The sequence below is a fragment of the Capricornis sumatraensis genome, chromosome 9, assembly GCF_032405125.1.
Source record: "Capricornis sumatraensis isolate serow.1 chromosome 9, serow.2, whole genome shotgun sequence".
Taxonomy (NCBI): Eukaryota; Metazoa; Chordata; class Mammalia; order Artiodactyla; family Bovidae; genus Capricornis; species Capricornis sumatraensis.
In genome coordinates, this window is record NC_091077.1 from 71,050,627 (window position 1) to 71,106,780 (window position 56,154).

The window sequence follows — 56,154 nt, forward strand, 5'->3', positions numbered from 1 at the left end:
AGAAACATTAGAGGGAAAACTATTTCTGAACAAGATTCATGCTTTAGGACTCTTCTGTACACAGCACAGCTGGCATCTGAGAGGTCAGAGCTGAGAAGTAAAAGGAACACTATAGAAACAGTCTCTCTCTTTTCCTTTTTTTCTCCAGAGCCCGCGGAGTCTCGCCGTAACCCAAGATGGCAACCATCGCACATTTTCAGTCCGTACAGTGACGTGATAGAGCGACAGTACCGCACCCTCTCCCTGAGGTTTTACTACATTTCCCAGGATGCTTTGCCAACGACGACGCTATTGGCCGGCGCCGACGGAAGAGCACCTGACTGAGCGGAAGTAGAGATCTCAGAGGCGAGGAAGGTGAGGACGAGAGGAACAGTGAAGCCGTGAGTAGCCACATGGGTCTCTAGTCTTGGCGCTGAGGGACACAGCTAGGGGAGGAACGTTTGGGAAGTGTGAGGGTGGCCCTCCTTAACTCAGGAGCCTCAGACTCCTGTGTTCTTATACTAGGCCTGGGACCGGGGAAAAACAAAACGTTGCTGTGGAGGCAAAGTCTCCGTATTAAAATCGTGCTGTTTTAAGTTTTCTTGGTACGAGATAGGGGCGAATTCGGGTTCTGTCGCAACCCAAGGGTCGGCGTGATTTTACTGCGACCGGAAGAGTGAAGCTGCTGACGGTCTGACTCAGCTTCTACAGTACTAGTTCTCAATTGGCTGCACCTGAAAGTCACCTGGGATGCCGTTTTAAAACTACAGATGCCCTGGCTTCACGCCAGACCAGTAAATCAGAATCTGCGGAGTATACAATCTGGTCAGCAAGACTTGCTAAAGCGTTTTGAGTGTTAATGTGCATCCAGGGTTAACAACCACGCTTTTCATGGCTAATTCTGACCCCTTAGGGAATCCTGATTAGGGCTACCAGAGCCAAGGCCTCCCTTCCACTGTAACCTGCGTGGGCTGTATCACATGCAAGTGGGTGAAGTTGATGATTGCTCTGTTGACACGGATTATATTTTGAACTCTACCAGAAACTTATTTTTGAGCTTCCTGCGGTGGTGCTGGAAGTTATTTACGACCTAGTTATTCAATCTGAAGAAAAATTAGAAACGCATCTTTTTTCTTGCCATTGTTTTCGCTTCTGCCAATTTTTTGCAACCCTGAAAAACTAGGAGCAGTAGAAGATGAAAGAATCACGTTAAAAGCGGTGTCTCCTATTGGCTTGTAAGAAATTCTGAAAAGGGTAGCAGTTAGAATTACATTTGGCATTATTTGTGGGCTTATGAAAGCCTTTATATATGAATATATAATTGAATCAATGAAAAGAAGTTCGGATTTGATTTGAATTTTGATGCAGAAGTTTGTTGAAATGTGATAGTTAGGATTGGATAGGCAGGTAGATAGCATTACCTAACCTATTTTCTCTTTCGCAGTTTCAGCTTCACCTCCCTCACTGATTCAGCATGGGGGAAAAGTCGGAGGACTGTAGGGTTCCAGAGGATCTGTTCACTGGTTTGAAAGTTACAGATCCCCAGGATGCAGAGTGTGTTAACCCTCCAGTATCCAGTGGCAAAGAGCATCATTCCCAGAGCGAACTGCTCAAGGATGTCGACGCCCAGCCCCAGGAAGACCAGGGGGAGGAGGAGTGCTTTCATGACGCCAGTGCCTCATTTGAGACGGAGGAGCCGGGAGCGGAGAAGATTGAGAACAAACCTGAGGATGATATGAATTCCTCTGAACTAGATGAAGAATATCTAATGGAACTGGAGAAGAACATGCCAGATGAAGAGAAAAAGGTAAATATTCTATTTGGTGTGCATGATTTGCCACGTAAACTTTTTTAAAGTGCTAAATTTGATTGATACTACTATCATAGATTGCATCATTTGTGGTAAAGAGTGACTGGCCCATCTGTGTCCTTATTGCTTTAGTAATGATGGATCTGAGATAAATCAGTGACGTGGTGGGGCTGCATTGAGTGTGCCTGCTTAGCAAAGAAGTTTCCACTTTTTTCTGTGAACTTTGGGTTCTTATGTTCATCTTGTGTAATTATTTCTTATATATATACCTTTTAGCTTTTTTAAATGACCTTATTGATGGTTGGCTGCTGAAATTGCTGTCGTGCATATTTTTTGGTCAGACTTTAGAATTTGGTATGCTGCCTGTTTGTTAATCCTTCGTTAGCAGAAAATGACTGCCTGAATATCTTGGTGTTGATTCGCTTACAGAGGGCAGTGACTGGGACCTGTGTCATTTACATTTTATTTTGTTCTTGAGGAACAGAGTTGTGTGTGATAGTAGCTCATTTGTTACGCACCAGTAATATGCCAGCCACTAAGCTTAAAGTGTTGCTTGTGTTTTCATTTAATCTTTACAACATGCCTACAACTACCTCCAGCAGAAACTGTTAGTATCTCCATAAGACAGCAGCTTAGGATAGTACAGTAACTTGCCTGAAATCACATATCTATTAAGCAGTAGAACTGTTTCTCAAACCCAGATCTTTTTGATTCCGAAGGTAAAATATAATGCAGAATTTAATAACAAAAACAACTGTCTTCCTACAAAGCAGATGCACAAATAAAATGTATACTGTCCTGCTACTCTGCCCCTGGGCTAGTGACTGAGCAAGCATTTATTTTGGGAGACAGAGGCTTGGTGTCTTCTATATATTCTTTCTTCTGATCTCATAAGCAAGGTGGCTTAAAGAGGTACTGTAACATCTGAGTTTGTCTGCAGAGAATATAAGTGAGATTTGTAGCTTATGCCTCTGAAGCACTCACTGAACAGGTGATGATGCATTGGTGATGGGCTGAGATGGTAAACATGCAGTGTAATAATGGGAGGGGGGATGTAGCAGGAACTGAGGAGAAGCATCTTAGGCACTTTTCATTATCAGATCTTTTGGTTTTAACATGCATGTTTTAGCTTTTGTGCTAATGTGTGCCACTAGAGGAGAACAACAAAGGGCAAAAATGAGCCAAGTTCATAAACTACCTTCAGCAGAAACGGCTCAGAAAATTATATCAAGTACTATTCAATAACATTAGAGAAATGATTTTCCAGAAAGTGTTTGGCTCAATTTTCGTAACACTGGTGTAGATATGAAATGACTATGTTAAAATATTAGCAAATGCTTTTCTGATACCTTAACGTAGTTTGCCCTGCTATAGTGAGTTTTCTCCAGTGCCATTGGTTTGGCAATTGCGTGATTTGTTACATACTATACTTCCCATTCTCATTATAGCAAAACATTTTTTGTCTCCTGGCCAGAAAATTTTAAGTTCTATAAATATTAGAAATAATTCTTTTTATTGCTTATAAATCAAAAATTCTAAATAGCAGAATACTTTTTAAACTTTTTTCCTTTTAAAAATTAAGATATAATTTACATGTTGTAAAACTTTAAGTTATAATGTGTACTACTCACACTGAGTTTTGACAACTGTGTATACCTGTGTAACTCACATTAGTTGTAGTATTAGCTTTCTTTTATGATGCTTTGATAAATATCTTTGTGAAATTAGTATTAGGAAATCAGCTAAACAGATGAAGAAATGTCTCTTTGTAGCACATAAGGTTTAGTTTTATAGGTCATTGGGAAAAGGATATGTTTAAGCTTGATTCTTTTAAAGTAGACGCAGTTCAGATAATTCAACAACAAAAATAAACACAAAGGGGCACATGGGAAGACTTTCAGTCTCAGTAATAATTTTTAAATGCAGATTAAAACATACGTCATTTCTCAGATCCAAGCATTGTTTGGATGTTGACAAGAAAAGGAAGTAGGAACTGATGTACTAACAGTGAGAGTTTGAATTGCTACATCATTTCTGTGGTGTACAGATAGCAAATTTTTATATGAGCGTTTCTTTAGATCAGGGCTACCATGGAACCTTCTGCAGTGATGGGAATGTTCTATATCTCCATTGTCCAATATGGTAGCCACTGGCTACTACATTTTAACAGTCATCTGGCCATAAAGCAGTTAAAATGTGGCTAGTGCAGCTGACAAAATGAATTTGAAAACTATTTTTAAAATTTTAGTTAATTTAAATGGTCGCACATGGCTGGTGAGTCCCATAAAGACATGTTGCAGGATCATTCATAATTTCAGAAAACTAGAACTAATGTTGAACAGAGGGTATTACTTTAAACAGTTTTGGCATATTTATGTGTGGTGTACAACATAGTCATTAAAAAGAGATAAATCTTGTATTGACATGGATTAATGCCTGAATGTTAAATGAATTAAGCAGGTGTTATAATATGATTTATAATAAATATGTATTTGGTGTTTATCCAGTTCCTGACACAGAGTTCCTAAGACCTTTGACATTTCCTAAGTGAAAAGAGATGAAGGTTTGTTATTCATAGCAAGGCTCTTTCAACCACATCTGAGTTAATGAGGTGACTTTGGGAAAACCCCTAAGGATGAGGTCTGGTTGTCAGTTTGGGGCTCTCAGCTCCACCCCACCTCTGGGGAGGGAAGAGATGCTGAAGGTTGAATTAATCACTAATGATCAGTGATTAATCAATCATGCTTACTTAATGAAAGCTCCATAAAACCCCTACAGGTTGAGGTTCAGAGAGCTTCAGAGTTGGTGAGCACCTATAGATGCTGAGAGGATTCACATCCATAGAGCCTGGAAGCTCAGTGCCTCTTCACACAAACCTTGCCTTACGCATCTCTTCCATCTGACTGTTCCTGGGTTATATCCTGTAAAATAAAGTGATAATCTAATAAGTGAACTCTTTCTGAGTTCTCTGAGCCCCTCTAGCAAATTAGTTGAACCTGAGGAGGTTGTCGAAGCTGTCCATTTATAGCCGGTGGGTCAAAAGCAGAGCTGGCAGCAACAGCGTGGATGGACCTGAGTGAAAGAAGCAGAGAAAGACAAATACTGTATGATACCACTTGTGTGCGGAGTCTAAAAGATAAAGTAACTGGTGACTATAGCAAAAAAGAAACAGACTTGCAGATAAAGGAAACAAACCAGTGGTTACCAGTAGGGAGAGGGAAGAACGGAGGGGCAGTATAGGGGTAGAGAAGTAAGAGGCACAAACTCCTGTGTATAAAATAAGCTATGGGGATATGGCTACTATTTTATAATAATTAGAAGTGGAATATAACCTTTATGATCATGGATCACTGTGGTGTACACCTTTATGTATAACATATAATATTGTGCATCAACTATAGTTTAAAATATATATATACACAAACAAACAGACCCCCCCCCAAAAAAAAAAAAAAATCAGTGACAACCTGGACTTGCAATTGGCATCTGAAATGTGGATGGAGCCAGTCTTGTGGAACTCAGCCTGTAAGCTTTGGGGTCTGGCACTGTCTCCAAGTAGATAGTGACATAATTGAGTTAAAGTGTAGGACACTGGCTGGTGTCCACTGTAGAGCTGGAGTTGCTTGGTGTGGGAGAAACTTCTACACATGTTCTACATGAGCATTGAGAGTAGAAGAGACATGCAGGTGTTTTCTTTATCAGAGGTTAGAGAACAGTCCGGAGAAGGCAATGGCACCCCACTCCAGTACTCTTGCCTGGAAAATCCCATGGACGGAGGAGCCTGGTGGACTGCAGTCCATGGGGTCTCGACTGAGCGACTTCACTTTCACCTTTCACTTTCACGCATTGGAGAAGGAAATGGCAACCCACTCCAGTGTTCTCGCCTGGAGAATCCCAGGGATGGCGGAACCTGGTGGGCTGCCGTCTATGGGGTCACACAGAGTCGGACACGACTGAAGCGACTTAGCAGCAGCAGCATAGAACAGTCAGTGATTCCATTTAAGTTAAAAACCTGTGTGAAATTAGTTTATACATAAAAATATGTTTATACAGGAATGCTTGGAAGGGTATACACCAAGTTATAAAAAGTGAGGAGCTCTGAAGGATGTCATTATTGGAAATTTTTCATTTATCTTTAATACAATTTTATAATGTTTGCAGGATTTTTTTTATGGTAAGCATATGTTACATTTATGACCAACATCAAAAAAAAAGTAAGTCCAATTTGAATATATAAATAAATAAAATTTCCATTCTTTATAACCAGGGCAGACTTTTTACTAAAATAAGTACATAAAGCTGACCTTTGGGGATTTGGGAAAGATTTACTATCATAGGATCTATGTATTGCCAAACGTATCAGGTATCAATAGCTGAAGTCTGTTATTCAAGCTGACTTGACTTGCCCTATGACTGAGGAGAAGATCCAGGCTCAAGTGAGTGCCAGTTCCCAGCAGAACTCGTAGATTAATTAGGAGTAATGGAGAAGGGAGGCAGTTAAGGTTTGGTTAAAACCGGCAGAATCTCTTGAAGAAAGCTCTGTGTGTGTGTCTGTGTGTGTGTGTCTGTGTGTTTCAGCAGCTATCTTGAGTATTTGTGAAAACTTAAATGTAGACATGACTACCCAGAGGGATGGGATTTTTAACTCACATTTGAGATGTACTAGATTTGCAAAGCAAATAAATGATTTTTAAAGGCTTGACTGAGGTGGACTTACCTGGTAGCAGATGAGAATTATTACTATAATAATATTATGATACAAAGATGCTTATAGTTTGGGAAACTATAGAATATATTTCTTTGTGGTAGTATTGATATAAGAGAATCATTTTTGTGGGCTGCTTATCAAAGTGGAGTTCTCTGGGTGTTCTTATACACACACTAAAATTCAAAGACCACTGTCTTGGAACCTTGCACACTGTCTTCCTTCATTAAGTAGCTGAGTAAGTAAGGTTTTCTCTCTCCCGTGAGGCCCAGTAATTGGTCTTACAGATATCAGAGATTTTATCATTCATTTATTCAAGAAATATTTGCATTTCTTCCACATGCCACGCATTGTTTGAGACATTCAGGAATAACAGTGGTGAATAAAACACTCATCTCTCATATTCTAGTTGGGAGGTATGGGTGGAGGTGAGGGGAGTGATGAAAAATGCATGGGGCCTGGAGGGGTGGGCGGGACTACTTTATTTTTTTAAATTGGAATATAATTGCTTTACAATATCATATTCATTTCTGCAATACAACAACGTGAATCAGCCATATGTATATATGCATCCTCTTTCTCTAGACCCTCCCTCCCACCCCCGCCCCACCTCTCTAGTCGTCACAGAGCACCAAACTGAGCTCCCTGTGCCATGCAGCAGCTTCCCACTAGCCGACTGTCTGACACATGGTGATGCACGCGTGTCCGTGCTGCTCTCCCCGTTCGGCCCGCCCTCTCCTTTCCCCTCTGTGTCCATAAGTCCATTCTGTATGTCTGCATCTCTGTTCCTGCCCTGCAGGTAGGTTCATCTGCACCATTTTTATAGATTGCATATATGTGTGTTAACATATGGTGTTTCTGTCTCTCTAACGTACTTCACTCTCTGTTACAGATGCTAGGTCCATCCACATCACTACAGCTGACTCAATTTCACTCCTTTTTATAGCTGAGTAATATTCCATTTTGTACCTGTACCACATCTTTTTTATACATTCATCTGTCGGTGAACATCTATCTAGGTTGCTTCATGTAGGCAGGACTACTTTAAATTGGTTGGTCAGGGAAGACCTCTCTGGGGACGTGCCATTTTAGGAAAGACTGCGGGGAAAAAGGAGTCAAGTGTGTGAGGATCTGATGGGAAAATATTCCATATAAAGGGAGCACTTAGTGTGAAGGTTGTTCGGTAGCTGTAAACTTGATATATTTTTGGCATGGGCTTCCCTGGTGGCTCAGATGATAAGGAATCTGCCTGCAATGCAGGAGACCTGGGTTCTATCCCTGGGTCAGGAAAATCCCCTGGAGAAAGGAATGGCCACCCCCTCTAGTATTCTTGCTTGGGGAATCTCATGAACAGAGGAGCCTGGCGGGCTACAGTTTATGAGCGTGCAAGGAGTGCAAGGCCCGGGAGCTGGAGCAAAGTGATTAAGCAAGAGAATGGGGTGATGAAGTAAGAGAGAGTCTGATGATGGAACACCTTGAGAGCCGTGAGTAAGGAATTTGAATTTTTTTCCGAGTACACAGATGGAAAACAGATGGGAAATTTTAAGCCAGAGGAAAGATGAAAGTTATTAACCTTTTATTGAGAGTATTCTGTTGGTCATGGGGACAGGGATGAGGCAGAACACTTAGACCAGTTAGGGCCTAATCTGTAGCCTGTGAAAGATGATGGTAGCTTGAACTGTGAACTGAGTGCAGATGAGTGAGTACTTCAGGATACATTTTGGAGGAGGAGTTGATGAGACATACTGGCTTCCTTTGGGAGGGCTGGACAGAGGAATAAGCATGATTCCTTGGCTTTGGCTACCTGGTAGCTGGTGATGCCCATTAGAAATAGGCAGATGGTGGAGGGCTTTTTGAGTTTGTCAGGTCTCTGGTGACTTCATTTTTGTGTGCAAATGAAAAAGGTTTTTTATTTTAAGCCGGAGTGCAGATTGCATCCTTTTAATGGATTTGCTCCCTGTTGCCAGTTGTTTGCGCATCGAATTCATTTACAAAAAGTCTGTTGCTTGGTGAGCATGGACTCAGAGCATGTTGTTTCTGCGATTTTAAAACATTTTCCTTAGGTTCTGAAACTGTAAAGGATTGTATTTTCCTTTAGGGCTGTTTAATCTTTAACCAGGAATAGTTACTGGTTTAGTGCTGAAGTTCTTTATTAGTCTTTCCCCCGTCACTCCCATATTTCTTAAATCACACATTACTTTATCCTTTTGATTTCCATGTATCTGCTGCCTCATTGCATTATTTTTTTAAAAAATATGATTTGTTTTATTTGTTTGTCTGTGAGTGGTCTTAGTTTCTGCATGTCGGATCTAGTTCTCTGACTTGGGATTGAACTCAGGCCCCCTGTATCGGGAGCACCGAGTCTTATCCATTGGACCACCAGGGAACTCCCGGTTGCATTGTTTTCATAATCTTATAAGTGTTGTTGTAATCCTGGGCATGGTTACCAGGAACAGTTCTCTTGGTTGCTTCCAGAAAGCTTTCAGTAACTTAGTGCCCTGCATATTCTGTTAACCTCATGAGAAAACCCCTTCTGATTTGTTCTTTCCCTTTTATCTCATTTCTAATGTGCATTCTTTTGAACTAAGGTTGCAATATTTATTAATTTCATAGCGTTTACCAGTATTAAGTTTAATGAATGCTACTGACAAGTGATTAAATCCTAGAATTTAAGAACTGGAAGGGACCTTAGATTTCTGATCCTGATTTTAAAACAGGGGAAGTAAGGGTCATTTACTCTAAAACTTTTGGAAGTTATTTGCTGATGAAAGAGTTAAAATGGAGTTCAGTGTTTCTTTTGTTTACTAAGGAAGATCTCATTGTGTAGATCATTGGTTCTCAAACTGAATTGCGTCTGAGAATCACAGGAAACTTACTTACAATGCAAAGCCCTGAGAAGTGTCTGCTACCACAAAATTGTGAGGTAGCAGCCAGGAATCTCCTTTGTTAACAATTGAAGTAAGCTGATTAACAGCATTGTGTTCATTTCAGGTGTGCAGCATAGTGATTCAGTTGTTCAGTTCAGTCGCTCAGTCGTGTCCAGACTCTTTGCGACCCCATGAACCGCAGCGCCAGACCTCCCTGTCCATCACCAACTCCCAGAGTCCACCCAAACCCATGTCCATTGAGTCTGCTGCCATCCAACCATCTCATCCTCTGTTGTCCCCTTCTCCTCCTGCCCCCAATCTTTCCCAGCATCAGGTCTTTTTTCAAATGAGTCAGCTCTTCGCATCAGATGGCCAAAGCATTGGAGTTTCAGCTTCAGCATCAGTCCTTCCAATGAATATTCAGGACTGATTTCCTTTAGGATGGACTAGTTGGATCTCCTTGCAGTCCAAGGGACTATCAAGAGTCTTCTCCAACACCACAGTTCAAAAGCATCAGTTCGATTCAGTTGTACTTTTTCTCAATTATATTTCTTTATAGGTTATTACAAGATATTGAATGTAGTTCCCTGTGCTATACAATAAATCCTTGTGGCTTATTTTCCATGTCATTTTGGTTCAGGTAGAACTGTGGCTGCACTTTGGGAGACAGAGAGCTCGATGGATGGAGATGACTAAGCTTCCAAAACAAGAAGTATTGACTAATCAGTATACTGACTCCATCTAACATCAGAAGAGCTTGCTAATAGGATATATATATATATATATTTTTTTTTTTTTTTTTTTTACCCTGATCTTGTGCTCAGGGTTCTAAAAGATTAAAAGAGTTGGACAGAATTTAAGCAGTACCAAAATAAGAAAATTTATTTCTGTTGAATTGAGTTTTGGGAGATGGGATTTTCTGAGTTAAGAAACAGGAAACTGTTTCCAAGATCAGTTGTCTTTCCTCAGAAGGACAAGGCTTAGTGAGAGGTTCTAACTACAGCTTCAATCTAGAGATTCTCCCTCCAAGCTCCTAGTAGACTAATAAAAGTGACTTGTGGAAAGAGCAAATGTGTGAAGCAAATGATGTCTTATTTCAAAGAAAACAAAACTGAAGCTTCTGTTTCCTTCATAATGATAAGCCATTCCCTTCGGGATAATTTGTAGGTCAGTGGATTAGCACTTTCAGTGTAGGGTTTCCTCTTCCCATCTAAATAGGGCTGAGGCAGAAAGTTTTGTTGTCTGTGCTTCCACTTTCCAGCCCTTCAGCAAGTGTGTAACTTTTTTTATCCCTCTTTTTCAGCCAGATAAGATTGATCTTTGCTTACTGTGCTTTAAAAGTTAGTACTTTCTTATTTTGTAGCAATTACTTTACAAAGCTGCAGGGGGAAGCAGAGAGCTGCTGATAGATTTACAATGTGGAAATTAATCTGCGGATAGTGAACCTCTTGTTTTTCTCCCTGTTGTCTAGAAACACATATTCACTGCAGAATTATTTAATTAAGAGAAGTTTTTTTAAATGTACTTAATGCAAGTTTTTATCATTTAATAATGATAGATGGGATATACACTTGTAAGTTCCAAGTCAAGCTTATTGTATTTATGTTTTGTTCACTGATCTGAAGTATGGGAAATATCCCTAGCCAGCCACTGCATCGACCGAGTCTCTGGTAGAGAAGTGGTTGTTTTGTGATTAAGGGAACGGTTGAACACCTTCTGATATTTTTTCAAGGTTACACTAATATCTAAAGTTGTGTCAGTTGAAATTCTGTAGGATTCTGAGTTACAGAAAGCCATTCCCTATACTGAGCTTAAAGAGGAAGTCACCTGTTTTTTCCCAGTAGTTACAGATTTTTACATTTAGATCTGCAGTCCAGTTGGAGTTTATTCTTGTGTCTGGTGTGACATAGAAATCCAAATTTTTCACTTTCCAAATAACTACCAGCTTGTCCCAGGACTGTTTCAAAATGTCCATCTTTGCCTCGAAGGTCTCATTATATTTTAGTGTCAGCTGAGTTTGTTTCCTTTCCCAAATGCTTACCTTCTTCCTGTTTGTCAGATTATCACATAAATTTAGGTTATAGTGGCATTAGAACCTCATTTAGACTCAGATTGGATTACCAGAGATTTGAGTAGTAATAAAATAAGATAACTGGAGAATTATTTTAAAAGTATAAAAGCGTGCTGTGGAGATGGCTTTCTGCAGTATAATATTTCAGTTCTTTCATAAAGGACTGTGCCCCATGTCATGTGAAATTATTTTACCCTATGACCCAAGAAAATAATTTTCTAGAAAACAGAATAAAAGATCCCATGTATCTGTATGTTTGTAAGGGCAAAGAATAAGGGAGACCTGAGTTCAGTCCCTGGGTTGGGAAGATTCCCTGGAGACGGGAAACGCAACCCACTCCAGTATTCTGGCCTGGAGAATTCCATGGACTGTGTAGTCCGTGGGGTCGCAAAGAGTTGGACATGACTGAGTGACTTTCACTTTCAAAGAACATGTACTTGCAGATTGAATTCATCCATCTTCAAGGAATCCATCTTGCCAACTTACTGGAAAATGAACTTGGATTAACTGTAGAAGAAAAACCCAAGACCAGTGGTACAAGTCCCTGATTCACAGTGAGGTAGAGGTTTGTTTTTAACACAGGTCTCAGAATCTTTATAGATCAGGTCTCTGTGACTTGATGACATGTTCTGAAGTAGTGTCATCTTCCTTTCAGGTGCCCTAATTCTTGGTAGCAAGGGAATTTAAAGTCATTTTTTCTTTAGGACAGTGAAATGCGTATGCTCTGTGCTTATTACCTTTCTGCAGCAGCTTCTGTGTCTGGCTCAGTTATTTCTTCCTGCAAACAATTTGTTATTTTCATACAGTGAAAGACAATATACTCTTGTAGTTAAAAGCATGAAGAGTTAGACAGATCTGTTCTAGTTCCATCATTTAACTTGATATGCTGCTACTGCTAAGTCACTTCAGTCGTGTCCGACTCTGTGCGACCCCATAGACGGCAGCCCACCAGGCTCCCCCTTCCCTGGGATTCTCCAGGCAAGAACACTGGAGTGGGTTGCCATTTCCTTCTCTGATGCATGAAAGTGAAAAGTCAAAGTAAGTCACTCAGTCGTGTCCGACCCTCAGCGACCCCATGGACTACAGCCTACCAGTCTCCTCCATCCATGGGATTTTCTAGGCAGGAGAACTGGAGTGGGGTGCCATTGCCTTCTCCAATAGTACTACCTTCCTCACAAAGTTGTTGTAAGGATTAAATGACTAGCACATGAAAACAATCAGGAAGTGTTAGTTGTTAGCTAAGTTGTAGTTAAATTCAATGTGAGTGTAGACTGCAAAAAGTGGGGTCTAGAGCAACCTCTAAGATCTCGAGTCCTTTTTGGACACGTTTCTCACAAGGTGGCAAGCATAAGTGAATATTTCAAATTTTTAGAATTATGTTAACCTCAGTTAATAATACATAAATTATTCTTCAAGTTAATTTATGAAGAACAGATTGAGTGTTTGCTGGGGGATGTGGGCCTGGGGTGAGAAAGAAGGTATTACAGATTTGGAAGGGACACCTGGGAAGCTTCTGAGGTTCTGGCCGTTTGTCCTCTTTATGTATTTTATAACTCTACTTTTAGGTGCATATCCATTTTCATAGCTATTATATTTTCCTGACGACTCTCTTATCATCATGAAATGTTCCTTCTTTGTCTCTAGCAATATTTCCTGTTTTTAAAACTATTTAGTCTGATACTTCTGTAGGCACTACTATAGACAATATTTTCATCCTCCCAAAATTTATATCTTAGAAGCTTACTCCCAATGTGATGGAATTAAGAGATGGAGCCTGGGGGAAATGATTAGGTCGTGAGAGTAGGGTACTCATGAATGAGATTTGTGCCCTAATAAGAGATCTAAGGGCCCTTGACCATTCTGCCACATGAGGCTGTAGTGAGAAGACCCTTAGGATCCAGAGAGCAGGCACTCACCAGATATTGAATCTGCCAGCCCCTTAATCTTAGACTTCCAGCCTCCAGAAAGCTTGTTGGTTATAAGCCACCCAGTCTTTGATACTTATGTGATAGCAGCCCAAACTAAGACATCCACTCTATTTTATGGTTACTGATTCATATATTTTTGATATCCTTAAACTTTCACCCTGTTTTCATGTTTGAATCTGAAGTGTGTCTTAGAGACAGCATGTGATTGGATCTTCTTAATTTCAGTGTGACAGTCTCTGCCATTTCATTAGTGTTTAGTCCATTCACATTATGCTTATTGACATGGTTAAATTTATATAAGACATTTTGTCTTCTATACATCTCATGTCTTTTTTATTCCTTTTTCTTTTACTATAGTCTTTTGTGTTAATTTGTTTACTGTACTATTTTAATATTTCTGATTTTTTAGCCATCTGTTTCTTAGCTAAATTTTCTTGAAAGTGAAAGTCGCTCAGTCGTGTCCAACTCTTTGCAACCCCATGGACTGTAGTCCATGGAAATGTGCAGGCCAGAATACTGGAGTGGGTAGCCTTTCCCTCCTCCGGGGGATCCTCCCAACCCAGGGATCGAACCCAGGTCTCCCACATCGCAGGCAGTTCTTTACCAGCTGAGCCACAAGGGAAGCCCTAAAAGAGAAAATAACGTGTTTATAGAGCATTTGGTGTATTTCCCATTTATAATGCCCTTCATTTCTTCAGGAACTTTTACTGTCCGGTGTCATCTTTCTGTCCAAAGGAGTTCCTTTAATATGTCTTGTAAGGCAGGTATGATAGCAGCAAATTCTCTGTCTTTATCTGTGAATGTCTTTATTTAGCCTTTGTTTTGAGGTATGGTCTTCTTAAATATTTAATTCTTGATTGACAGTCTTTTTTCTTTTACCATTTTGAATGTGTCATTGTACTGCCTCTGCCCTTCATTGTTGCTGGTGAGAAATCAGATATTGACAGTTTTGCTGTTCCCCTATAATTAATAAGTTGTTTTTATCTTGTTGCTTTCAGATTTTGTCTTTGAGCAGATTTGACTCTGGTGTCTCTAAGAGATGGATCTATGTACTTGGGGTTCACTGAGCTTCTCGGATCTTTAGATTAACTCTTTTCATCACAGTTTTGAGATTTTTAGTCACTTTTTCAAATATCTGTTCTCTCCTCATTTCTGGAACTCTAATCACATGTACCGTGACGGGTCCAATTTTTTTTTTCCATCTTTTTTTTCCCAGCCTTATTTCTTCAGATTGGATGTCTATTGTTCTAACTTCAGGTTTACTTAATCCTTATGCCAATGCAGGTCTGCTGAGCCTATCTGTGAATATTTTATTTCAGTTATTGACTCTTCCATCTTTGTTTTCATTTTGTTTCTCTTTGTAAATAACGTCTGTCCTTTTTCATGGTTCTCTTTTTTTAAATCATCGTCATCATGCTCATTTAAGTTTTTAAACATACTCCTTTTAGTTTTTTACAACAAATTATATATAAATGTTTTTTATTTTTTATCATCTTAAAATTTTAAAAATTTATATTGGAGTGCAGTTGATTTATAATTTGGTTAGTGCATATATACAGCAAAGTGAATCAGTTATGTGTGTGTGTTATCTATTTTGTATTTAGTAGTGTGTGTATGTTATTCCTAATCTCCCAGTTTATCACTTGCCTGTGTTTTTCCTTTGGTAACCATAGTTTGATTTTGAGATTGGTGGGTCTGTTCTATTTTGTAAGTAGGTTCATTTGTATCATTTTTTTATTAGATTTCACATATCAGTGATTTCATATGATATTTGTCTGACTTAACTTCACTTAATATAATCTTTTGATGATGGCCATTCTGACCACTGTGAAGTGATATCTCTTTGTAGTTTTGATTTGCATTTCTCTAGTAATTAGTGATGTTGAGCATCTTTTCATGTGCTCTTTGGCTATCTGTATATCTTCTTTAGAAAAATGTCTGTTTATATATTTCACCCGTTTCTGATTGGGTTGTTTGGGGTTTGTTGTTTTTTTTTTTTTTTCCGAACTGCATGAATTGTTTGTATGTTTTGGAGATTAACCCCTTGTCAATTGCATTGATTAAAAATATTCTCATTCTGTGAGTTGTCTTTTCATTTTGTTTATGATTTCCTTTGCTGTGGAAAACTTAAAGTTTAATTAGGTCTCATTTGTCTATTTTTGTTTTTATTTTCGTTACTGTAGGAAGTGGATCAAAAAAGATACTGCTGTGACTTATGTTGAGCCTATGTTTTCCTCTAAGAGTTTTATAGTTTCCAGCCTTAGTTTTAGTCTTTAATCCTTTTCATTTTTGTCTATGGTGTTAGGGAGGGTTCTTATTTCCACTTTTTTGCATATAGCTGTCCAGTTTTCCTAGCACACTTATTGAAGAGACCATGTTTCCTGCATTGTATAGTCTTGCCTCCTTTATCACAGATTAGTTGAAAATAGGTGCGTGGGTTTATCTCCAGATTTTCTGTCCTGTTGCACTGATCTTTATTTCTGTTTTTGTGCCCGTACTAATTGTTTTGATGACTGTAGTTTTGTAGTGTAGTCTGCAGTCGGGGAGCCTGATTCCTCTAACTCCCATTTTTCTTTCTCATGATTGCTTTGACTGTTCAGGGTCATTTGTGTTTCCATACAAATTCCTAAAATTTTTGTTCTAATTCTGTGAAAAATGTCATCAGTAATTGGATAGGGATTGCATTGAATCTGTAGATTGCTTTGGATAGTATAGTCATTTTGACAGTATTGACTCTTCCAATCCAACAACACTATATATTTTTCCATCTATGGCATCTTTGATTTCTTTCATCAGCATCTTGTAGTTTTCTGAGTACAGGTCTTTTTGCCTCCTCAGGTAGGTTTATTACTAGGTATTTTATTCTTGATGTGATGGTAAATGGGATTGTTTCCTTAATTCTCTTTCTGATCTTTTGTTGTTTATAGAAATGCAAGAGATTTCTGTGTATTAATTTTGTATCCTGTGACTTTACTAGATTCCTTGAGAAGCTCTAATAGTTTTCTGATGGCATCTTTAGAATTTGCTGTGGATAGTATCATGTCATGTACAAACAATGACAATTTTACTTCTTATCCAATTTGAATTTCTTTTATTTCTTTTTCTTCTCTGATTGCCATGGCTAGGACATCCAAAACTCTGTTGCGTAGAAGTGGAAAGAGTAGACGTGCTTGTCCCTGATCTTAGAAAGCATGGTGTGTGTGTGCTATCCTGTCTAACTCTTTGCCCTCCCATGGGCTGTCCCTGTCATGCTCCTCTCTCCGTGGGATTTTCCAGGCAAGAAATAAGAGTGGTTTGCCATTTCCTTCTCCAGGGGCTCTTCATGACCCAGAGATCAAACCTGCATCTCCTGCATTGACAGGCAGATTCTTTACCACTTGTGCCATCTGAATGATTTAAATTTTTCACCATTGAGAGTGATGTTAGCTGTGGGTTTGTCATATATGGCCTTCATTTTGCTGAGATGGGTTCTCTCTGTACCTGCTTTCTGGAGATTTTTTTTTTTTTTTAATGATAAATGAGTTTTTGAAATTTTGTCAAATTCTCTTTCTGCATCTATTGAGATGACCGTGTGGTTTTTCTTCTTCAGTTTGTTAATGTGGTATATCACACTGATTGACTAGCATATGTTGAAGAACCCTTGCATCCCTGGGGTAAATCCCGTTTGATCATGGTGTATGATCCTTCTAATGTATTGTTGGATTTGATTTGCTAATGTTTTGTTAAGGATTTTTGCATCTGTGTTCATCAGTGATATTGGCCAGTAATTTTCTCCTTTTTGTGGTGTCTTTGTCTGGATTTGGTATTAGAATAATGGTGGACTCCTAGAATGAGCTTAGGGGTGTTCCTTCCTCTGCAGTTTTTTGGAAACATTTCAGAAGGATAGGTGTTAACTCTTCTCTCAATGTTTGATAGAATTTGCCTGTCAACATTTGTTGCAAGTGTTTTGATCACAGTTTCAATATCAATACTTATGATTGATATGATCATATTTTCTGTTTGTTGTTCAGTCTTGGAAGATTGTACCTTTCTAAGAATTTATGATCTTTTGTATTTCTTTGATGTCTATTGTAACTTCTTTGTCATCTCTAACTTTATTGTTTTGAGCCTTCTGCCTTTTTGTATTGGTAAGTCTAGCTGAAGATTTATCAATTACAACTTTTCAAAGAACCAGCTTTTATTTTTATTGATAATTTTCCTTTGTTTTCTTCATCTCTGTTTCATTTGCCTGCTCTGATCTTTATATCTTTCCTTGTACTAACTTTGGATTTTGTTTGTTCTTTCTTTAGGCGTAAAGCTATGTTTAATATTTTTTGTGTTTCCTAAGGTAAGATTGCATTGCCATTAACTTCCCTCTTAGAACTGCTTTTGCTGCATATCATAGGTTTTGGATCGTCATGCTTTCATTATAATTTGTGTGTAGGTATTTTTTTATTTCCTCTCTGATTTCTTCATTGATCTCCTGGTAGTTCAGTGTCAGATTGTTTAGTGGCCACATGTTTGATTTTTTTTCTTTACAGTTTTTTTTTCTATAATTTATTTTTAATCTCATAGTGTTGTGGTCAGAAAAGATGCTTGATATGACTTCAATTTTCTTAAATTTACTGAAGCTTAATTTCTGGCCCAAGACATGACATATCCTGGAGAATGTCCCATGTGCACTTGAGAAGAAAGTATATTCTGCTTTTGGATGAATTTTTCTATGAATATCAATTGTCTATCTCGCTTAATGTGTCATTTAAGGCCTGTGTTTCCTTACTGATTTTCTGTCTGGATGATCTGTCCATTAGTGTTGGTGGGATGTTAAAGTCCCCCACTATTACTGTCAGTTTCCCCTTTTATGACTGTTAGCATTTGCCTTACATATTGAGGTGCATCTAGGTTCGGTGTATATATATTTATAGTTGTTACATCATCTTGGATCGTCCCCTTGATCATTACATAGTATCCTTCCTTGTCTCTTGTAACAGTCTTTTTTTAAAAAGCCTGTTTTATCTGATGTGAGTATTGCTATTTCAGCTTTCTTTTGGTTCTATTTGCACAGAATACATTTTTCCATCCCCTCACTTTCAGTCTGTATGTGTCCCTGGATCTGAAGTGGGTCTCTTATAGGCAGCCTGTACACAAGTCTCATTTTTGTATATACTCAGCTATTGTAAATCTTTTCGTTGGAGCATTTAATCTATTTACATTTACGGTAATTATCTATCTGAATTCTTAACTACCATTTTGTGAATCATTTTCAACTTGATTTTATTAGGTCTTTTTTTCCCCCTTCCCCTTTTATTCTTTTGTGACTTGAGGATTATCTTTAGTGTTGCGTTTCCTTTTTTGTGTGTGTTGTAGTTTTTTGGTTTGTAGTTCCCCTGAGGTTATGATATAGCAGTCTATATCAGATCAGTTCAGTTCAGTTGCTCAGTCATATCTGACTCTTTGCAACCCGATGGACTGCAGCACCCAGACCTCCCTGTCCATCACCAGCTCCCGGAGTTTACTTAGACTCACGTCCATTGAGTCGGTGATGCCATCCAACCATCTCATCCTGTCGTACCCTTCTCCTCCCGCCTTCAGTCTTCCCCAGCATCAGTCTTTTCAGATGAGTCAGTTTTTCGTATCAGGTGGCCAAAGTATTGGAGTTTCAACTTCAGCATCAGTCCTTCCAGTGAATATTCAGGACTGATTTCCTTTAGGATGGTCTGGTTGGGTTTCCTTGCAGTCCAAGGGACTTTCAAGTGTCTTCTCCAACACCACAGTTCAAATGCATCAATTCTTCAGCACTTAGCTTTCTTTATAGTCCAGCTCTCATATCCATACATGACTACTGGAAAAACCATAGCTTTGACTAAATGGATCTTTGTTGGCAAAGTAATGTCTCTGCTTTTTAATATACTATCTAGGTTGGTCATAACTTTCCTTCCAAGGAGTAAGTGTCTTTTAATTTCATGGCTGCAGTCACCATCTGCAGTGATTTTGGAGCCCCCCAAAATAAAGTCTATCACTGTTTCCACTGTTTCCCAGTCTATTTGCCATGAAGTGATGGGACCAGATGCCATGATCTTAGTTTTCTAAATGTTGAGTTTTAAACCAACTATACAAGGTTGTTTTTAAGTTACTGGACTTTTATTTTCAAATGCATTTCCCACTTCCTGCAATAGTAGTCTCATTTCACAGTTACTGGTTTTAATATCTTATTGGTATGGATGAGTTTTTACATTTACTGTTGATTTGCCTTTATTGGTGAGCTTTCCCACTTGTGATTGTCTTGTTTGTAGTTATGGTCTTTTTCTTTTTCCTTCCTTTCTCCCCTCACCTCCCCCCAACCCCTGCCTAGAAAAGTTCCTTTTTATCATTTGTTGTAAAGCCAGTTTGGCAATGCTAAATTCTCTTAGCCTCTGCTTGTCTGTAAAGCTTTTGATTTCTCTGTCAAATATGAATAAGACCCTTGCTGAGTAGCATATTCTTGGTTGTAGATTTTTCCCTTTCATCACTTTTAATACGTCATGCCATTCTTGTCAGCAGAGTTTCTGCTGAAAAATCAGCTGATAACTATGGGGATTCCCTTGTATGTTAAAGTTATTTGTTACTGTTAATGTTTTTCTTTGTGTCTAATTTTTGTTAGTTTGATTAATATGTGTCTTGATGTGTTCTTGGGTTCATCCTGTATAGTAATACCTGTGCTTCCTTGACTTGAGTGTTTCCTTTCTCGTATTAGGGAAGTTTTCAGCTGTAATCTCTTCAAATATTTTTCTCAGGCCTTTCTCTTCTCCTTCTGGGACCCCTAAAATGTGAATGTTGGCACATTCAGTGTTCTCCCAGAGATCTCTGAGATTGTCCCCATTTCTTTTCATTCTTTTTTCTTTGTTCTGTTCTGTGGTGATGATTTCGACCACTCTTCCAGCTCACTTACTCGTTCTGCCTCCGTTTTTCTGCCATTGATTCCTTCTAATTTAGTTTTCATTTCAGTTACTATACTGTTCCTCTCCATTTGTATTTTAAATCTTACAGCTCTTTGTTAACAATTTCTCGTATCTTCTTGGCCTGTTCCTCCATTCTTTTTCCGAGATTTCATATCATCTTTACTATCGTTACTCTGAATTCCTTTTCAGGCGGACTGCCTGTCTCTTCTTCATTTAGTTGTTCTTGTGGGATTTTATCTTGCTCCTCTGTCTGAAACATACTTCTCTTGCCATGTCATCTTCTGTAGCTTTCTGTGTTAGTGGTCTCCTTTCCACAGGGAGCAGGAGAGTAGTTCCTCCCGCTCCTAGTGACTACCCCTTGGTGGGTCTTGTCCGTCTGGTAGGTAGGGGTGTATCAAGGGGTATGTTTTGAGGTGGCTGTGAACTCAGTACAGGTTTAGGCAGACTGATGTGGTGACCAGGGCTTGCACTGGATATTGAGTGGGACCTCCCCTTTGCTCTGTGCTTGTCACTGCCCTGTCAGGGGCGGGATCTGCTCCCCTGCTATTGGAGTAGGAGCCCCCAGAGGTGTTTCTGAGGTGCGATTCTGAGCTGTGGTGCAGGATAGGTGGGACTGGAGCACTCCCATGGGAGCGCTCCCTGAGGGCCTCCTTGGAGCTGCTCACCTGTGTGTGTGCCCTATCGTGTCACCTTTCACCGATGTGCGGGCTCACGGGTTACACCATTGTCGGCACTGCTCTCAGCCCTGTCGTAACCCTGGGTAGGCGTGTGGTTGGCCCTGGTGTCTCTCGGGTTATTTTCACCAGGCCACCAGCACAGATTCACTGAAAGTGGGTCTCAGCACTGCAGTAGCCATGCCCCTGGACCTGCTGTGGTAGCTATGGAAGCAGCTCAGCCTCTGGCCTGGCCCAGCCCCCTTGTGTATCTGCCCACAAAGCCCGCAGCTCTAAAGCTGGACCCATGTCAGCTTTGAGAGCACTCATTGTTTATTGGGCTGTTCTGTAGGTGCTGAATTTACAGAATCAGCAGCACGGATGTAAATCCACAGTTCGCACAGCCGTGAGCAGAGATATCATCTCTTCTCTCTCAGTTGCATGGCTCCTGGGACTCAGCTGGGGGGGTCAGCCCCTTTCTGCATGTGGGCTCCCTAGCTGGTTTCTTCTCCTGAGGCTGCCCCAGGGCACATGAGCCTGCCCAGGCAGAATGGGGCCAACACATGAAAACCCAGGTTTGTGAGTCTGCCCACATGTGATGGGAAAGCCACCCCTCCTAGTGCCCGTGGTGACAGGGGCCAGTGTGAGGGGGAGAGGCTACAGTGGCGGCCGTGCCCATCATGCGCCGCTCAACCACAGAGCTTCATTTCTGTGGAGGCCCAGGCTTCTTCCACAAGCATTCCCGGTGCCTGGTTGTGGACTTCCTCGCTCCCATCCCTACAGGCTGTTTCTTCATAGCCAACAGCAGTCCTCTACCCGGGTCTGTTCTCCAAACCCCACGTTCCAGCCCCCAGCCCCCATCCACACTAGCAGACCCACACTTTAGGCTGGGGTGCGCGGAGCTGTGGCACGCACCATCCAGGTAGGTCTCACTTTGTCCTGCCTGCCACTGACCAGTTGCTCCACTCTGCTCCAAGCCCCCAGAGCTCCTTTTCTGACCCTGCTGATCTCCCTGCTGGTGAAGGGGCTTCCCCAGGTGCAGGACTTTTCCTTTTCCTTCAGCTCCTCACCCCTCCCCAGGAGTACAGGTCCTGTCCTGCTTGCTCTCTTCTTTCTCTCTTTCTTCTGTCCTGCCCCTCCTGTGGGGATCTTGTTTGTCCTTTCAGGTGTCCAAGGTCCTCTGCTGGCTTTCTGCAGGTACTCTGTGAGAATTGTTCCATTTGTAGTAGTATTCTTGATGCATTTGTGGGGAGAGATGAACGCCGTGTTCTGCTGCTCTGCCATCTTGATTCCTCCCTTCTATAGCCGCTTTTTGTGGGTTAGATCTAGTATCCCTGTATAATCAGATATTTCTGTCAACTGCTGCTTTTTCCTGATTGTGGTCAAACTTTCTCTTTGCCTGTCTTACATTTTTTGTTGTTGTTGATGAATCTGGGTATTTTAAGTAATACTGATGCAACTGTAAAGTCTGACCCTCCCCTGTGCCCCAATTATTTTTGTTGCTATTTTGCCTGTCTGCTTATATGTGTAGTAATTTATCTGGACTTACCTGGACTTAGCTGTGTGATTCATTTCCTCTGGGATGTGTGGCCACTGATGGCTCTGTTTAGTTGGTTTTTGTTTTTGTTCTTGTTTTCTTTGTTGTTGTTGTTTTAATTTTAATTCTGGCTTTCTTGAGGTCGTGTCTGTGTCCACACAGTGTAGCGGCCATCCAGTACTGGTTAGAGATTATACTCAAACATATCAAACCAGTATGGCTTCCACTTACTATCAGTGGATCTATATGTGAATTTAGAAGTATATTCCAAGTTGAGATAGTTTTCAGGTCTACACCTCTTGTGTTTCCTTAGTACGTGTGCACAGGCTTCTGATAAAACAAGGATGCGTGAATAGTTTCATCCTTCTCAAGCGTGCACACCAACTCCAGTCAGCCAGGATATGTGAAACGCTTGTCAAGTGCATCTGTGTCTCTCTCTCTTTTTATCTTCCCAATACATTTGTCTGTCTCTTTTACGTTTGTCTTTGCCCAACCAGGACTGCAACCACAGATCAGTAGAACCCCTGGCTTTCCCCATTTGCTTGGCTCTCAGATTACAGCACCACGAGGCATGGATTATTTAACCTTCTTTAAATCAAGTCAGTCCTCCAGCAGTAAAACTGCTGGTTATTCATAGCCTACCTTGTGGTGTGAAACTTACCACACCGAATGATGGGAGGAAGAAAGGGAGCAGTCCCTAGGAAGTATGCCAGGGATTTATTTTCATGGTGATTTCCTGAAGTTCAATAGTTTTTCATAAATAAGCATTTTTCACATTGTCGTAAGCCTGTAATCCATTTCCAGGACACTGAAATGGTTGTGTTTGATCTTTTTGTCCAGTTTTGTAGTTGCTCTTAGAGGGTTTGGAAACCTCATTTGGCCACATCAGAAGTCTCACTTGGTATTGTTTTGAACTGTGTAAGTATTTTACACTTTCAAATGTTAAAACTAAATCAGAAAGGATAAGGAAAGTTAACCCTTAAAATGGATTATAAACAGAAACAAATTGCTGTAGCTATATCAAATTGGTTACATGTTAGCATAACTATTTCAAGTTCATTACATAGAGAAGGTAATTCCAATAAATTTGGCTGTATATCCTTAGTAGAATATGTTCTGAAGTTGGAAAAAAAATGAGATCTTGAACTTTATGTAGTAGATTATAAGTAGTGATAGTCACATAGTATTTGAAACTTTTGTTTATTGTTGGATAGAGCAAAATGAGTTAAGTATTTTGCTGTTACTGGGATTTCTGTTTTATTTCTTTATTTACTCCTGGGATTTCTGTTTTATTTAAGATGTATTTTCATGAGTCGCTTCACTGAGAGGACCTAAAAGCAATGACTCCCTCATAACAACACCTAGATCTTGGTTTTGAAAAAATGACTGATTCCAGGTACAGGGAAGGCAGAGTACAATCTGCTGCACTTGGACTATAATGTATGCCTGCAGCAAAGCTTACCCTTAGGGGGATAGATCCAGGCAAAGATTCATGCAGATCCTGAGAGTGGGCTAAGAAGTCTTGGATAAAAAGTCTGGAGTATGGCCTAAAGAGGCCCCACAGGAGGAAGAGTGCAGTCAGAGGAGGAGCTTGACTGGCCTATTTTGCCCAGGCCTAAGGGATGTGCAGTGTTCTTCAACTCATGAAACCATCTAAGCATTTTGTAACCATCTAGACTTTCTGCAGTGCTTTTTAAAAGAATTCTCTTATAATTTTTTAAAAATAACCTGAGGTAGAATTGAATTGCCCAGTTAGAGGTGTTTTGTACAGTTTACATTCAGAGGAAGATCATGTGGGGAAGGAAGTGAAGGTAGTCCTGGGGAAGAGGTCTGGTTTGTGTTAGACTTGGAAAACAGCAAAATTTGGTTTGGGCAGTTGAAAGGAAAATCTGGAAGAAAAACAATGGCATTTCCAAAGTGGGTGCATAAGAAAAGAATGGAATGAAGAATAAGAGATCCAACTATGTAGAAGAGAGGACTTGTGTAGTAATGGGAGATAAGACTGAGTAGGTTGGAATAGAAGTTTGTTGCAAAAAATAAAAGATTTCTGAATCTTAAATTTTTTTTTTAACCTGTAAAATAGGTAGATACCTCCATGTGCATCTCTCAGAATTGTCTTGGGAAGCAGATGAGTAGAGCTCTAATGTGTATGACAGCAGATGTAAGCAGTGAAATCTATACTGGTATAGATATAAACTATAAACTATACTGGTCGAATTTATAGTGAACTGAGTAACAGGCTGAAAAGTTGGCAGTTGTAGTGATAACAGTTGAAATAAACTCCCTTCATCAAGGGCATTGTATTTTTGAGGTTTTCCGTGGCAGCTCCTGTGATGATTCACAATGCAAAATAACCTGTTTCCCCCTGAGCTTTCAGTAATGGGGAGGTCTACTGAGTTTAGAGTCCTGTAAAATTCCTTTGGTGCCTATTCTTAAGGAAATAAAATTCTAGAACAGATGTTACCCTATGAGGCCTCCCCAGAATCTGGAGGCATGTGAGAGGGCCGCTAACCACATCAGACCAGAACCTGGAAGATTTGCACCCAGTAATGCTGCAGGATACCAGCCCTACCAGTTCCCTTACGTGTGATGCTCTTTGCACTTAGCAGGCTGAGTAAGACTTATGTGCTATGGAGTCTGTCCTTGGATTCCATAGCATTCATTACACAGCGTGCGTGCCATCCTTTGGTTAAAGAATGTGTTCCGGCGGCAGAATAAATCCTAGTCTTTGTACTAGGATCAAGTTAGTCTCCTGGCACAGCCGGGAGACAGTGCAGCTTTCTTTTCAAAGTGCTATTTTTAGCTGTTGCCAAGGAGATATTCAGCATGATATTGATAATTGCATTAATCCTCAATTTAACACAATCTGTGAAAGCAACAGCTCTTTTCCAGTGTTTATTACTTAATGGGTCACTGAGTTGTGATTTATCAGACCAAAAAAATAAAATGCCTTCCTTAGAATAATTGGCCTCTGTAGTATGTTCCAGAGCCTCTTGGCCAGTTCAACTTTAGGCCTAGTTGTAACAACACTGTGAACTTCTCTCAGGCTGCCTGCTCAGGCTGGCCCCTGTCAATAATTCCTTCTGGGTATACTTTGGATCTAGGCGTTTCTCATTGGAATATTAATGTTCTAAATTTACCAAATAATGATTAGACTCTTAAAGCACACTTCACAAGAGCCTGATCTGGCAGTCTGAATGACCTATCTGTGTTCATAGAACATTCCTGGTAAGCTGGCATTGGAGAACAGATTATAGATCAGAAAGTAGCTTAAAATTAGAGAGAGTGAAATTATTAATGGATGGGCATTGAATTCTTAATAACTTGATGAGCCACCCTTCCCTGAAGAATTTTTATTTTTGATAGTACTGTTTTAAAAATATATATATTACAGACCTGTGATGCATTTATTCATGTGATCCTGTAATTTTCTCTTAACTCATTAACATGCTATCCTGCATTAATATATTTTCTAATGTGAAACCAATTTTTCATTTTACTGTTAGAACTTTATTAGCCAGTGATATATGGTGGTTTGTGTTTGTGTGAATTTAAGATTGATTGAATAAAGTCACTACTCTTTATAGGGTTTTCATTTTACCCTAATTGAAATTATTTTAGAATTTTTGTGTTTTTTTTTTTTTTTTTTTTAACCCATTTCTCCACATACCCTCCTGCCCCAACCTTTGAGCTTGGTGTTTTTTGTTTCATAATTTGTTTAGATTCTGCTTATAAGAGGGACCGTATGGTGCTTGTCTTTCTCTGATTTATTTCACTTAGCATAATGCCCTGGAGGTCTATCCATGTTGTGGCAGATAGCAAGACGTCATTCCTTTTTTTTTTTTGTCTTTTTTTCCTAAGATGTCATTCTTTTTATGGCTAAATAGTATTCCTTTGTGTGTGTATAACCACAGTTTCTTTATCCATTCGTCCTTTTTCTTTTTTTGAGATATGACTCTTCTGTTTTTGGCTGGGTTGGGTCTTTGCCGTGTGCAGGCTTTCTCTCATTGTGGTGAGCAGGGGCTGCTCTTTGTTGTGGTGGGCGGGCTTCTCGTTGCAGTGGCGTCCCTTGATGCAGAGCACAGGATCTAGGCATGTAGGCCCGCCCGCTGTAGTTGCAGCAGGTGGGCTTAGTTGCTCTGTGGTGTATGGGATCTTCCTGGACCAGGGATTGAACCTGTGTTCCCTGGATTGGCTGGCGGATTCTTAACCACTGGAAAGCCAGGGAATTCCCTATCCATTTGTTCACTGATGGCCATTTCGGTTGTTCCCATATCTTGGCTATTGTATGTAATGTTGCAGTTGAACATGGGGATGCACTATCTTTTTGAGTTAGCGCTTTCATGTTCTTCAGATAAACACCCAAAAGTGGACTTGCTGAATCATATGGTAGTTCTGTTTTAAAGTTTTTAAGAAATGTCCATACTGTTTTCCATAGTGGCTTCACAGTCCTACCAGCAGTGCACAAGGGTTTTCTTTTCTCCACATTCTTGCCAACACTGGTTATTTCTTGTCTTTTGATAATAGTTATTCTAACAGGTGTGGAATGATATCTCATTGTAGTTTTGATTTGGATTTCCCTGCTGATTAATGATGTTGAACATCTTTTCCTGTTCACCATGTATGTCGTCTTTGGAAAAATGTCCATTCAGATCTTGACCCACTTTTTAATAAGGTTGGGGAGTTTTTGCTTTTAAGTTATGTGAGTTCTTTATGTATTTTAGATATTACCCCCTTATCAAGTATATGATTTATAACTATTTTCTTCCATTCATTTTGTTGATGGTTTCCTTTACTGTGCAGAAGCTCTTCAGTCTGATGTGGTCCCACTTGGTTATTTTTGCTTTTGGTGTCAGATTCAGAAAATGATCACCAAGACTTACTTCAAGGAGCTTACCACCTCTGTTTTCTTCTAGGAGTATTATGGTTTCAGGTCTTACATTCAAGTCTCTAATCCATTTTGAGTTAACTTTTGTGTGTGGTATAACACAGTGGTTTGTTTTCATTCTTTTGCATGTGGCTGTTCAGTTTTCCCAGCACCACTTACTGAAGAGACTGTCCTTTTCCCATTATATATTAGTGGCTCCTTTATCATAAATTAATTGACCATATGTGTGTGGGTTTATTCCTGGGCTCTCTATTCTGTTTCCCTGATCAATGTGTCTGTTTTTATGCCAGTACCATACCATTTTTATTACTATAGCTTTGTAAGTGTAGGTTGAAATCAGGGAGCATGATGCCTCCAACTTTGTTTCTCCAGGTCACTTTGTCTATTTGGGGTTGAAATAACTTTTAACTGGATTCATTATGGGGTTTTCTTTGCTTCCAGCATAGAATTCCCTTTCTTATGTGGAGGAAATTCCCCTTGTTGAGTGCTGGTCAGTCCCCCTGTTCACTCTGTTCTCTTGACAGCCAAGGCATGTGACTATGCTTGGCTCATTGAATGCTTCTTACCAAAACTTTAAATCTAAATCAGGACAAAAAAAGGGGGATGGTTAGGGTCTGTTGGCTGTTATTACAGCCCTATCTTGGCGAGACTTTTCTCCTAGAAGACACATCAATATTTTTTAGCTTTTTGACTTCAGAATTGCCTTGAGTCCTGTCTGTTTTATAAGCCCATATTTTAGGCCTCCCCGTGATTGTGTGAGCCCCATGGTAGCTTTCCAGTAAACTTAAGCCCTTAAAAAAATTTTTTTTTCTTTTTTGCCCGAGGTAGACAGTCCTTTTGCTTGCCTCCAGAAATCCTAACCGGGCTTCCCAAATGGCTCAGTGGTAAAAAAAAAAATCTGCCTGCCAGTACAGGGAGACCTGAGTTTGATCCCTGGGTCGGGAAGATTTCCAGGAGGAGAAAGTGGCAACCCACCCCAGTATCCTTGCCTGGGCAATACCATGGACAGAGGAGCCTGGTGGGCTACTGTCCGTGGGTTCGCAAAAGAGTCAGACGTGACTTAGTGTCTAAACAACAAAAAATCCTCACCAGTTCAACGGAGGATATTACAGTTCAGGCACCTTCCTCTGGATGGTAGTAGGTAAATGTGGCCACATTTTTGTATTTTGATTGTCATCACCACTACCCATCTTATTTTTTCCTGTATTCCCTTGGAATAGGCCTTCTTCAGATATGTTATATCCTAAAATGAATTATTATTGTCTGCTGAACATCTGGCCTATAATAGATGTCGTAAAAATTAGATTCTGTTTATACCTATTTCTTAGTTTCTTTATTGAGATTCATCAAGTGTTCTGTTTCTTTCAGAGTATAGTAATAAGGTATTTGCAAAGCACCCAGATCTCAGCAGCTCATTTACAGATCTTCTCCAGAAGCATTATATTTTTTAAATTTGGTTCAGGATGTCGCTTGTACTGTCGATGAAAAAGTCTGCTAATTTTGTGTTCTCCCATTGGCGTTTTTATTGAGTCAGAAACTTCAAGAATGAAGGAAGAGATTTTTGGAGATTCTCTTTTTTTTAAATGCTGTCAAAGGTGGCATGCTAGCTCTGCTTATGCCGGCTAACTTGCCGAGATGTTCAGGGCTGAGAGAACATAGGGGCTCGGCACGTGTCTTTTTTGCCCCACAGACTAACATTCACTCTACCTTTGAGTCCCATGAGTGCCCTACCATCTGCATGAATTTCTGTTGATAGAAGAGGCTAGGAAAAGAGATTTCTCTGGGTTTCTTCAAATTTCCCTGTGTTAGCCTGCTAACAGCATACCTAACCTGACCCTGCAAACAAGACTCATCCCCCATAGTACACTCTGCCAGCCTCTGTATGCCTGCTTATGACACAGAGTGCAGTTGTAGCTAAATAAGTATGACATTATTTTACAGAAAAATAATAGCTAATTTTTGAACCCTTATTCACCAGTGTTTTGGAAGCTTTGCATACATATCACGTTAACCCATAAATCTATTAGCTTTATTGTTTATATGAAGAAATTAACGCCCAGAAAGATCTGAAACTTGTCCAGGGTCATCTGCAATTAATAAGTAGCAGATCTAGAATTTTAATTTATAAAGGTAAGCATACCAGTGGGTCTATTAGTTTCATTTTTAGTAAGTGGAAATTACTGTTCCATGCAAAAGCCAGAAACAAAGAAAACCTGGGTTTTGTCTTTTTAGTGTCAAGAATTCACTTGATGTTTAGCCAGATGGTCATGTGTTTGTTTTCTGTGTGTTTGAGATTTAGATAAAACTGACCCAGTTCTCAAAAGTCAAGCTGCTGGCTGTTGAATAGCCTAATGTGTAATGAAAGCTGGCCTTTCTGTTCAGTTATCATAATACTGTATTTATGTCATTCTCTGATCTTTTTCAGAGAAGGAGAGAAGAGAGCTCTAGACTAAAGGAGGAGGGAAACGAGCAGTTTAAGAAGGGAGGTAAGATGTGTTTTTCAGCGCTGATGCTGGCTGTCTTGACTCCTCATTCTTTTGTAGAGACTGTGAAGAAACACTGAAGAATGTTTGGAAACAGCTAGCAGATCTGAACTGCTAACAGTACTGAAGAGCAAAGCTCTCTGAGTTTTTGTTTTGGGAAACTAATCCAGAATGTTAAAAGGCTGTTTGCCGCATTACTGTAAAAAGAGGGTCTCAGTTCCTCACTTAGTGACAGTGCTGTGAATACTGGCCCCGTGTGTCCTGTGCTGCCTCGAGAAGGGTTTTGCTTACACTTCAGTTGCTGTTTCAGGTTCCGTTTTCTGTAGATAAACTAGAGAGATGGTCCTAATGCATTTCTTGTATTTGCTTAGGGATAACTGAGATTCATTTTTATGATTTGGGGGAACTATTTGATCTTATTATCAAATTTGTCACGTCTCAAAGTATGTATGCTTTGAATATCTAGGAGCAGTAACATCTTCCCTTTGTTATTTTTAGGTTAAAAAAAAATTTTTTTTTTTTTTTCGTATATCCTGATTTATCAATTATCACTTCTTTTTTTAAGAGAACTAAAGATTCTCTGAAAGTTTTATCTCTTTATATTTTAGTATTAAATATTTCAAACCTGAGAAAGGAGTGAGTAGGCAATTATCTTTTAGTATCCTAACTATAATTCTGTATGTGGCAATGAATATGAGTTTATCACCATTTTCTCTCTTAAGGTATTTAGTCAACTAGTGGTTTTTAACGTAGTTTCTTTTAGCTCTATAAAATGTCTCTCCAGACACTTCATGGAAGCATTTTTAGCCTGGTTGACTCCATGAAAGCAGAGTATCTTTAATGAAAAATATAGAGAGTTTTTTTCTTCATCCTGGGCTGTTTGTTAATTCCAGATTTTAGTCTCTTTCATCTGTCCAGTTTCCTAATCCCCTTTCAAAACTCTTTACTAAATTGATAAGCCAAGTGAAAGAGGAATGTATAGAAGGGAAAGCTATACATCCTGAGGTCATTTGGAATACAGTAATATCAGAAATAAAATCATAACAACTTCTTATATTTTCCCTTATCCTCAGATTACATAGAAGCCGAAAGTTCTTATACTCGCGCCCTGCAGACGTGTCCCTCCTGCTTCCAGAAAGACCGGTCTGTTCTGTTTTCCAACAGAGCTGCAGCAAGGATGAAACAGGTATGTCTTGGACCCTGTCTTTTTCAGAAGCACATGAATTTGCACTGTTTTTGTAGGATAGCTTCTCGCCGGAAATAAGCATAGGGGCTTTAAAGTTGCTGCCTCTCTTTTCCTACACCTATATTTCGCTGATTTAAAGGGCATGGGAAGGATAGAAGCATAATTTTGAAAAACTTAAGTCAGATTACTGTTCGTATTCCTTATTAAAGTGGCTGAGTGAATACTTTCACAGAAGGAAGCCTGGCACAGTTTCTACCAAACCAGGGTAGGTTAATGAATCAAACAGCCAAGTAGTACATGTCCTAGCATAGCTCCAGCTGCTTACTCCAGGCCTCTGGAACTTTAGATAAGACTCAAAGGGACAGGAAGCCGTGCTTGAAACTGGACTTCAAGGTGCTTATCCCTGAGATTCTGATTTTCTGTTGAAAGTATGGACATAGGGAGAAGCGTCCAAGAGCTGAGGTGAAAAGTACCCTTAAATGCAAAATGGGTGTCAGGGAAAATTCAGAAGCATTTTTGTATTTCCAAAGGATTGAGAGCCTGGTGTGGCAGGGTGAATGTAGAGTAGAGGAGAGTGTCGTGATATTTGTTTGGTATCATGTCGGTATTAAAAGTTAAATTGGTGATTTGTTGATATTCCTGTTTAGACAGCATAGTAAATCTTGCTGGTTTGAAATGGTGAGAGCTCGAAAAAACAAACAGTACCACTTGTTAAAGACTACTTATATTCAAAGCACAAGGGTAGAATTTTTTTTACCTTTAAGCAACCACAAAGCAGGCGTAAGATTGGGTGAAGTGGTTTTCTGTTTGTTTTGATCAGGTATCTATGTCATTTTCTTTTTGATGTTGACTGATGAGGGTTTTTAAAGGGGAGAGTGGGGGCTGCGCTTGAATGTTTGGGCATTCAAAAAGTTTTATTTTAATCCAGGCTTGTGTGTTTTGTTACTGGGTTCAGTGTCCAGGGTGAAGTTTTAATATTTTTAGAGTGATTCATGTGACATAAGAGAGGGAATAATTCTAGAGCATACAGAGTATACAAACAGACATTTTGTATTAGGGGAAATAAAACAATTTTTAGATTTATTTAAAACAACATTCATTAATACATTCTACCATCGATCAGAATTCACAACTAACAGTCTTTCCACTTAGCTGGAAAATTCTGATTTCACTTTTGCCTCTGGGAGACATCAAGCCACATTCATAGACTGGAAATTGTCATTGTGAATTGAGATCGAGGACACCTTCAAGTGTCAGAGAAAATGCACCATACCCATTTGGCTCCTGGAATTTGGGATTCTTTGTTCTCATAGTTGCCAAAATTAGTGACATTGCTAGCATTAGGCTAGTATGAGCAACTCGTTCCTGAGTTAGGAAAATGGATGGCCTTGCTAGTCTTCTGTCATAGCCGAGGGGAACTCAGAAGAAACTTGCTATGTAACTCTGACCTCTACAAGGGATAAGTTTGCTGGTGGGCTCTTTTTGTTTTATTCTTTCAACTTTCATTCTTAATATTTTTAAGAAGATTCTAAAATTACAGACTTGGAGACTTTTAGGAATCCACTGAAGTGATTTAAGGAGCCCATTCTGAGTTTAAGGAAGTGATAGGTTAAATATTTTAAGAAGAATTTCTGAAAGACAAGTTTGCAGGCTCAGCATCCCTGATGGGGTATGCCTGGCTAAGCTTTATGTTTCACGTCTGGAGGGGGAAAAGGCAAACCTGGAGTTAGGGCAGGTTTTAGCTCTAGGCCTGACTACACGACAGTAAACAAAGTCCCACAAAAAATAGGTTCTAAGAATAGTTACTTGGGGGCACAAAGAATACCACCACATCAGCTGTACACACAAGTTATGTAGATTTACTCCTATATCAGAAACTTTAAAAATGACATTGTGTGTCTCAGACTTAACAGTTATCTAAAAGTTAGGGAAACACTGACTTCCAGTTTTCTGTACCACAGGACTTCTTGTTAGAGTTTTTAGTATGTGAATTGCTATTTTGGACATTGGGAGAGATAATGTAGTTAGTGTTTCCCAGACGACTCTGGAACCTGTTTTTGCTTATTGTGGGTAAAGTACACATACTATAAAATTGACCATTTTAACCATTTTTAGATACATTCATAGTATTAGGCAATGATCATCATTTCCGGTTCCAGAAATTTTTTATGACCCTAAGAAAAACCCATTAAGTAGTCACTCCCCATCCTGGAACTGTTTTTGATTGAATCCTGAAACTCAATTTGGTAGACAGTGCTCTAAAATATTCTACAAAGTATTTGGCATTTGCCATAGTAGCCATTATGGAAGTATTACTAGCAGATGAATATCAGAGCTAGAATCTAGTTCTTTTGAGAATCTGGTTCTCAAGCTAGAATCTAGTTCTTTTGAAATCCTATGTTCTTTTCACTATGCTGTGCTTCTCAGTTCAGCAAATTAAATTAGATTTTTGGCCGGTTCTTTTGTGTTTTTGTTTGGTTAGTGAATCAATTAAGGTTCATAACTGAGACTACATGAGAAGCCATGCCCTGTCTGTATGTGGACCACCTCTGTACTTCCTGGAAAATACCACTTTGGGTGTGATATGTAACAGTTCACCAACGAGGAAGGTTACTCATTCAGTTATTCATGTGTCAGTCATTTGTCCTGTTTATTGATCACAGAGTTTTCTCACTATCAACATTCTAATGTAAAATGTCGCAGGCCAATTGCAGCAATCTTTAAATAAAGATACTTCAGGAGGAAGCTCCTTGAATAATCTGTTGCCAGGAGTCTTTCAAGTCAGCTGTCAGCATAGTTTGAATTTTAGCTTGGAAGTGGCATGCATGTTTTGGTGTGATTTCCTTGAAAAGCATGCATCTATCTGTGTAAGCAATTATTAATGATCAGTTTATGTCATTGAGCCTTTGAGCTGTTGAGACAGAATTAGGGTGACACATATTAATGATCTATTTCCTTTTAGGACAAGAAAGAGATGGCCATCAGTGACTGCAGCAAAGGTACAGCTTTTTGGTCTTGTACATGGTGACATACAAGAGCATTACCTCAGCTGTTGTTTAGTTGCTGAGCTGTGACCGACTCTTTTGTGACCCCGTGGACTGTAGCCCACCAAGCTCCTTCGACCATAGGGTTCCCAGGCAAAGGATACTGAAGTGGGTTGCCATTTCATTCTCCAGGGGCTCTTCCTGACCCAGGGATTGAACCTTTGTCTCCTGCTTTGGCAGGTGGATTCTTTACCACTGAGTCCCCTGGGAAGCCTGTTACCTCAGCTAGACAACAAATGCAGAGGCTTGTCAGTCAGATGTGTACTTGTACACATGCACCCTTCTGGGGCTGCTAAATGAGAATCTTCGGGTCTTTCTCAGAGGTGTTCTGCACAGTAGTCATCTTAGTGAAAGCATTTTTTGAATGGACAGTTCAGTCAGTTTATCCTGTATTGGTAAATACGTGGAGAAAATTCAAACCTACCTTGGCCACAGAAACAGTATATACTTCTTGTGTGTTTGCTTTTGAAATTGAAGATCTTAGCTGCTGTTGGGGCTTCTGAATCCATGTGCTTGGATAGCAGTGGTGGTTTCTATTAGGGAAATGGTACTCCGTTCAGATGTTGTACTTAATCCAGATCTCCTTGCCATCATTTTTTATCAAGTTCAACACAGTGAATCCAGTCTTTGTCATCTGATGTCTGAGTTCCATAATGATCTTTTCATTCCACCACCTCATAGAGACAGCTCCAGACATAGGGTCATTATTGTTTTTGTTTTTTTTTCCAAAAAATTTCCTGACAGGCCAAATGGTTGTCTTGTCTTTATAACCTGCTTGGTGTGGGGAACACACATAATCTTGTTCCTTGCATCTTGCTACTCGCATGAGTTTTTTCAAGCTAATATTGTTTTTTAAATTTGTATTTTCTTCTCCATTTTGGATAATATTTTCTCCTTTGGATAATATTTTCTCTGAGAGAATCAGAGTTTAAAAGAACTTTATTTAAAAAAAAAAGAACGTTATATATTATCAAATCCTACTCTCAGACCAAGCATGAATTCCCTCATCTGTTTTATTTCTTGAGATTTTTTAATAACATTAATTAGTCACCTTCTCTTCTTTATACTTGGCAATTCATTAGAGTCTCTGAATGAAACTTAACATATTAGAATCTAGCAAACTTATTCTGATCTATTACCGTCTTGGACTGGAACTAATTCTAAATGTACTGTTTTGTTTGGAAGAAGATATTTAACCTTAATCTCTGTGAGATGTGTGGCTTTGATGAGTTTAAGTTAGGAACAAGCTGCAGTTTTCAGAGTTCTTTCCTTGGTAACCAAATGGTGAGAAAATAGCTTGTAAGCTGATTAGCGGGGAATACACTAGAAAACAGTACATCTCTAGCTGTCGCCCTCAGTCTAGGAGCCAAGAGAATGAGAGGAAGTGGGGGGAAGTGTTTGTTTTCCAGATTCATTTTTGGTTTTGGTTAAACCAAAATACATGTGCTTATACTTAGTTGTTATGACTACATATGGTTTATTGAATCCATGCACAAAATACATTAACAGTAGTACAGTTTATTTGGATTAAGTAGTACAGATTATTTGGATATACAGGACCTTTCATTCCTCTGCCCCCCAAATAAACACATGCTCACTCTGTGTACAAACTTTGGCAAAGGACTTAACTCATTTGGAGCTCTTTACTATGAAATACTATATAAGAACCTGTATGAAAACTGTGGAACAATATTTAATGCCAGTCACCTTTATGCTTTTAGCTTAGCATGTAAATAAAGTTTAAGTTAATTCTCTATATGGATTGAGAAAGCAAGTCACAAGTTAGAGTGGTAAGTTGGTGTTAGAGGTTTTTATAAAGTAGTCATAGGGAGTTCCCTAGTACAGTGGTTGGGACTTAGTGCTTTCACTGCCAGGGCCCGAGTTCAGTCCTTGGTTGGGAAACTAAGATCCTGTCAGCTGTGTGGCCAATAAGAAGAGTAACCCTGGAAGGATTCCATCTCTTCAGTCAGTATTTGCATTGTTACAGGTTATCCACTAGTTGAGAAAAGGGGGCAGTATAGGCGTTAAGGTGTCAACTAGGGGGTTCAGTTTTTTAAAAAATGATGTAGTAGAGGTCCCTGGAGTATTTTAAGAGAATATGGTGTGCTAGACTAAGGGGAGGTTGACAGTGTGTAAAGTTGAAATCCTGCAGTTTAGGTTCTTTCAGAAAACCTTCTCCTGAACCAATATCCCCTTCCAGCCACTGCACCATTTCTGTCATCTGCTTCATTGAAAGACTGTCTGCACATGAAGTAGCCCATCCATACCGTGTAGTTTATATCTTCGGTCCTGCCCTGTAGGAGCCCTGTATCCCACTGCCAACTTGACATCTCCCTGGGATGTCTGGTCCCGTGGCGTGGCAGATGGAACGTGCCCAGAACAGACTCTGGTGCCTCCCAGTCCCACGCATACATGAATGCATGAAAACAACTTGCAGTTAGTTTTTTTCATACTAGTGAATGCCATCGTTATCTATTCACTTGCTGAAACTCTAAAACCTTTGGAGTCATCCCTGAGTTATTCTCTCATTCCACATGGCTTAATTAATCAGCAAGTCCACTGGGCTCTGATTCAGAGACATTTCCTTAATCTGGCCTCTCCTTTCCATCTCCACGTTTAGCAGCTTAGTGAGCATCCGCTGTCATCTGGACATTGACCTCCCAGCTGTCTCACCGTTTCCACCCGTACCCTTCATACTGTAGCCAAAGTGAGCTTTTAAAACTGTAAATCAGATTATGTCTTAATTTGCTTGAAACTATTCCAGTGGCGGCTTATCACACTTAAAAAGTCTAGTAGATGAACTATATTCCAATAAAAATTATAATAACTAAAATAGACAATCAGCAAGGACCTACTTACTCTGTGGCACAGGAAACTCTACTCAGTACTCTGTATTAACCTAAATGGGCAAAGAATCTGAAAAAGAACAGATGTGTGTGTGTATAACTAAATCACTTTGCTCTACACCTGAAACTAACACAACATTGTGAATCAACTGTATTATTCCAATATAAAAGCTTTTGAAAAAATACAAAATAGAAAAAGTCCAAGCTCCTTCCCTGGCCAGCAAGGCCTCCATGACCTGCTTGTTGGGTATGTTCAGCCTCATCGCTTCTGCACCTCTGCCTGTCACCAAGATGCCAAAGTTATTCTTGCTTTTAGATCCTTTACTCTTTTTAGTTCTTTTTCCTATACTGTCTGCCTCCGCTTTTCAAATAGCTGGCTGCCCTCAAATAATCCCTTTTCATATTGTTTCCACTCTTTATAAAGTCACTTATTCCCCTCTTCTCTTGAATTTACATCACCTTGTTTTATTTTTCTCTAACTCTATAGCTCTCTGAAATTATTTGTATGCCATCTTCTGTTGCCTCCTAGAATAGGTTAAAGCCTCATGAGGACTTGGACCTGGTCTGTTCTGGTTACCACTGTACTCTGGAGGGTCACTACCCTAGTGCATATATTAGGTATAAACAGACAGTTACTGAAAACATGAATGAATTTAAAAATGAGGACATCATTTGAAAAGAAAAAAGTTTTAGAGCCATGATACTGCTTTTTAACAGAAAAAGGAAAAACACAAGAATAGAAGAATGTAGTGTACTTGAACCAAAATATGGGCACCAGATTATTATAAGGCATTTGTTGTTGGATCCAAGAAAGGATATTACACACTAGTGACCTAAGGGTGTTAGAGCAAGAGTTTGAAAGAACAGTGAGGATTTAGCTAAAAATATAACCTTAGCTGTCATTGTGTGACCTCCGTAGTTGAGGCCTAGAAAACGAGAAAGTAAATGATAGTCTGCCACTGTTCTGCCTCAGTTCTTTAACATGCACCTTCAAATTCCCTTCACTTTTTCCCTGTGCACTAGGTGGAAACCAGGACCTGGGGTATAGACTAGGGTTGGATAAACTACAGCCACAAGCCAAATGCAGCCTGAATGCAGGCTGTACAAAAGCAGGTGGTTTTTACATTTCTAAAGCTAAGAATGGTTTTTACATTTCTAAATCATTGGAAGTAAAATCAAAAGAGAAGTAATATTTCAGGACACATGAAAATTATGTGAGATTCAGGTTTCAGTACCCATCAATAAAATTTTATTGTGATACCATCACCCTTATTTGCTGATGCATTGTCTGTGCTTGCTTTCATGCTGCAATAGCAGCGTTCAGTAGTTGTAACAGTCTGTCCCACAAAGCCTGACATCTTTACTACCTGCCCTTTACAGAAAAAGTTTGCTGAACCTACATATAACCTTTAACAAATAACTCTTCTTACGGAGCCACGGAGAATGATTATTGAGGAAACTTGATATAACTGAGGGTGTGTAGGACCTTTTTCCTCATGGTAACAGTTACTTCTTCCCCTTTTACAGCAATTCAGTTAAACCCCAGCTATATCAGGGCAATACTGAGGAGAGCAGAGTTGTATGAGAAAACTGACAAGCTGGATGAAGCCCTGGAAGACTATAAATCCATATTAGAAAAAGACCCATCAGTACATCAAGCAAGAGAAGCTTGCATGGTAAACTTGATTTTTTACAAAAATATTTTCTATTCCTTGTGTTACTAGTCATTGAATCTTAAATAATCTTTTGAGACACAACTACATGCCATTTCTATGCTTTTGAGAAGCTTATTGGAAGGAATATGCAGGAGATAGAGCTTTGAAGTGGTGGCTGCAACGCATTGCGCCCTGTGCTATTTAATCTTCATTCTAAAACTGTTGTCTTGTATAAACCTTTGACCTCTAGGGTTAACAAGAACCTTTTGTTGCTGGACTAGGGAAACCTTGTCTGCTTATAGGTGTACAGTTTAGTCAAGAGTGAGCCTTAATATTATAGATAATAAATTTCTGGTTTTCTTTTCCTTACTCAGTCACCAAGGTTCTACTCATTGTCATATGTGCAGAACATTTCTAGTTGAAAATATCCTAATCTTTTTATCCCTCTTAAAATGACTCTAGTTCTTGTCCGTGTCACTAAAAATCCTTTTCCTTCTAAATGTCATATTTTCATGTCAATAGTAAATTAAAACTAAATAGTACTTGTTTTCCTCTCTTTAAAAATAACTGTATATTTGTGCCTTTACCTTTATCATCACTCTCTATCTCCAATGCATAGAGTAATGTGTACTCTTAAGGATTTGCTGCAAAATTGGATGTGTGTCTCACTGCCCCCAAATAATAGGTGTTCAAATAAGTTCGACTCACACCGGCTTTAGCTAACCAGGTTTCTTGATTGCCGGACTTTTCAGAGGGCATTAGAATGGGAGGTCTGTCCTGAACCCAGTATGTAGCAGAGATGGCAGGAGCCAGAGAGCTACAGGCGTCTTTTATTTAGCCAGACTTTTTGGTTTTGTTTTTTTAATTGAGGCTAGTTACCAACATTTTAAAATGGAAAGAATTTTTAAATGGATAAACTTTTATCCATTTCAAGTGGATAAAATTAAATGGGTAAAAATCTAAGTCGGGCTCCTTTTGAAAATTGGAAAATGTGGACATGCTGGCTGCTCCTTGAACTCGCACATGCTGGCGTGGGGCTGGAGTGCTCCGATTACATGGCTGAGCACACCAGTGCTATTGCCTTAACACCCGGTCCATTACTTACTTACGTTTCCTGTCAGTCCCGAGGGCATCTGAGCCCCTACTCCACAGGATCTCCCATTTAGTTCATGTGTTTTTCCACCAGGCAGACCTGAGAAATGTTGACTCATCTTCCTGCATTCATATCAATATCCTAGGTAGTTTGGGTTTTGTTTTGCTTTGTTTTTATACCCACTTGAGGTGAGTTCCTTTGGTCACAACAGGTCTTTTATTCACCTAGAAATGGAGCAATCGGAGAAAAGTTCATTTGGGTAATTAAAATACATATGTAATTTGAAAGCAGTTTTAATCCTTTATCTGACTTTTAATGTATCTGAATGGTGTTAGGATTAACTTAAATTGGACATGAGGAAAGGGAATAGAGTACTTAAAATCTTGGCTAAATTCATGGTGGCCTTTATCCTTGTCAAATTAAGTGTTAAGACAAAGGGAGCCTTTTATTAAAGCTTGTTGTTATAGGCGTAAAGAATTTATTTTATCTTGAATTATTGCAACAGAGTTAATACTGGAATTGCAGAGGGTGTGGGGGCAACTCCAGAGCTAACAGTGCCCAGAGCAGACCTGCGGCTCTCAGCTGGAGGCGGTCTGGTTCCGGGGGACATTTGGCTACGTGGGGGGCCGCTTTGTCATGGTGGGGAGGGTCCTGTTGGCATCGCTGAAGGCCGTGGATGCTTTGACCACTGCACTGTGCACAGGGCAGCCCCAATAGCAAACTGCCCTGTCCAGACTCAGTAGTACCAGGTTGAAAAGCCCTAAGCTGGATGATCATTTCGGAATATCTCATATCAATCTGATGCTTTCTCAACAATTAAGTTACATAAAGAAAGGACCTCAAGTTAAAAAATACAAGTGAGCAGAAAATATATATAAATATCAGCCATTATCCCACCACCTGAATATACCACTGTAAACATCTGATGTTTATCCTTTCAGATATTCTGTGTGTGTGTATGTGTATGTGTATTTTTCACCAAATTTTTATCGAGGCCCTCCTGAGTCCACTCCAGTGATCCAGGAACTGTGTATAGCATTGAACCAAACAAAACTCCTGTCTCTGTAGTGCCCCCACAGAGAAATATTTGGGATTTTTCTATAGTTAGTGGGATCATATATGTGTGCTTTAACCTGATCTCATTTTCACACAAGGTTTGTAAAAATGTTTCTCAAATTCGAAATAAAGCCAAAAGATTTTCACAACCATTGTTTTGGTGCTTTTTCCCTCAGAGATTACCTAAGCAAATTGAAGAACGGAATGAAAGACTGAAGGAAGAGATGTTAGGTAAGTCTGCCTCCCTTACCTTTACCATAAATAGCTCAGCTGGGGGATGCGGCCATCCGTCCTTTTATTCATCAGAGGAGAACTCAACAGTTGGAAACAGCTTTGAGGCCCTTCTGTGGTTCAGTACCAGCACCTTGGGGCTTGTGAGTTATTACTCAGTTTTGACTCTAAAGGACCAATGTGGTTTAGAGTGGATATCAGCTTTTCAAAAACTAAACTTCCATTTTGCTTTTATTTTTTTGGTAAGTTTTCCTGCCTTCAAAATGCAAACATAATTAACGCCCAACCCTGGGGGTGCCACCAACCTCTCTTTCAGATCATCAGTTTCATAAAAACAGTTGAGTTTGTTCACTGAGGAAACAACTTCAGTTTTTAAGTTCATTAGGATGCAATCAGTACAAGCGAGTACCCTGTGAAAACCAAGGGGATTTTTGTTTTGAAAATAATGTTCAGAGACCCTTTAGTATTTGAGAAGACATGAGAGGGTAAGAATTAGTAGTAAATGGGAAGAGGGGAAAAAACTGTGTGGGTGGAGTCAGGGGAAATGGTTTCATTTGACCCATGTTTTAGTTAGTTCTTACATTGGCCAAACCGTGTTTATGGTTGGAATTAGAGGGCTTGTCGTTGTAAACAGTCTGCTTGACCAAGAGGAGTAAAGGTTCCTGGACAGAGACCTGCCCAGCATAATCTGCTTATAACCTGTGTGATAGTTATCTGTTCATGACCTCCTGTATGTTTTCCTTATGAAGAATCTATATCATGAATTGCAGTCGCATGGGCCAAAAGGAAAGATCACTTAAAATATATTGAGCCTGGCCATTTAAGGCCTTTAGGCATCAGTATCAGAGAATGAGACAAATTTCCCAAAAGATCACTGACAGAGTTGATTGAGGAGAAACTACTGACCTAGTAAATCCAAGTGTGGGCCCTGCTGGGTGGACTCAGACTCCTAGGAGCACTGCTTCAGACATGGGCAGATCTGTGGAGCCTTCCTCATTTCTTCCAAAATTGGCTTTTTCTCTAATTTACATTTTTAATCAAATTTGACATCATGTTTGAGCCAAAAAGTTATTTTGAAGGTACTTTTTCTTCAAAGAAGGAAGAAAAGAGTATTCCTCACCTGTTCACAATGATTATTTATTTTAGCAAAAAATAATTCACAGTGATTATTTATTTTATTTGCATTTAGCTGAGCTGGATTTTGTGCTGAAAGAGAAGACTTGGTGAGTGACTGTACTGGTCACTTAGGCACTGATCTCTGGGTCCACTGTTTTTAAATCACCATGAAACAATAAATGGATAAATATAAACTGAATCTTACTGCCATCGTTGGTTCCAGACGGAATTAAGTTCCGTCTGTCCTTGTCACTCAGTTCTCATAAGCTGATGTTTCTTGTCTTGTGGTTTTGGCAGTTACTTATGTTGTTCCTTTCATGAACAACTTAGCTCGCTTGGTAAATCATACGTCAGTTTGTTGTTACACATCAGTAGTCTGAATGACCAGACTCCTTTATTTTCTTCATGAATATGATGACAGTGAATAAAATACTGCTTCTTGGTATCATCTCCCATAGGAGAGCCTTAAAGGGAGAAGTCACTCTCAGCATTGTATGAGCTTCCTGGTGTGTTCCTTCCTCATTGCAGATGAACTAGTTTTGATTCGTGCACTTTGAGATCCTTGGAGGCTGGTCTCCAGATGTGCAGAGCCACCTCACTTACTCAGAAGTCCTGTGCAGGCTTTTTGCAGTGGACTGCATGACTTTTAGTTTGTTCAGTACTCTTGATTTTCTTTTCCTTTTCTCTCTGTAACTTGACTTCCTTTTTGTTGGAAATGTACCCCCCTCCTTGGGAAAAAAATTCTAATTGAAACTATGAGTGGGCAGAACATACTTACTCCTCACTTCTTAGCCTGTCATTTGTAAATGTCATCCTTAGAACAGGAGTGGCCACTGGTCATAGTGCCACAGTCCTTGCCAGAGAGGATGATTGTGCTGACGTTAGATTAGAGGAAAGGGGTCAGTCACTGGAGTGTTTACTTGTTTGCCCTCGTCTCTTCTCTGGGAAGACAGCCTCCCTGTTGTAGCCAGGGAACATAAGGTTTAAAAGGACTGCAGGGTATAGTCAGTGGTTTGATGAGGTGGGAAAGATGCCCTGGACAGAGCATCTAGCTTCTGTTCCACCCATTCCAGATGATCTGTCTTCCCACCTCAGCTGAGAGTCTGTCCTGACCTGGAAAACCTAGAGCAGAACGTGAAACTCATTGACTCCCTCAAAGGTCAAGAGCCGTGGGTGAGGTGTTGCCCCAGTGACCCTGCCTTTCTTTCACTAGCTTCCAGCTGCTCGGCACACACGGGGGCCTTGTTCGCCATCCAGTCCAGCATTCCACTTGTACCGTCCCCTCCTTCCACCTTCTTGGAACATGTTACCAGTCCCCTGAGTCCTGAAGTTACTCAGGTGTTCGTTCCTGTCCACTAGCATCCTAAAGAGTGTGCATTTGTGAACTAAATTAAGAACACCACCTTGTATGGTCCATGTTAAAAAGTGAGATGTGGAGCTGGAGGTAACTTGTTCATGTCATTGTAAGGGTTCTTTTGACTCTTCCTTTGCATTAGGTGCTTCTGTGCAGGTGATTCAGGTTCCTAGAATCTGGTCGCTCCCTCGCCTGTTACTGTCCCTGAAAGCTGCTGCAGCCATGCTCCTTTCCCACATTTTTCTTCCTGCTGCACTCCCTAGTCCTTAGCTCAGACTGTGCACTTGCCGTGCGGTGGGTCTGGCCAGCAGAGAGTCTCAGCCAGCTCACGTTGCTGTGGCCCCTCAGTAGGGAGGGCCAGTTTGGGGTTTCAGTGCCCTCCCTGTCTTTTGCCTCATTTCCTGGTTGCTATTCCCATAGCTCCTCCTCTCAAGAGAATCACTCCTGTTGCTTTGATAGTTCTTGGTAGGGAACTAACTTCCACTTTCACCCAGGAGCTAATATATAAGCGTTTGAATTGGGTGTAAGTTTTATTTTCTGTATTCTGTGCTGTCTCTTAATTTGCCTTTTGCTCAGAGGACATTAGGAGTCAGCTGCACAGCTTAGTTTCCTGTCTCAGAAGAGGAAATGCAGTGTCAGGATTCACTTGTGTGCAGTCTGGTTCTCCTAATAGAGGATCTATTCCACGAGGCCCAGACCTCAGTGATCTTGAGAAGGTGAAAACAAACGGTCTTCCTGCCTCTCCTGACAGTAAGCTGACTACTGCATAGTCACTATCTCCAAAGAGAAGTGATGTATAACAAGTCAGTTGGTTTATTATAATACAGTGTTGCTTGCAGACACAGAAATTTAATATTTATCAGAACTGGATCCAGTGCCAAGCCTTGATCTCAAGTGTTCTTTTCTGAGCCCAAGCACTGTTGGACTCTTCTCTTTGCCATGGGATCTGGTCTGAGAGATGAGACCCTTACAGTTAAGGACATGTGGACACGTTCAGGCTGAGTGGGTGGTACCAGGTTTGCTACAAGTGGAAAGAAGGGAACCTGATTGATTACTGCCCAGATAAGGGGCAGGTGAAATCTGGCAGCCAGTGGAGAGTCTGGGAGATGGGCCAGATGGCAGATGGTCCTGTCTGGGGTCTGCAGAAGCTGCTTGAGTCTCTGAGAGTCCAGCCTGACTGAGCAGCAGCAGGAAGTCTGTGAGCATGTGATCGTGTACACAGCTGAAAGCTTGCTCTCGCTGAAGGTGCTTCTCTACCACCATCGTAAACAGGGTGAATTGGGCAGACACCACAACTTGGTTCTACCTTAATGTTGGGCTCTGTTTACTAATGTCCCCATTGGTCCTACGCTGATTTTAGAGCGTCATCAAATTGAACTGTAGTTGATTTACAAAGGTGGCTCAGCAGAAGAAAAAAAAAACCTGCAGTGCAGAAGAGGCAGGTTCCGTCCCTGGGTTGCGAAGATTCCCTGGAGAAGGAAATGGCAACTCACTCCAGTATTCTTGCCTGGAGAATTCCACGGACAGAAGGGCCTGGCAGGCTATAGTCCATGGGGTCGCAAAGAGTCGGACACGACAACTAAACAAACCATCAGCACCATTGTGTTAGTTTCAGGTATACAGCGTAGTGATTCGATATTTTTGCAGATTATACACCATTTGAAGTTTTTACAAGATAACGGGTATAGTTCCCAGTGTATCTTTTTGCTTATCTATCGTATATATAGTAGTTTGTGTCTTTTATTTCCATATCCCTAATTTCAGAGCTTCTTTACCCGACAGCATAGACATCAGCTGTTTGTTCAGTGAATAAATGGCCTCTTTCCTGTAATGTTGCACTAGCTCTCTGTCAGAACCTTTGGGTTTATTCTTCACTTTGCCGCACAGCATTATTAACACTGAAAGCTGTTCTCCAACTATCAGTGGCCTTGGCCGCACCCTCCCACCTTCCTTTCAGTCCTATGGACTCGCCGCCCTCCCGTGCCCACCTGTCTCCCGTTTTCGCCTGCACTGCCTACTCCCTCTGTCTCAGACCATTGCAGTCCTGCCTGTCCTTGGCAACTGAAATGCAGATTCACATACACCGCTCTGCCGGGTCCCCCGCTTCCTGCCCAAGCTGGAGGGGATCATCTGCTTACTGACTCTCACAGCATTTTACATCTCGACCATGTGCACTGGCTTGTGTGTGTGTGTGCTTTTCCATCAGACCTAACCTTATTTTGGTATAAAGACGAGGTCATGTATCTTTGCATCCCCCACTGCACATACGTACTTGGTACATATTGGTTAATTCAAGTCAGGTAACCTCAGGTCTTCTCTTACATGGAGACTGTTTAGCCATGTGTCTTTATTATGTGTCTGGTACCTGCCAGGGACTTTATGTGCGTTATCTGTTTGGCAGGCAGGCTTCCCATCTTCTGTTCTGCTGTTCTGGTGGTAATAGTCAAGCTGTTGTGGAATGTTATGAGGGCAGAGATGTGAGAATAAAAGGAAAAAGTGATGCCACGTGTGTTAGGTTGGGACCTTGGAGAAACAGAAGCAGAGATTGGATTAGAAATATGAGGGGTTTATTGGAGGGAGCACCTGCAAGGGGAAGTGAGCAGAAACAGGGAACTGGACGTGACTGGGATCCCGTCAGGTCCCTGAGAGGAGTAGGGACCTGGGTCGGAGAAGTCCTGCCCTGCAGGTTAGTCCCAGGGACGCTTCAGCAAAGCCACTGGGGAGCCAACACTACCTGTCACAGGGGCCCCTGCTCTGTCCTGCAAGGCTGTCACTGACTGAACAGCCGTGGGACCTGCGACCTTGGCGTAGAGGCGCCCTGCATCCAGAGAAGTATGTGTTCTGGCTGCCACTCAGTGGAATCAGCCAGGCCAAGGTCCCCAGCTCCTCATGGTACAGGCGCTTCAGCCTGATGGGCAAAGCGAGGGCCAGTGCACGGCCCCTGCTCTGTTCCGTCCTCAGTGTGAATACTCGTGCCCTGGCTTCACTGCCATCTCCAAGGTACAGGGGCCTCCTCACCACCTTTAGTACCTGCTCCCATCCTTCTGAGCCTCTGCCCTCCTGAAACGCCTGCCTCACACCCCTGCACGGGCCTGGGGGCTCCTGCACTCTCCCCAGTCTGTGTCTGCCTGCTAGACTGTGAGCATCTCAGAAGTTACACCAGAGTAACTCGTACTTTTTAGATCCCTGTGCCTCCTGTAGTGGACACCAGATAATACACGCATTTGCCCTGGAGACTGTTGTTCTGGCCGTGGACTATGGCCATGCCATGATCCCTTCCCCCGGGTGGTGGCCCCAGGCTTGGGACAGGCACCTCCTTGCTTCACTCACTCTGTGTCAGAGGAGCCAAGGATTGTGCCAGCAGTGACATTTTATTGGGCTTCTTTAAATGTTTGGTTCCCTCCCTGTCCTCTTTCTTCAGTCCCAAGACAGACAAACTGCCAGCGTTCTGGCTGACTCACGCTCTCCTGGGGAGGCCCTGTCTTTCCTGGCTTCCTATTCACACATCCGTCTCCTGCCCCACGCGGGGCCTCTCTGTGCTGCCCCTGGCGCGCAGGGACAAGGCCTGTGCAATGACTCTCCCTCCAGCAGCAGCACTGAGCACGTGTGTTCGGATTTGGGAAGCCTGTCTGGAGAGTGGTCAGTCTGGGTTTCTGTGAATATGGTGAGCTTTTCCTGGGGCTAAATCTCAGACTGAGTCCAAAAGTTCTTTCCAAGAGTTCCCAGGAAAGGCCTTGGCATTTAAAGGCTTGCATCTTTAAGTTCTTTACCTGGGATTTATTTCAAAGGGGGAGATCTCAGAGCAGCAAAGCTGCCAACAAGGGCAGCAAGGTGAGAAGGAACCTGTACCTCTGATGAGCAGGGGTTTCTTTCTCTTTTACCCTCCTCCTCCTCTCCACTGGAAGCAGACCTGCAAGAAAAATTAGAACAGTTTAGAAATGATTGAAATGCGTATTTACCCATCCTAGCCAAGATTTTCCAAAACACCCTCGTTTCAGATTTTCATCCTGTTGCCCCACAAATCCCAGTCTCCCAAATGTCCTGGAAACTCCTACTTGTGTATAAGCTCCATGTCCCCCTTACATGGAGAATCAACATAAAAATCCATGGTTATGCTGTGTGTGTGTTCATTTGACTTTATGACATGAACTCACCTTGTGATTGACAAAGAAAGCCTGAAACTCAGGGAGGGAGACTAGGCTGTTGAGGTTGATGGAGCTGTGCAGGAGAGCAAGATCTCCCGTTTGGAAGCTGAGACTTGACTTGGAAAAGCGGGAGGCTCTTGAGTTTCAACCTCAGGTTCAGTAGAAATCTGCTGAGTGGAATTAGATTCAGCAAGTGGCTCTGCTGTTTCATGGAGAACAGACTTGGAGGCGCCTCGGCCTTCCCCGCCAGGCTTGGCCTTCAGTCCCTGGGGCAGCAGCTCATCACTCAGCCCAGAGAGCCTGTTCCCTAGGGATTCTGGCCAGTGTGGCCAAGAAGTTTTGCTGTCCCAGCAGGGCCCCTTGTGCTCATCTGTGCAAGCGATGGCTCAGGTGGATAGCACTGAAATGACTGCTCTGCTGTTGGTACACTGGGGGCTGAGGGTTTCATAATTTTAAAAGCAGGAGTTTCTTTAACTGCAGAGGAATACTCTATTTTGTAGTCAGATAGGAAGGCAGTTGGAATCTCCTGCTTCTGCCAACTCCCTGTTTTTACTGGACTTTTTGCTTTTATGTTGCAGGTAAACTAAAAGATCTTGGGAACTTGGTTCTCCGGCCTTTTGGACTCTCCACAGAGAATTTCCAGATCAAACAGGATTCCTCTACTGGCTCCTACTCCATCAATTTTGTTCAAAATCCAAATAACAACAGATAACAAAGATAACAATAGCTTTTAAAGCTGGCTTGGAAATTGTATGCTGCTTGGATTAGCAAGGGGAAAGGCCCTGCCAGTGTTTAACTTCTAAAAGCATCTGATCGCAGAGACAGGCTGTCTCGTAGAGCCCAGTGCTCCCTTCTCCCCCTTGTTTTACGATCAGGGTGAAACGCACTTCCTGATACAGTGAGCCTAATTTGATTTCCATTTTATGGTGGTGTCTGTGCTGCTGTTGCCCTGGTTCCGGCTGTCCTTTGTTTTGTCCAGGAGAAAGCCTGCTTATCGAGACTTGCCTGCCTGAGCTCCATAAACACAAACCCAGCTGGAGTCTCCTGGGCTGAGCAAACCTGCCGGGCAGAGACCCCCCGGCCATGCGTGATGGGGTCCCCGCCTGCTGTCCCCTCACCCCGATCGCACACACTGCCCTGCGTGGGCTCCAGCATCTCCTGGTTTCCTCTGGTAATAAATGCTTTCTGTGACAGTCTGAGCTGGGTTGTGAATTTTGTCCCCAAAATAACAGCTAGAGCAGAAGGCATCCTGGCTGTAGGAGGCAGTGTTGATTTCAAGCAGTGTTACTGGAGTCCAATCCTCCCAGAGCCTTAGCTGCTACCTTGAAGACAATCTGGAGGAGCTGAGCGTCCACCATGTACTAAGATTCAGAAACCCCACCTCACAAGCTGTCTCAGGCCTCTCCAGGTTTGTACAGATGCTTATGAAATCAGTGTTTTTGACCAAGTAACCAGTCTTAGTGATTTCAACTTAAAATAACTTCATTTAGGAATGCTGGTATGTGAATCCCAGAACAAAACCGTATTCTTTTAGATTCCATGAACCCAGAAGTTTCAAAGGTAGTTTTCTAATCCTCAGTGCTGTTTAAAAGCTTTTGATTGTTATGGTTTAAGTGTTAAAAGCGGTGACATTCAGGTTTCATGTTAGAAGTGAAGTATACATATAATTCTGTAAGTGACATGCAGTAAGCATGCTCCCAGTGTTAAGAATTGTGCTGTTGTTTTGATCAGTTCCTCAAAGCCTCTTAGCGTGTGCTGTTAGGCAGTGGGATGGTCTGCTGTATACACTCTGTGGCTCCCAGGTTTTCTGGCAGGGGCAGCATGAGAGACCTTAGCTCCCCAACCAGGGGCTGAACCCATGCCCCCTGAGGTGGAAGCACCAGACCCCCAGGGAAGCCCTGTCTCCTAGTTGGAGATCACATTCTTCATGCAGTTTATAAGGGGGAAGGGGAGAAGGGAAAAGAAGGTGGTTCATTTTGCTTTGCTGTCTTTATGATAAATCTGGCGTCTAATTTTTCCCAGAAGGTGTGTGAGAAATCACACACGTAGCACAGAAACCTTGGCTGAAAGCTGCATGGTCCGGCTGGTGGCGGCACGTGCTCCCCGTGCAGCAGTGCCCTACTGGCCAGCACGCCACGCTCAGACTATGTAAGGAGGGGACCTCCCTGGCAGTCCTATGGTTAAGACTCCACGCTTCCACTGCAAGAGGCGTGGGTTCAGTCCCTGGTCAGGGAACTAAGATCCCACGTGCCACACCATGCTGCCAAAAATATAAAGGAAAAAAAAATTCAAAGAGCACTTTATGTGGACTAATCTCTTTATATTTATCAATATTTATATAGAAGTTAAAATAGAAATTTTAAAAATATTCCTTTAAAATAAAATTTATTTTTCGTTAATAAGTTATTTCATAACCACTATGAAAAGTTTTGACCTCGTAGACACCTGAAAGGGTCCCAGGAACCCTTGGGGCACCTTGGACCACCTTAAAAGTCGTTTTTCTCAGATTATGGTGGCCTGTATTTACCTCATGATATAAGATGTATGATTTAAAAGTCTGTGATGCTTTTGTCACCCCACAAAAAAGGTATACCAGAATAGACTTCTAAGGTAATTCACGCTGTGACATTGATTTTTATGCCAGTGACATTGCAGTGGATCACAAAAATTTTGGCTCTTCTAGAATTTCCTTGAAGACTCAAACACATTTTTAAAAGTATTACTTATTCCTTATCTGCCTCCATGAATAGACCGTGAGCTTCTGGAAGGTAAGGGCCATATTTATCTTCTTAATAGCACCTACTGCTTTACTAGAAACTTAGTAAACTGGTGTTAAAGGATATTCCGTAAGAAGTGGCCTCAGTGCAATCATTCTATCCAAACGTCTCTAGGTTCTGTGGCCTGCCTTTATTTAGTACCTGTGTTGGTTGGTTGGTTTTGTTTTTGCAGCTTAAAAAGACATTTGTAGAGTCCCTTAAGGCCAGTCAAGCCCATGTTGTGCAGCCACGTAGAATATCCTCAGATGGTGATCATTCACCCTGGCCTGTAAACATAATGCCTCCCAATTTTTATATTTTCACTTCTGCATCTTGGATATTTACAAGGCTTTGTCTTGAGACTTTCAGAAACCCCCAGCTGGTCCTCTGGTTTTATGCTCCCCTCCATCTTCCAGGTCACCTTATGTTCTGTATTTCTGTGTCCACAGTCTCAGCCACCTCCTGGTTCTCACGTGAGCAGCTTTTTCATACATTGGAGCCTCTGCAGCAGGCTTACCCAGGGCCTGGCTCTGTTACAGTCACACTTGGGTGGTAGTTTTTTTGTGCAGTGTACTGTGGATTTAGTTCATTTTGCGCACACATCATGGATCTGAAGTATGGTTAAATCCTATTCTTAATATCCAACTCTTTTCTAAGAACTCCTTTTCTACGTTTTCCTTCCATCACAAGCACTGCAGCTGGGTTTTTTCCCTATCCTTTTGCTCCTTGTCTGACCCACTGCCCAGATACCATAACTTATCATGCTTACTGGCCTAAAGAATGTTATCACATGCCGAGGTGCTGAGGCAGGGAGTGGCTGAGCCTGCTCGGTTATGACCTGAACGCTGCAGCACTGGGCCTGTGTTGGAGCTGCAGGAAGATGACAAGACCTCACACACTGGACCTCCAGAGCTTCTCAGGTAGAGTCAAAGGTGTGAGTGTTTGTTTAGTCCTACAACACTTTGTGTAGTTGAAGATAGAGAACTGCTTGAGGAAATGTGGCTGGGCCTGGTGATTATTTCTGGTGCTCCTTGATCTCTGTGCTGGTGTCCGAGCCTGTTGCTGAGTTTCTCACAGCTCTCAATCCAGACTGCTTTAGGAAGAGGCGCAGGGACTTTATGGAGGCATGTTACTGTCAGGTTGGACTGGCGTGGAATGGGGTGCTGGCGCTTGCTGTTAAATCTAAGCCTGATTAGGTGTATTCGGAAGGTTATCTGTTCCCAAGAGCTAATGAGCAGACCTGCAAATTGCCTTAGAACCGGTTTAGCAAAACTTGGAATGTCAAAGGGGAAGGTTATGATAGGAGGCCAAGGAGGATGGAAAGAAGTTAATAGCTGCTTTAATCTTGAGAAGGATCTTTAAAGCACAGGACCCAATAACCTTCCAAGACTAGAGTGTAAACCTGAGACACCACACCGGACAGGAGCCACCAGCAGCTTAAACTCATTTCCTCCTCAGCTCTGTGTGTGCGCTCTCCCGTGGGAAAGGAGGGCCCTTGGCTGCCAGAGCTCAGTCTCGCTGGGCCTGCAGCCCAGGGGTCACTGCCAGCCCACAGTTCTGTCCATGGTGCTCTCTGATCACTTCCGCTTTTGACCCTGCCTTACTTATTAAGGCACTGAAATCTCCCTCTAATCCTCCTATGGGTGTATACTGTGTACCTGATAACACATTCCCACACCTTAGGAAAAATCTCCTGGAAGCAGTTTCAGTGAGATGTTCCTCATCCTTTGCAGCCTTACCCCTCTCTGCACTTCAGTAGTAAGCAGCTTAGTCCTTCTATCATCTGGATTTCCTTTAGAAAAGGAAGCACTGATACGTGAACATTCCACCAGAAGTGGCTGGAAATTCTTTCTTCAGGGAAGCTGCACAGCTAATAACAGAGAATGGCAGTTTCCAGTCACTATCTGTTGTCTGGAGAGCAGCCTTGACCTCACACTAGACCGAGTCCATTAGTACTGCTGAGAATGAGAAATGGGTTACTTGATACCAGCCAGCCCATAGAGCATCAGGGTGACTGCTTAAGAACTTCCAAAGGGCAATCAAGGAAACTAATGAGGTTAGTTTATGAAAATTAGTGAGGATGTCCTTGTATTTCAGAGTATCAAAAATTTCAGTCTTCCTGTGAGTTAGTAATTTAAGGTAAAGATGGGTACATGGGGTTTATTTCTTATACTAGTCTGCCTTTACAGATGTTTGAAATGTTCTAGGATTTTAAAAAATACTCCATTTTCTTCTAATTTCTCAACCCTCTGAGGGCTGCAAGCTAGGAATAAACTCTTGAGAATTTCCATCGGCCAGACTAGAATTAGACTCCCTACAGCTTCCTTTCACATTTCCTCCCGCCTTAGCTAAAGCACGGCAAAGCCTGTCACCCCACTGCCAGGTAGCCCACAGCTAATAATCCGTGGTTGAGATCAAGTCCCAGCTGCTAGTTCTACTTTGCTTAAACAAAAAAAATACAGCCTACCCAGATGCAACCCCAAGTCAGGCACTGGGGCTCCTCCAAACATGTCATGATGGACAGCTGTGAAGGGAATCAACCCAGATGCTCTTCAGGAAGCCTTTAGTTCCAGGTGTGAGGAGCCAGACCTGCAGACAGTGGAACCTCCTAGTACCAGGTGGAATGCTGTGCCAGCGGAGGTCCACATCTGACACCCCACCTCATCACAGCAGGCACACTGCCCTCCAAGTCAGAAACCAGCAAGCATGAACGTCGTCAAGCAAACTAAAGACGAGGAGGCCAGGGTTGGGAAGTGAGGGAACAGTGTCAGATGGGAACATGTTTACATTTCAAAGGATGGAGGCTTTGGAGGACTATCTGGTACTTGGTCTCAAGGACACAGGACTGTTGTGTAGGGATAGTTTGGCTGCCCAGAACAGATAAGCTATCTGCAGCACTACCTCAAGGAGTTAGCTGGGAAACAAAGTCTTATTTCCAAGAGCCCTGTGACTGACTGGATTCTCAGTCGGCTCCAAGGCCAGGAGGCAGCTTTTCCAGCCGCTCCCTTTCTGTCGGCATGAAAGCAGCTCTGTGGAAGCGCGTTCTGTAAGGTCGCTTTGTGTCTCACTGAAGCCCCTGGCCCTGCGTTTCTAGGGCAGGGACACATCAGGTTCCTCTTTACCGCAGGGCGCTGCCCATTGCTGAATCCGTTTGCCTCCATTAGATTACAGGTGTGGGCGGTCTGCTCAATATCCACAGGCATCAGGCACTGGGCACAGGCAGAATTCAGAAAAGGATTATTCCCTGAGTGAACTATTCTATAGAGTTCCTGATGTCACCTGTGTTTTGGCCTTGGCTGAATAGGAACTCGAGCTAGTTGAGTGAGACACCTATTTTCCATACCTCATCTTGGCCAGTGTGGCCACTAAGTGATTCTTCTGTCAATAAGGTAACTGATAGAACTAAGATTAAAATCCATGTCTCTACTGAGTAAAGCAGGTTATTCTGTACTACAGGCAGATTCTTTCCCGACTGAGCTACAAGGGAAGTGCCTGTTCAGACAGAAGCATCATCCTAATATCACCCACTCACTTTGCCTCCTGTATGTGAGGTTGCTTCTAAAACCGTGCTCCACAATGCAATGAAGGGCTAATCCTAGAAGTATTAACTCTTTAGGACAGTGACCTAGCCACTGGTTTAGCCAGCTCTTTCTTCCTCTGGCACAGAATGCCTGAGTTGTATTCTTCCATCCCAAGGTCATCACCCTTTGATATCAAAACAAAGGCCATGAAACTTCTTTGTGAATAAGCCAAGATTTGGCAGGGTGCTATTCACCAGAGAAAAGTATGCTTAAGAAACACTTACAGTATACTCTCTTCAAAGCACTGAGGGAAGAATCATTACTTGAAAGAGTAGAAATGAGCTGTCACGTATAAAAGCAAGAAAACGGCTTACTTTTATGTGCAGTGACATGCCAGCATTCTCAGGGAGACACTCCAGTGGCTTCCTTCTTACACTCATTTAGGTAAACTGAAATGGGAGAATGTTTGTGGTTAAAGACTCTGTATATACTCTGGAATAACAGGCAGCCTTCTAAAGGATTGCTTTACTTAAAAAAAATTACCTGACTTTAGTTTCTGGATCAGCCTTAAAAAATCTCAGCTGTCTGATAGGTGTCCAGAGGCTAATTTTTCCTAACAACTGAGTGTTTCTGATCAAACACTTGACCTCAGATTGGAGGTACTCAGCTTTTAAAGAAGCAACCGTTTATCCATAAGAGTAGAACTACTTGAAATTAAGACAAACCCAACAGTAGATGTTTAGTTACATCCAGCTCTGAATGGTAGATTGTTTCTATCAGAAAACAGTAATGTTTGTGCACAAGTTCCTTATTAAGCTAGTTCCCCTTCCTCTATCCTTGGTCATAAAGACATCCCATAAAATCTCCCAGTGATTAAAACTATAGGTTGTTCTCCTAAGGAAGCAGTGCTGCTTAAAAACAGCTTCCTAGAGAACAAGTGGTTGAATCTTAACAGTTTAAAAATAATCTTTAAAACCTAACTCCTACGTAGTAAACAAATAGTTTTTAAATAACTAAATTTTAAAAAAATCAAGACTTTATTGAATATATGTTACACAACATTCTTTAACATTTAGGTCTCAGCATAGTTTAGATGAGAAACAACTGTTGTCATTCAAGTCTACAAAATGAAATAGGCTTGTGAAGATTTGAAATACAGATGAAGGCAGCATGAAGCAAAGCTTAAATATTAAGCAACTAAAGCAATGAAGGTGAAATAGCAAACATGGTATGTCTAGATTTTAAATACCACCAAGTTTCATTTTTTAAAAAATGAAAGTCTGATTTATAACAAACACCACTGAGAACTGTCATAAAAAATATTTAGATACTTAAAACCTGATCTCTCCCAGTTCTTTTTGCCTTTATGTTACTTCCTCATCATTTCCATCACTCTGCAATTAGAAGTTTTGATTATGCAAAATCTGCTATGATCCGGGAGTTACCAGGTTCTTGAAATGAGCCTGAAGTGGTACTGCTGGGTTACGGATCTGAAAGAACAAGAGGGACCCCAGCCTAAGCTCTGGGCCAGAGCAGGGCGCCGCTTGTGTTTAGAGCCCCCTGCTGCTGCAGTTCCTGAGCTGACTCTTTCAGACTTGATCAAATGTACAATGACTTCATGATAAAAAATTTTCCATAAAGACAATCTTAGAATGGAATCAAGACTTTTAGTTACAGCCTGGTTAGGGTTGGCATTAAACTTGCTAGAAGCAAGACTGCCTACCTTTTCTAGAGTTGTAAAACAGATCCTAGCTGGTATAGTAAATGTTCTAAAACTTACCCAGAACTTTGTGTTAATCCTGAGTGTGGGGTTAATAAGTAATTCCAAACACATATAGTAAGATTATGCAAAGTTTGAGCACTGAAGCCAAATGCTCAGTTATCATTTATGTTGCTTCAAATGAATTTTGTATTTTTATTTTTGGCATTTTTTTCCTTTTGTATTAATCACTATGGATTATCTTTCTGGTTTAAAAAATAAATCAGTATTGCCACTAAAAAACTTCAGGTATATTATTAAAAGTACGGCACCATCAAATATAAAATGCCTTAAAAATGTAGTACTAACAAGTTCATCTGATTTTCTCAATGTTTTCTCCATTCATTAAAAAAGAAAAAGTAAGATTTTTTTATAATGTGTAATTTTCATAGATAAAACATTATGGTCTCTGTGAATAAGAATTCATACTTTATGCATGAAAACGTCACCATCTTTATGGTTCCTGCTGCTTGTCCCCCATTGGACACCTCTGAGGAATTCTTGCACTTAGAAAGAGGGGCTCTCTGTGAAGAGAGGTCAATATCAAAATTCAG

The 56,154-nt window shown here is 41.1% G+C and overlaps 1 protein-coding gene across 1 annotated transcript; it reads left to right on the forward strand.

Annotated features, from left to right (window-relative positions):
• Window positions 1-339: 339 nt before the first annotated feature.
• Window positions 340-48,712, forward strand: TTC1 (tetratricopeptide repeat domain 1). The gene is made up of 8 exons (XM_068980558.1): window positions 340-380; window positions 1,424-1,786; window positions 29,781-29,841; window positions 30,912-31,024; window positions 33,987-34,023; window positions 38,442-38,590; window positions 40,895-40,949; window positions 48,143-48,712. The coding sequence occupies exons 2-8, from the start codon at window positions 1,454-1,456 to the stop codon at window positions 48,274-48,276; spliced, it is 882 nt and encodes a 293-aa protein (XP_068836659.1). The 5' UTR covers window positions 340-380; window positions 1,424-1,453; the 3' UTR covers window positions 48,277-48,712.
• Window positions 48,713-56,154: the final 7,442 nt, after the last annotated feature.

Bases quoted from the DNA above. Each gene is read 5' to 3' on its own strand.
- TTC1 (XM_068980558.1), top strand. From the start codon at position 1,454: ATGGGGGAAAAGTCGGAGGACTGTAGGGTTCCAGAGGATCTGTTCACT. The intron at 38,591-40,894 runs GTAAACTTGATT...TTTTTCCCTCAG, and splicing joins AAGCAAGAGAAGCTTGCATG to AGATTACCTAAGCAAATTGA. The intron at 40,950-48,142 runs GTAAGTCTGCCT...TTTATGTTGCAG, and splicing joins ACTGAAGGAAGAGATGTTAG to GTAAACTAAAAGATCTTGGG.